We start from the raw sequence: 72,089 nt of genomic DNA on the forward strand, positions 1-72,089 counted from the left end.
TCACAAATCTTCTTCACATCTAATTCAGTTCCATGCAAAAGAGCACTGTTTAATTGCTTAAGCTTAAGTGCTGGACTTTTTGCATAATACAACCTTCTCACTAATTTCCTCCTTTTGTTATGATGCACTGATAACATCCTAAAATGATGAAAAACACTCTGACATACTTTTCTAGAAAGACAAGCCAGTGAATGCCCATGCAAACCTGTGTTTTCTCTCACTCTGCAAGGATCTAAGTCTTGCAACATCTTCATTTTCTGTTTTAGACTTTTCTTACTATATGTACGTAAGAAATTACGAAGCAAATCGATTGATTCCTGTCGCACACTACAAATACTACTACACTTCCAAGTGTACACTGGACCCTTAGTACGTCTCCCTAAAACTTCATCAGTTAACACCTCTTCTGCATTTCTAGACACAAGTTTCTCTTTTTCAATCGGACAACCGTCTTTCACCTCATATGCCCGACCACTGGTGTCAACTGCATGCACCAAATCATTCTCCTGGAAGTAACTCTCCTCATTAAAAAATGGCTCACAACTTGAACTATGCATCCATTCTCCAGAAAAAACTTTACAAAAATTAGTCCAATTAATTACTCTTTTGCATCTACTCTTTGATTTGAAAACATCAATTGTCTTGTTAAGTGTCCTAATTCTATTGATTACTAAAATAAATAATTTTTTTTTAAGTTCAAAAGCCTGATCAACAATTTTCTCTATATTTTTCTTTTTCTTGTAAAAAGCAGCTCTCTGTTTACCCTTCTTAATGTTTTTTAACAAATTTAAAACTACCCTATTGCAAAACATTTGTTTACGAATGTCCCTAAATTGGTTTTCCCTTCTATTCCTATACATATTATTCTCTCCTGCTGCAGTAGTAACATTTTTGGGGGGCCTCTCCTTCCTCTTCAAATTTGCTCTCTCCTTCTGTTTATTCACATTCTCATCAACATTTTTTTTTTATCTACATATGTTCCGAAAGAAAGACTTAGTTGTCTTACCAGGAGCTTTTTTCCTGTCTTTTGAAGTATTTGTTGTAGAGGAGTGCTTTAATTCCGTTGCTGTTTTTGATTTTTTCCGCTTGACATCTTTTCTTCTCCTCTGCCTTGAGGGCATATTTCCTTACTATGCAAATCTTGATTTCAATCTGTGTTAAAGAAAAAAGATAACACATTTTAGACCACTATTACCAAAGAACAAAGCAATGACAATAAGCAAACGATATAAACACTACTTTACAACATATCTAAGTTTATATCACAGCAACTATGTAACTAGGCTTAAGACAGAGAAAAAGAGCTAGAGTAACTAACACAAAAAGACAGAGAGAGTCAGAAAAAGAAACAGGTAGAGGGAGTAAAACATAGAGAAGGAGTAAAACAGAAAAGTGTATAATATGTTGTAAGACAGAAAAAGGATGTAATAGGGAGAGAGAGTCAGTCAAAGAAAGGGACAAAGGGAGTAAGTCAGAAAAAGGATGTAACAGGGTGTAAGACAGAGAGAGGGTGTAAGAGGATGTAAGATAGAGAGAGGGTGTTAGAAGGGGAGAGTATGTAAAAGAGACTAAAACAGAGAGAGAGACTGTAAAAAGGAGAGAGAGAGAGTAAGTTTGAGAGAGGGTGTAAGAGGACAGGAAGAGAGGAAGAGAATAAAAAAGTCAGAAAGAGGGAGAGAGGGTGTAAAACAGACAAAAGGTGTAATGGGGAGTAAGTCTGGGAGAGAATGTTACAAAGAGAAAGGCTGTAAGACGGAGTAAATCAGGAAGAGGATGTAAGAGAAAGTATGACTTACATATTGCTGTAAAAAAGAGAGAGAGGGAATAAATTAGAGACAGGGTGTAAGAGAAAGTAAGTCAATGACAGAGTGTAAGAGAGTGTAACACAGAGTCAGGATATAAAAAGGAATAAGTCAGAGAGAGGGTGTTAGAAGGGGACAGGTGGAAAAATAGAATAAGTCAGGAAGAGAATATAATAGAGACTAATACATTGTTGATAATGCTTGGTAAAGAAATGTTGGTGCATAAAGGAATTGTATTTTCTAAATGAGTGAGGTTTCAGTAGTGTAATGAAATGCTTATAGACATGACCTGTGCTCTGTTTTGCAAATGTTATTTAAAAAAAATATTGGGCACATGAATTGCTTTTACATTATTGACAAGGATTAGATAGTATCTGCATGATTAAAAAAATATATTAGCACATTTCACAATCATGTCACCTGTGTTTCCTCAGATTAGTAAGCAGATTATGCAGATGAGGTGAGGCCTGTCCAGGGGTGCAGAGGAGATAAGTCCTGTGTCCAACAGTGCTGTGGACAGGACTTACCTCCTCTGCACCCCTGGACAAGCCTCACCTCATCTGCACAATATGCTTACAAATCGAATGCTTGTACATAGGACGAGCGCTCTGTTTCTTGAATGTTATTGGAAAAACGATTTTGGGGCAAATGAATAGCTTTTACATTTTTGAGAAAGAATAAATAGTGTCTGCAAGATTAAATAGATATATTTCAACCTTTCACAATCACAAACAAACAAAAAGGTGAGGCCTAACCAGGAGTGCAGATGAGGTGAGGCCTGTCCAGGGGAGCAGAGGTGTTGAGGCCTGTGTCTAAGAGGGCAGTGGAATGGACTTCCCTGGACAATCCTCACCTCTTCTGCAACCCTGAACAAACCTCACCTCATCTGCACCCCATGACAGGCCTCAGCTCATCTACACCCCTGGACACGCCTCACCTCATCTGCACCCTGTTACCATCAATTATACCCAATACATTCAGGCCTGTCCAGGGGGCACAGAGGAGATGAGTCTTGTCCAAGAGTCAGAGGACGTGAGTCTTCTACACTACACTCATGGACACAGGCCTCACCTCCTTTGCACCCCTGCACATGCCTTACCTCATCTGCACAATCTACTTCGTAATCTGAGGAAACACAGGTGACATGATTGTAAAAGGTTCAAATATATTTATTTAATCATGCAGACACTAATTATTCCTTCTCAAAAATGTAAAAGCCATTCATTTGCCCCAAACTCGTTTTTTAAATAAGATTTGAGAAACAGAGCGCAGGTCCTATGTACAACCATTCAATTTCACTACTGAAACCTCACTATTTCACAAAATATAAATCCTCTATCTTGCAAATGTTGTTACCAAGCATTATCAAAAAACATGACACAAACCAACAGTAAAGAACTCAATGTGCTTCCTAATCTGAGGTAACACAGGTGACATGATTGTGAAAGGTTCAAATATATTTATTTAATCATGCAGACACTAATTATTCCTTCTCAAAAATGTAAAAGCCATTAATTTGCCCCAAAATCGTTTTTTCATTAAGATTTAAGAAACAGAGCGCAGGTCCTATGTACAAGCATTCCAGGTCACTACTGAAACCTCACTATTTCACAAAATACATTTCCTCTTTCCAGCAACAACTTTTTATCAAGCATGTTCAGAAAACATGAAAAAAGTCACATTAAAAAACCACATTTTGCTTCCAAATCTTCTCCATAGAGTATACAAGTCTCTATCTATATTAAATGAATCATTACTCAACTTTACAAATGATTTGGGAGATTGAGAACAGTGTCAGACACACACACCAATATTTCTTTAGCAGAGAAAAAGGTATGTACTCCAGGCACTGCAACCATGAATGGCACAGAAAACCTCTAATTCTACACACATATCCCTCATGTTAACCAATTAAAACTCTTCCCTCTCTATTTTCAGAGGAGACGGTGTACATTGAATTTAAGACTCTGCATTGGTAACTACATGTTGGTACTTAAATCACCCACACAACACAACACCTCTATTCAGACCTACCCTACCTCTAATCACTTTAAATTATTATTTTACTGTTTCACTTGGTTGTCCCCATGATACGCTCCCCGATACGCTCCCCGGTGCGCTTACCGGGCGCTCCCCCCGCGAAAATCGAAAAAAAATATTATTTTGTTTTGCCCGCGGGGCCCTTTTATGGCCCCTACATGAAACCTAGGGGGTCAAGGGGGGGTCAGGGGGGGTCTACCCTGCCCCCTTTTGGTCATTTCCCCCTTTGTTTTTGCCACCTCTTGTGTCTCGATCCTACCAAGACACAAGATGGCGGCTGCTCTGGACTGTTTGGAATGTTGACAGACAGCCCAGAGCCAATCAGCTTTCCTCTCGCAAACTCGCATTACGCGCTGGTACGCGCCCCGGTGCGCGTACCGGGGCGCGCTTATAGATATATATATTTTTTTAACCTAAGTTACTCCAAATCCACTGGAGAACATATATTGAGACATAGCAAAGGCACATTGGGCTACCAGTCCCTACAATTTTGCCAAGTTTGGTGGAAATCCATTCAGCCGTTCGGGCTAAAAGTGAGTCCAACCGCCCTATGGAAATTAACATGGGAAAACACGTTTTGGGACCCCCCAAATATCTCGGCCCCCGCTTGACGAATCCCCCCAAACTTTCAGGGAAGAAGCAGAGTGGAGCGGGCCATCTTCTTTGAGAAATTCGCGAAGATTCGTCCACCGGCGCCAAAGTTATTCCCAATAGAATGTTGCGGATTTCCTATGGAAAACAATCCTAACTATAACTACCTGGTGGCGACCGCCAGTAGGTAATATATATTACATTTGAAAAGCTGATGTTTCTGCAGCCTACGAATAAACGGAGTAACCTCTTCAGTTTGTGGTGTTTTCTTTAAGGGCAACCTGTGTGATGTATTGAGTAGCGGCGAGCCTAGCCGCGGAAACGCCCTGCTGCTTATGAGCAGCCCTGCAGCGCTGGAAATCCGGAGAGCTGTGAGGACGGAGAGCCCATTATCGTAAAATTACTGAATTGCAGTTATGCCGTTTTTTTTATTCCCAAGCAACCCACTTGGGTAGGAGACAATGTAAATACGGCAGCACCCACTGGGGTTGTGTTATTAGGACTTCAAAGACCAAGAGGCTATGAGGCACACGCCCAAGGAGGCGGGACTTTGAGATACATTTATCAGGTGTTCCCAAAATGGCAGCCGTGACTTCATTTTTTCTGCCAGTGAACAAGGAAGCAGAGCCTTCCGAAACGCGTATGGCGATGAAATTGCATTGGGGATTTGAAAAGCTGATGTTTCTGCAGCCTACGAATAAACGGAGTAACCTCTTCAGTCTGTGGCGTTTTCTTTAAGGGCAACCTGTGTGATGTATTGAGTAGCGGCGAGCCTAGCCGCGGAAACGCCCTGCTGCTTATGAGCAGCCCTGCAGCGCTGGAAATCCGGAGAGCTGTGAGGACGGAGAGCCCATTATCGTAGGATTACTGAATTGCAGTTATGCTGTTTTTTTTATTCCCTAGCAACCCACTTGGGTAAGAGACAATGTAAATACGGCAGCACCCACTGGGGTTGTGTTATTGGGACTTCAAAGACCAAGAGGCTATGAGGCACACGCACAAGGAGGCGGGACTTTGAGATACATTTATCAGGTGTTCCCAAAACGGCAGCCGTGACTTCATTTTTTCTGCCAGTGAACAAGGAAGCAGAGCCTTCCGAAACGCGTATGGCGATGAAATTGCATTGGGGATTTGACAAGCTGATGTTTCTGCAGCCTACGAATAAACGGAGTAACCTCTTCAGTTTGTGGCGTTTTCTTTAAGGGCAACCTGTGTGATGTATTGAGTAGCGGCGAGCCTAGCCGCGGAAACGCCCTGCTGCTTATGAGCAGCCCTGCAGCGCTGGAAATCCGGAGAGCTGTGAGGACGGAGAGCCCATTATCGTAGGATTACTGAATTGCAGTTATGCCGTTTTTTTTATTCCCAAGCAACCCACTTGGGTAAGAGACAATGTAAATACGGCAGCACCCACTGGGGTTGTGTTATTGGGACTTTAAAGACCAAGAGGCTATGAGGCACACGCCCAAGGAGGCGGGACTTTGAGATACATTTATCAGGTGTTCCCAAAACGGCAGCCGTGACTTCATTTTTTCTGCCAGTGAACAAGGAAGCAGAGCCTTCCGAAACGCGTATGGCGATGAAATTGCATTGGGGATTTGAAAAGCTGATCTTTCTGCAGCCTACGAATAAACGGAGTGACCTCTTCAGTTTGTGGCATTTTCTTTAAGGGCAACCTGTGTGATGTATTGAGTAGCGGCGAGCCTAGCCGCGGAAACGCCCTGCTGCTTATGAGCAGCCCTGCAGCGCTGGAAATCCGGAGAGCTGTGAGACGGAGAGCCCATTATCGTAGGATTACTGAATTGCAGTTATGCCGTTTTTTTTATTCCCAAGCAACCCACTTGGGTAAGAGACAATGTAAATACGGCAGCACCCACTGGGGTTGTGTTATTGGGACTTCAAAGACCAAGAGGCTATGAGGCACACGCCCAAGGAGGCGGGACTTTGAGATACATTTATCAGGTATTCCCAAAACGGCAGCCGTGACTTCATTTTTTCTGCCAGTGAACAAGGAAGCAGAGCCTTCCGAAACGCGTATGGCGATGAAATTGCATTGGGGATTTGAAAAGCTGATGTTTCTGCAGCCTACGAATAAACGGAGTAACCTCTTCAATTTGTGGCGTTTTCTTTAAGGGCAACCTGTGTGATGTATTGAGTAGCGGCGAGCCTAGCCGCGGAAACGCCCTGCTGCTTATGAGCAGCCCTGCAGCGCTGGAAATCCGGAGAGCTGTGAGGACGGAGAGCCCATTATCGTAGGATTACTGAATTGCAGTTATGCCGTTTTTTTTATTCCCAAGCAACCCACTTGGGTAAGAGACAATGTAAATACGGCGGCACCCACTGGGGTTGTGTTATTGGGACTTCAAAGACCAAGAGGCTATGAGGCACACGCCCAAGGAGGCGGTACTTTGGGATACATTTATCAGGTGTTCCCAAAACGGCAGCCGTGACTTCATTTTTTCTGCCAGTGAACAAGGAAGCAGAGCCTTCCGAAACGCGTATGGCGATGAAATTGCATTGGGGATTTGAAAAGCTGATGTTTCTGCAGCCTACGAATAAACGGAGTAACCTCTTCAGTTTGTGGCGTTTTCTTTAAGGGCAACCTGTGTTATGTATTGAGTAGCGGCGAGCCTAGCCGCGGAAACGCCCTGCTGCTTATGAGCAGCCCTGCAGCGCTGGAAATCCGGAGAGCTGTGAGGACGGAGAGCCCATTATCGTAGGATTACTGAATTGCAGTTATGCCGTTTTCTTTATACCCAAGCAACCCACTTGGGTAAGAGACAATGTAAATACGGCAGCACCCACTGGGGTTGTGTTATAGGGACTTCAAAGACCAAGAGGCTATGAGGCACACGCCCAAGGAGGTGGGACTTTGAGATACATTTATCAGGTGTTCCCAAAATGGCAGCCGTGACTTCATTTTTTCTGCCAGTGAACAAGGAAGCAGAGCCTTCCGAAACGCGTATGGCGATGAAATTGCATTGGGGATTTGAAAAGCTGATGTTTCTGCAGCCTACGAATAAACGGAGTAACCTCTTCAATTTGTGGCGTTTTCTTTAAGGGCAACCTGTGTGATGTATTGAGTAGCGGCGAGCCTCGCCGCGGAAACGCCCTGCTGCTTATGAGCAGCCCTGCAGCGCTGGAAATCCGGAGAGCTGTGAGGACGGAGAGCCCATTATCGTAGGATTACTGAATTGCAGTTATGCCATTTTTTTTATTCCCAAGCAACCCACTTGGGTAAGAGACAATGTAAATACGGCGGCACCCACTGGGGTTGTGTTATTGGGACTTCAAAGACCAAGAGGCTATGAGGCACACGCCCAAGGAGGCGGTACTTTGGGATACATTTATCAGGTGTTCCCAAAACGGCAGCCGTGACTTCATTTTTTCTGCCAGTGAACAAGGAAGCAGAGCCTTCCGAAACGCGTATGGCGATGAAATTGCATTGGGGATTTGAAAAGCTGATGTTTCTGCAGCCTACGAATAAACGGAGTAACCTCTTCAGTTTGTGGCGTTTTCTTTAAGGGCAACCTGTGTTATGTATTGAGTAGCGGCGAGCCTAGCCGCGGAAACGCCCTGCTGCTTATGAGCAGCCCTGCAGCGCTGGAAATCCGGAGAGCTGTGAGGACGGAGAGCCCATTATCGTAGGATTACTGAATTGCAGTTATGCCGTTTTCTTTATACCCAAGCAACCCACTTGGGTAAGAGACAATGTAAATACGGCAGCACCCACTGGGGTTGTGTTATAGGGACTTCAAAGACCAAGAGGCTATGAGGCACACGCCCAAGGAGGTGGGACTTTGAGATACATTTATCAGGTGTTCCCAAAATGGCAGCCGTGACTTCATTTTTTCTGCCAGTGAACAAGGAAGCAGAGCCTTCCGAAACGCGTATGGCGATGAAATTGCATTGGGGATTTGAAAAGCTGATGTTTCTGCAGCCTACGAATAAATGGAGTAACCTCTTCAGTTTGTGGCGTTTTCTTTAAGGGCAACCTGTGTTATGTATTGAGTAGCGGCGAGCCTAGCTGCGGAAACGCCCTGCTGCTTATGAGCAGCCCTGCAGCGCTGGGAATCCAGAGAGCTGTGAGGACTGAGAGCCCATTATCGTAGGATTACTGAATTGCAGTTATGCCGTTTTTTTAATTCCCAAGCAACCCACTTGGGTAAGAGACAATGTAAATACGACAGCACCCACTGGGGTTGTGTTATTGGGACTTCAAAGACCAAGAGGCTATGAGGCACACGCCCAAGGAGGCGGGACTTTGAGATACATTTATCAGGTGTTCCCAAAATGGCAGCCGTGACTTCATTTTTTCTGCCAGTGAACAAGGAAGCAGAGCCTTCCGAAACGCGTATGGCGATGAAATTGCATTGGGGATTTGAAAAGCTGATGTTTCTGCAGCCTACGAATAAACGGAGTAACCTCTTCAATTTGTGGCGTTTTCTTTAAGGGCAACCTGTGTGATGTATTGAGTAGCGGCGAGCCTAGCCGCGGAAACGCCCTGCTGCTTATGAGCAGCCCTGCAGCGCTGGAAATCCGGAGAGCTGTGAGGACGGAGAGCCCATTATCGTAGGATTACTGAATTGCAGTTATGCCGTTTTTTTTATTCCCAAGCAACCCACTTGGGTAAGAGACAATGTAAATACGGCAGCACCCACTGGGGTTGTGTTATTGGGACTTCAAAGACCAAGAGGCTATGAGGCACACGCCCAAGGAGGCGGGACTTTGAGATACATTTATCAGGTGTTCCCAAAATGGCAGCCGTGACTTCATTTTTTCTGCCAGTGAACAAGGAAGCAGAGCCTTCCGAAACGCGTATGGCGATGAAATTGCATTGGGGATTTGAAAAGCTGATGTTTCTGCAGCCTACGAATAAACGGAGTAACCTCTTCAATTTGTGGCATTTTCTTTAAGGGCAACCTGTGTGATGTATTGAGTAGCGGCGAGCCTAGCCGCGGAAACGCCCTGCTGCTTATGAGCAGCCCTGCAGCGCTGGAAATCCGGAGAGCTGTGAGGACGGAGAGCCCATTATCGTAGGATTACTGAATTGCAGTTATGCCGTTTTTTTTATTCCCAAGCAACCCACTTGGTTAAGAGACAATGTAAATACGGCAGCACCCACTGGGGTTGTGTTATTGGGACTTCAAAGACCAAGAGGCTATGAGGCACACGCCCAAGGAGGCGGGACTTTGAGATACACTTATCAGGTGTTCCCAAAACGGCAGCCGTGACTTCATTTTTTCTGCTAGTGAACAAGGGGGCAGAGCCTTCCGAAACGCGTATGGCGATGAAATTGCATTGGAGATTAGAAAAGCTGATGTTTCTGCAGCCTACGAATAAACGGAGTAACCTCTTCAGTTTGTGGCGTTTTCTTTAAGGGCAAACTGTGTGATATATATATATATATATCCTTACTAATATTATAAAGAGAGAGCCCAAACCTTTGAGGTGGGTAATCTCAGTAACCACAGCACCAATCACAACACCCAATACAGCGTTGGAAAGGGCAGCTGCAGCAGAAGGACATAGGCAATGCAGACGGCCTCCAGATATATATATTTTTTTTTGCAGAGTTTTATATAGCGCAAACTTGACCCAAACTGAATCAGGTGTCAGAGCGCTTTATATAGCACCAGTTACGTTACATGAGGACACACATTCATTTTTGTTAGGCACGGGGAGTTTAAGTGATTTGCCAGCAAAGTAGTCCCTTGTGGGCGTGTCTGTGTTGTGCTGTGGGTGTGGGCTGGGGGGGTGACTAACGCTGGGGGCGTGTGGTATGGCCATCACATCGTGGGCGGTGGGCGTGTGCTGGGGGTGTGACAAACGCTGGGGTCGTGTGTCCGCCCTTCATGCCATATGAGTCGTACATACAAGCGCCAATTACGTTGCTGCGCAGCATCAAGGGGCACGCTGGGAGCGTGAGAAACGCTGGGGGCGTGTGTCCGGCCTTCATGCCATGTGAATGCAATTGCGCCGCATCAAGGGGCATGCTGGGGGCGTGAGAAATGCTGGGGGCATGTGCTACGTTTCACCCTTCATGCCATCTGGGTCGTACATTAATCAGAAGATCGTCTGCTGTGGCCGTGTGCTGGGGGCGTGACAAACGCGTTCACCTGGAGGCCTAGAGTGACGTTACTGCAGCCTCTCCTGCGCGCTGTTACTGAACTCTCTCATTCTACGAAATTACACGCGCCTGCTACCATTAACCAGGGCTCTAGCCGGGCTCAAGCGGTGGATCAGTACACTAATTACACGCGCCTGATAACATCAACCAGGGTTGCAGCTGGGCCTCAAGCGGGGAAACACGCACCTGCTAACATCAAACAGGCCTGCATCTGGGCCTCAAGCTGGGGAACATGCAAATGAGCGTGTCTGCGGGGACAATTACTACAGCCTCTCCTACTCGCTGTCACTCAACTCTCTCATTAAACGGATTTACCCGCAGCTGATAACTCTCTCATTCAACAACATTACATGCGCCTGCTAAAATCAACCAGGGCTGTAGCCGAGCTCAGGCGGCGGATCACTTCACCAATTACACGCGCTTTCTAACATCAACCAGGGCTGCAGCTGGGTCTTCTCTGTCCCTATTCTAATGAAACAAAAAATGTTGTCTACCGTGAGATTTTAAAATAAATTGCCCTTGCCAAATACACACATTACACACATTCTATTTCAAACCCGTACAACATTGGGACGGGCTGCTAGTACATATATATAATGGCAGTAGGTAGTTACAGTTAGGACCTATTTTCCATAGGAAATCCGCAACATTCTATGTGCAATAACTTTAGCACCGATTAATGAATCTTCGTGAAATTTTCAAAACTGGTGAGGCGCTCCAGTTCGTTCCTATCCTGAAAGTCTCGGGATGATTCGTCAAGCCGGGACCGAGAAAGAAGGGAGTCCCAAAACGTGTTTTCCCCATGCAATTTCCCATAGGAACCGTTAGTCGCGGCGACAGCCCGAACTGCTAAACGGAATTATGCCAAATTTGGGAAAGAGATAGTCCTTGGTTCAGACTCATGCCTTTTGCTTAAATGGTGTAAATCCGTTCAGTAGTTCCTGAGAAAATGACATTTAAAAATACATATATATCTATGGCCGCGCAGGATGCGCGCACCCTAAGCGCACCCTGCTGTGCACAAGCTGTATTCTAATTGGCTGTCAACACTCCAAATCAGGAAGTGTTGGCAGCCATCTTGTGCATCTCTAGAACCGAGGCACAAGAAACCTATAAAACAAAAGCGCAAAACGCAAAAAGGGGGCAGGGTAGAAACACCCTGACCCCCTAGGCTTGTTCAGTGGGTCCCACAAGGACCACCAAGGCCAATTTTCATTTTTTTTTTAATCGAAGCTCGGGCTCCTGCGCTTCTATGATAATTAACCCCGGGGGGCCAAATTCCAGGGGCATGTTTATAAAAATAAAGTGTGGGGGGCCCAATACCCCCACACTGCTCCGGGGACCGCCACCCCGGGGCAAAATCATGTGTAATTACGGGGGGTCACATGGCCCCCCGCAGCTCTGATGACCGCCACCGCCGGGGCTTAAAAGTATAATTATGGGGGCCTCTAAGGCCCCCCGAGACCTGGGGACTGCGACCCCCGGGGCTCCACTTGATTGATATTGCGAGGGGAGCACACAGCCCCCCTGCAGCCCCGGGGACTGCAACCCACCGGGGCTTAAAAGTTGAATTGCCCAAGCCCCGGGGAACGCCACCCCCGGGACTCCACTACATTAAATTGCAGGGGGCACACTGTCCCCCGCAGCCCTGGGGACCGCCACCCCCGGGGCTTAATTCCTATTTAAATTTTTTTTAAACTCTGTGGGGGAGCTTGAACCCCTCACATGCCCCAGGCACCGCCACCTACCCAAGGCTCTAAATATGTAAATTGGGGGGTCTGTGACAGACCCCAAGCCCCGGGGACCACCACACCCCGGGGCTTTGAAAAAAGTGGGAGGGGGGCGCGCAGCACCCCTCCTGGGGCCCTCGATTGCCCTGGGGACTGCCAACCCCCAGGGCCGGCTCCTGCAGTGTCCCGGGGTGCCCACTCCCGGGACACTGTAGTTTACTATGGCAGGGCGGGAGCAGATTGCTTTTTCACAGGGGGAGCAGCATGTTAGCTACTCCCTGTGTGAAAAAGCAACGCCGGCAACGCAGGAGGCGGGTATCCGGCGGGACCGTGGGGAGTTTGCAGAGGAGGAAAGAATTCCCCTTGAATACTGGGGGTCCCTAGGGGCCAACTAGCCCACCAGGTACCTCAAGGATGTGCCAGGGGGCTGCGTTGCAGAGAGGTGTTCTGAGGCCACGCCCTTTTTACACCTCTCTGCAATTCAGCTCTGTGCGCTTACTGGAGGTAGCTGATGGGCTACTTGCACCCTAGGGACCCTCAGTATTCAAGGTGAGTTTATCCCCCAACTTAAAACGTGCAATGGGGCGCGTTTGCACAGTGGTGAAGGGAGGGGGCGGGGCCTGATTTCACATGTGCGCAAACACACCCTGTGGAGCAGTTTAAGTTGGGCAATTAATTCCTTGTCAATCCTGAAGGTCCCTGGGGGCCAACCAGCCAGTAAGTGTCAAGGAGCTGCGTTGCAGAGTGTTGTAAAAAGGGGCATGGCTTCTGAACACCTCTCTGCAACGCAACCTCCTGGTGCATACTGGAGGTACCTGGTGGGCTAGTTGGCCCCCAGGGACCCACAGGATTGAGGAGGAATTAATTTTCTAACTTAAAACTCACCACAGGGCGTGTTTGCAGACATGTCACCTCAGGCCACGCCCCCTTCCTTCACCACTGTGTAGACGCGCCGCGTAGTGCATTTCAAGTTGGGGAATTAATTCTCTTTTAATACTGAGGGTCCATGAGGGCCAAATAGCCCACCAGGTATCTCCAGTATGCGCCAGGGAGCTGCGTTGCAGACACGTGTTCAGAGGCCATGCCCCTTTTTACACCACTCTGCAATGCAGCTCTGTGGCACTTATTGGAGGTACCTAGTGGGCTAGTTTGACCTTAGGGGTTGAAGGGGACTTAATCTCTCAACTTAGAACGGCCAAAGGGCGCGTTTACACAGTGGTGAAGGGAGGGGACGGGGCCTGAGATGATGTGTGCAAACATGCCCTGTGGCGCTTTTTAAGTTGTGGAATTAATTCCACTTCAATCATGAGGTATCATGGGGGCCAACTAGCCCACCAGGTGCTTCCCGGAAGCTCCACTGCACTGCGTTGCAGAGAGGTGGTGCAGGCTGTGTCCCTTTTTACATCTCTCTGCTACACAGCTCTGTGGCGCTTACTGGATGTACCTAGTGGGCTAGTTGGACTCTAGGGACCCTCAGGATTGAGGGGAATAATTTCCCCAACTTAAAACATGCTAGAGGGCTAGTTTACACAGTGGTGAAGGGAGGTGATGGTGTAGGAAACTGCCTCTATATATACTGGACCGAAGTGAAATCAGCCGAACTACGAATTCCTCAGTGCTGCATCTTTGAGCCCAGTACTGATCTTGAAAAGTAATTCTAACTGTTGTTAAATTTGTTGTGGTTTCCTGGAAGCGTAAGCAGAGTGGGCTTGACTAACGAATGCCATGCTGCGCGAGGCTGTGAACCATGATTCCGAAGCTATTGGCGTGGTTCCGTCATGAGCTATATGAGAAATCAACTGATTCGGGTGTCCGTGTTGTAGTGCTGACGTCACCCTGGTCTTAAACCTGTAAAGTACCACAGCATGGCCAACGTGGAAGGTACGGGGTATCACTGGCCCTATATTCATCCATAGTTGCATACATAAAAGATGATGGACATGACGTATTTCTGCCAATATGAATATTTGTTGTACATTCAGTGGAGTGTTGTAGCTGAAGTAATACAGGGCTATGAAAGCTTTAAGATGCAGTTTTTGGCACATGAAGGGCAACTAATATATATACGTATTTGGTCATTCAGGTACACTGTCGAACTTGGTGCTGAAAATAAGTGTTCGAGTCTCTGAGTCGCGTCCACATCTGGTTATTGAAGAGAAATGACGTAATCTACGCCTGCCTGAAAATGTACTGCAAATACGGTGCTCATGTAAATTGCTGATATAGTTTTGGGTCGACTACGCTCTATATAAATATGCACACACTCCCTTTTTTCTCCTCAAACACTATTTTCTATTCAAATCTTTTTTAAAGTGTTGCCCCAAATTCTTACTAATATAAGAGGGCATGATTTACTTTCAGATAAAGTAGAATAGAAGTGCTACTACAAACAGTCCCTCACTACTTCAGCTTTCTTTTTTGTTTTTTGTACATTTCTTTTCAATTACTCTTTATGAAAACATTGCGACTGTTAAAAAGGATTATTTTATTTTTTGTTAATTGACAATAATATTTTTTTTCATGTTTACTGCTTGCAACGATAAAACCTCGAGTTCCTCATGAGTGAAAATACATCACAGTACTACACAATATACATACTGATAAACCCATTTTCCTTCTAGAAGAAAAAGAGAATTACTTGATAATTTTTTTTATTTGTACATATTTCAAACCTTCTTTTTTCTGGTTCTTCGTAGTATTTTCAATTCGCGATGATAATACATGAACTGTTCTTAAGTCATTTTGTTTCTAAAGTACAATTATACTTTTACACACTACATTTAGAAATCATAATAATATATTTGCATTAGAAAAAGATTAAAAACATAAACCTATACCATTTATTTACCTCTCTTTAAAATTCTTTCCTCCTTCCGTCAACATACATCCAACTCCTCTGGAGGGGACATAATGTTTTATATATTACAATATATACATTAACTTTATGTTCCCTCTGAGGAGATGGACTATAAACTGAAGATGAATCTGACGATTCTTCAATACACCTTGGCATATAAATAAAACATATTTAAACTTTATAGAAACACACCGTCACTGGAGGATGCCATCAGTGATGTTATCAGTGATGTCATTTCAGATGTTATCAGTGATGTCATGAGTGATGTCACTGACCATGTCATGAGGGATGTAATATGTGATGTCATCAGCAGTGCATTGCGGGGGCACGAGTTACAGTTAGTTCTACTAACTATAACAGCTGAATTTCTCTGGTTTTGTACGAGTGAAATGTCAAACTAACTATAATGTCCCTGAACCCTTTGTTTTTTTCAGTGAATTTCTATGTTTTTTTAAATGCTAATTTCTAACTATAACGTCCCTGAAACCTATGTTCTTTTTAGTGACTATCAAATGTTTTTTAAATGCTATTTTCTAATTATAATGTTCATTAAACCTATTGGTTTTTCAGTAATTTTGAAAAACAATTTGTGATATTTTGTAACGTTGATATTCTAAAAATAGTTTTTTGTAATTGTTTGTGTTTGTTATTAAAAGTATATAATGTCTTCTTTTTTATTAAATACTAAAATAAACATTTTTTGGGGAGAAAAAAGTGGAATCGTGCACCCATCGTGTACCTATCCCGATGGGTGCGCGGATTCAAACCGCCATATTGGTGAAGTCGTGAAGGATGCGCGTTTCAGTCAGCCCACTCCGCTTACGCTTACAGACAATGCTACTTGTCACAGGTCTTCCCTGTAGTGATCTGCTGATCACTGGTCTAGTTGTCAGCATGCCACAGCCACTCCCTCATGGCTGGTTTATACCCACACCACACTCATGCAGCACAGGCATCACAGGACATGTGACCTTGCCAAAAAAAAGGGCTGGGCGCACGTGCTGTAGGCCATATCCATTCTCTGACTTGAAGTACAGAGAGTTAGTGGCAGTCAAAGCACTTTACATGACACTGGCCTGCCGCCACGTGGTGATGACTTGACCTCTACTGAGTTAGTGCCAGCAGAGCTGAGCGGGTGTGCAGGCTGCGATGATGCATAGGCCTCGATACGCTATCCTAGCAATCAAGACCCGATTTGAATTGTGAGCTTGGCTGGACCGCGTGTACGCTACACAGAGATGACTCTTGGCGCGGTGCATTGATATGTTCTCGCCATTGCAATATCAAGACCCAGAATCAAGCCAAGGACTCGGGCCCCACCCTTGGAGCTCCCTTCAGCATGTAGTGAGCCCTCTTGAACACACACCGGTGGCGGAAGGTGAGCAGAGATGCTTATTTGCACAGCGGCAGCCAGTCACCTCTGGGCGGTGGGAGTGGATGGTGTGCAGCAGCATGGGTGTGCAGTGGCGGGCAGATACCTCTGGGTGGTGGGAGTGGATGGTGTGCAGAAGCCTGGGTGTGCAGGGGTGGCAGACACCTCTGGACGGCAGGGGCAGGAGTGGATGGGGTGCAGAAGCCTGGGTGTGCAGGGGTGGGCAGACACCTCTGGGAGGCGGGAATGCATGGGGTGCAGCATCCTGGGTGCGCAGGCTCAGGCAGACACATCTGGGTGGTGAGCGGATGGGGTGTGGCAGCCTGGGTGCACAGGGGCGGGACAGCGATGAAGGTGTGTGCAGTTGTATATACTCTGCCATTACTGATTCTATACCATGTTTCAGATGAGTGAGCCTGAGGGCTGCAGTATGTCCCAGCACGTGGTTGGAGACACACCAGTGGCGGAAAGGTGAGCTGTAAGGGTTTTGTCCACATTGTCGGCACTCACTCTCCCTCTCTATTTCTTCCTTTCTCTCTCTCTCACACTCTTTCTCTCTCCCTTCCTCTCTCTCTCACTCTTTCTTTATCTCTTCCTCTCTCTCACACTCTTTATCTATTTCTCTCTCTCTTCCTCTCTCTCTCACTCTTTCTCTCAGTCTTCCTCTCTCTCTCACTCTTTCTTTCATTCTCTCTTTCTTCCTCGCTCTCGCACTCTTACTCTCTTTCTCTCTCTCTCCTTTGATGGGAGCATGACACACAATCTTATCTTGCAGGCAGTGACTCACAGATTGTCGAGGGATGACATGCCATGGCTGAACCTCACATGAATCTTTATTCTTATAATAGTGCGACATCAGCCGTTTTGTTATGTTCCCGGTTTCGGAAGGTTGCTGTCACATTTGTTTGTCGGGGGTCGGGGGATGGCTGACAAGGGGGTGGTGGCAGGGGGTGGCAGGGCACTGTTGGGTGTCTGAGCTGCATGATTGTTGGCTCCATGGCATCTGTTGTCGTTCAGGTGTGGCTGTGGGCTGGGCTCCCTTTCATGTTGCAGGGTGTTGTCCAACTTTACACCAGGTCAGAGCACGTGTAAACTTCCTGGTGCTAACGCACCTTATTGCCTGTTTTGTGTTCTCTCCGCTGATTTAACACCATTTTGGCTGCGATAAAGGGCCTTTAACTCAGCGGTGTGTCCTTGAGAATATGCCACTCAGTTTTTTAAAGACCTGAGAAGTACTCGAGTGCCGAGCTGAGAGCTACGCACCCAGCACGTTCACATTAGGGGGCCACGCTGAGAGCCACGCACCCTTCGTATTCACACTAGACGGCCATGCTGAGAGTGGCTCATCGTTTGTGTTCACACTAGGGGTCCGCGCAAGGGTCCCAACTTCAAACTTTAAAAAAAAACAAAAAAAAACATTCACTTTCATTAATTTACAATCGCTTTGAGGAGCCCATCCCCCGAGGTATACCCAAATCTACATAAAAAAATGTTTTCAAAGGAGAGGGGGGCCATGTGGCCCCTCTCCCAGACCACTGTTGGCCCCGGGGACCCCATCCCCAGGGCCTGGCCAGTCTGTTGGGGACCGTGGGGGAGCCCCAATGCCCCCACGGTCCAGCCGGCTCCCTGCCTCCTGCGGGAACCGGCATTCCTTTTGGGCAACGGGAGCTGCTAACATGCAGCTTCCCTTGCCCAAAAGCAATTCTCCTTTCTGTCATTGAAGTGAGAACAGGTTTTCCTCCTCTCGCTCCAACGAAGCAAACCAGGGTTTGCTATCACAGGGTGGAAGCCATGCTTCCGCCCTGTCATACCAAACGGGAATGTCCTGGGGTGGACACCCCGGGACATGGCAGGACCCGGCCCTGGGGGGTGACCGTCTCCAGGGCCATCAAGAGCTAAAGGAGTGGGGCTGCGAGGCCCCCCTCCCTCTATTTTCAAAGCCCCGGGGTGGTGGTGGTCCCCAGGGCTGCGGGAGGGCCGTTTGCCCTCCCACATCTAATTTACATCGCCTCAAGGAGGTGGCGGTATAATTATACGATTGTCCCCATGACCTGGCACACCTGGGGGCTCTTTAATTGTAGTGGGGGAGCCCCTGCTTCATTTTTTAAAAGTTTTTTCATCCGTATACGCTCACCCAGCGAGCATTTGTAAAAAAAAATAAAATTTGTGGGGTCCATGTGGGACCCCCTGAGCAGGGCTAGGGGGTCAGGGTGTTTCTACCCTGCCCCCTTTTCTTCATTTTTTCACTTTCTTTTACTGTTTTCTTGTGACTCGGTTCTACCGAGTCACATGATGGCTGCCAACACTTCCTGGTTTGGAGTGTTAGCAGCCAATTAGAATGAAGTTCATGGTCATGATGGTTCACCAACCCACAGTATCCCCCTAGATATCAATATTTTTATGTTTTGATTTTCTCAGCAACTACTGAACGGATTTACACCATTTAAAAAAAAGGTCACTTTCTGAACCAAGCACTACCTTTTTGCCAAATTTGCAGTAATTCCATATAGCATTTCGGGCTGTATCCTTGACTAAAGTTTCCTATGGAAATTACCATGGAGAAAACACTTTTTGGGACCCCCCTCTTTTTCATCAGCCCCCGCTTGACGAATCACCCCCATTCCAGGTCTTGCAAATATAGGCGAGAAAGTCGATTATCAAAGATTTAATGCATAAAGGATCGTGATTTAATTAAAGACAAGGAGGATAGCATTGTGCATTACCTTTCATTCACTAACTTCTGGACAGCACTTTAAAAGCCACATACATCACAAAGTGAAGTCATAAAACATTGGAGCATTTTAATATAAAATAGCCCTTCAACATTCTATCCTCTTCCTCTATTGTTTCTCTTCTTCTTTTCCATAAAGACAATCCTCCATCTTTCCCCAATACTTCAAAAATGGTTGTATCAAACAGACATCCCAAAGAAAACTATATCTTGATCCTGGAGGTCTCTTCAAATGAATCCCTTTCATAATCCTACAAACCAATTGACTTTTACCAACTGAAATTCCATCAATCAAACAATGTCCAGCAGCAATAGCCAACCTATAACAGTTCACAGTTCTACAGATCATTCCTTTTCTGAAAAGAATCGCCAAAACATTTGCTACCATAACTTCATCCACCTCCACTGGATCTAAACCTTTTTCCATGCACCAGCACACTCAAACTTTCCATGCTCCAGTGTATCTCTTTCTTGTCCCTGGTGCATAAGATTCATGTGACAACTCTGAAGCTTCCTCTGATAATTCTGCAAATCTATCTGATTTCCTGAAATGCTCCAAACTAGTAGGTTGAGCGCCCCTGACTCCACTAACGGATGTTCTCTTCCATCTACATCCCTCAAAAGTCTCTTCTCTGTTTGAATTAAAAAGGGATCTTTCATTGCCAACTCTATTACAGAAGGATACCATGCTCGAGTTACCCAGAAAGGAGTTACTAACACCAGTCTGCATACCTGCCTCCGTACCTGTGCTTAGACCCACGGTATCATTGAACAGGGTGGAAATGCATAACACTTTAAACCCATCCAATTCAGACTGAAACCATCCACACAAACTGCCCCTGGATCCGTTCTCCAACTCACATAATTCTCGAACTGTTTTGTTATCCTTAAAGCAAACAAGTCTATCATCAATTGTCCCAACATCATCTGTATCTTCTTGAAATACAAAGGATTGAGTTGCCAATTGCTGAAATTCCTCAAATAACGAGAGTTCCAGTTCACTACCAAATTCTCTTTCCCTGGCAGATACGGAGCCATCACTCTTGTCTTGTGTTCCATGCAAAATTTCCAAAAGTCCTTTGCTAGTTCTGCTAAATTCTTCGACCTGCTTCGTTCGAACTTGTTTATGTACGTCACTGCCGAAATGTTGTCCATTTTCAACAAAATTGTCCTCTCCTCAATACTCTTCTTGAAAATGCAAATAACCAATTCTCCAGCCCTCAATTCCAAGCAATTTATATGATCAACCCTTTCCTTCACGTTCCATCGTCCTCCTGTTTCCTGTTTCCTGACTTCCTAGACTTGCACCCCAACCTAAACTGCTTGCATCTGTCTCTATCACAAAATCTGGCGTTGTTCCAAAAATTGCTCTGCCATTCCTGGCTTCTAAATTTCTAACCACCAAACCAATTTCTCCTTTGCTTCTACATTTATTTTCACCTTGTCTCCATACGATAATCCTTTGTTCAAAGTTGCACCCTTCACTCTCTGCAAAGCTCTGTAGTGCAAAGGTGCTGGGAATATTGCCTGAATTGTTGATGATAAGGGTCCCAAAACTCTTGCCAACTGTCTTAAACTCACCTCCTGTTTTTTAAACAAATTTTTCATTTCACTTTTCATCAAACTTCTCTTTTTCTCTGGTAAACCCAATTGATTCTTTATCGTATCCACCACAAAACCTAAAAATTTAATTTTCTGTCCGGGCACTAAAACTGACTTTTCCACATTTATTACAAAATATAAATCCCTCAATAGATTTAGCATCAACAAGCTGTCTTATAATAAAGTTCTTTCTTCTCCATTCATTATTAGAATGTCGTTCAAATAAATTAACATCCTGACTCCTCTTTCTCTCAGAAAACCCGCAACCGGTCTCATAACTTTAAAAAAACACCAAGGGGCTGAAGATAAACTGAAAAGAAGACATACAAACTCAAAAAGTTGACCTTTCCACCTGAATTGAAGGTATTGCAGACTCTCTTCTGCCATCGCTATTGAAAAATATGAATCTTTAAAATCTATTTTCACCATCCAATCGTCCTGCAAAACATCTCTCAATAGATGTACCCCTTCCATTTTGAAATGATTGTAAGTAATATATTGATTTAAATCCCTCAAATGTGTGATGGGTCTCCATCCCTTGTCTTTTCTCTCTACTACAAAAAGGGTACTTACAAACCATTTCTTCTCCTCTGATACTCTTATTATTGCTTGTTTTTTAACATCTCTTTCACTTCTTCCTCTATAACAATTTGAACTTCTCTTTGAGAATATATTTCCCTTGGTTCTCTCTCCTGTTTTGGAACGGTAACAAAATCTATCATATAACCTCTTAATGTTTCCAAAACCCATATGTCTCCTGTTATCTCTCTCCATTTCTTTAAAAACATTCTGAGCCTCCCTCCTGTATTTTTCTGGATAAAACCAAAAATATTTGTCATACTCACCATGGCTTGCTTGTCCTACTCTTTGAAATCTTGCTCTTCCTCGAGCAGCTCTGTTCCTTCCACCTCTTCCTCTTTGAGGGTAGAAATAACCCTGAAATGAGTTTCCTCTGAAACTTCCTCTTCCTTGATAATAGCCTCCTTCTTGATAAAATGGACCTCTTGTATATGGACGGCCGAAAGTCTGACCCCTCCTTCCGGCCCTGCCATGAAAACTTCCGCCACCAAAGAATCTTTGCATTGATGCTTGTGCTTCATCTAATGATGTAAACATTTGCACATGTTTACCTAAAGCTTTGACCAGCCCATCACCAAAAAGAAGACATTTTGTCTCTTCACTATTTACTCTCTTAGCAAAATCCCCTAATTTAGGACCTTTTCTGAACAAGACAGCCATTCTTCTTTCCGCTATTAAACTTGCATTTGCATTTCCTATAAAACAGACTACTCTTTGACTAAATACCCTTAGGAGTTCTAAATTCATTTCAATACCATTAAGATATGACTCCTCCACCATGACAAAAATTCGAGCCACTAGACCTAGAATATCCAGTAGCCTATCCTCACATTGCTTGAGCAATCTTTCTAACCCTTTCCTAGGGCCACAACCTAATTTAAACAAATAAGTTATCAGGTTGGGGTCCAGATTAGAAGTCATGGTTTCCTTAACATCAATCGCAGGCCTTGAGCATTCCGCTTTCATGAGATTTCTCCCATTACGTTCTAATGGTCTCTGAATCCAAAACTTAATATGTTCGGAAATATGCTCCATCGGCCACCACACCATACTTCTAGGATCTGTTATCAAGGCTGGATTAAACAGTGCCTGTCCAAAAGGATCTTTCATTTTCATTTTATTTTTAATAATTGTGTTACTCATCTCTGAGACCTCATCCTTTTCATCATCATAATCAAGGTCCGAAATATACTCATCTAAATCTTCATCCTCTTCATTTTCTGTCTATGTGGGATTTCCACCTCTTTCATTTGCAGGGTCATCCTGCCTTTCATTTTTGCCGCTTTGGACACCTTTAAAAGCAACTCTTTTCTTTTTATTATTTACCTTTCTCATCTCTTAACTTGAGAATTTCTCTATTATATTGATTTTTCTCATCTTCTGATAAAGTTCAGAATTCCTCGTTATCCAAACTATCTACCTTGCTTTTCCCTTTAACAATTCCTTCTACTGTATCCTGAACTTTTCCCCCAATTTGTTGCTCTCTTAATCTTCGTATCATTTCTTCCTGTACTTCCTTACTACTAACAACCGTTCCTTCACTTATCTTATTTTTTATTCACCACCAATTAAATATTAATTATAATATTATTATTATTGTATACTTTCCAAACCTTTTCCTTATAAATAAAAAAAAGGGTTTCTAAATTCTATCCCTTATCTATTTTCCCAAAAAAACTTGTATGCCATTTCCTCCTATTTCCTTTCTATTAACGCGCTTTAATTCCGATCAGTAAACCGTCAAAGTCAACTGACTTCAGTTTGCTGATCAGTGCATAGCTGCTAAGCAACCCCCTCAATGCTTCCCCTCGCGTTACGCGTCTAAATTTCTTGTCCCTTTTCCCTTCGAAATTGACGCTGATACGCTAATACACGTAACACGTTAACAATACATGCCCCCATTCCTTTTAAAAGAGCTGACGTCATTATTCAGGCTCTTCCTGCTTGTCACTCTCCTATTGTTAGTTTTCAAAACTTTCGATGGTTTATAAACTCTATCGAGTGAAAGCCAAAGCACTCACAAGCAACATTCAAAGCATTTAAACAGTAACTTTTCGTTTTCTAATACTACCTCTTTCTACTTCCATACAATGAATTAATAAAAGATTTCTTCTAAGCAAGTAATGATCTTATTTCTCTAACCATTAAAATCACTAAATCAATTCTATTTGTATCTAAAATTACACCCAAAAACTGGGTTTAAACAGAAAAAACAAATCTAATCTGAAACATACATAGCATGCAAATCATTCTGAAAAACAAGCATTTAACATTCTAAAGTTAATTACCTTCACTTTAAATTATTCCATATTAACATAACTATTCAACATTGTATACTTATCTGCTCGGAAGCAGCAAACAAAAGAGGAAGAGCATAGAATGTTGAAGAGTTATGTTATATTTGAATGTTCAAATGTTTTATGACTTCACTTTGTGATGTATAGGGCTTTTAAAGTGCTGCTCAGAAGTTAGTGAATAAAAGGTAATGCAAAATTGCTAGACTCCTGTCTTGCAAATAAATCCATTTCACATCTACTTTGCTGCTGCTCAGAATTTATATTACCACACCACTCTTTCCGCAGACCAATTTTTTTAAAACATTGAATCATAACTTACAAGAAGGTCCTGGAACTTTTCCTTTCTATAACCAACCCAATGGAATTAGATTGGTTCTGTAAATATATAGGTTTAATTTTTAACAGTGTTAAACTATGCAAAAATCCTGGCTGAACCTTGCATGCTTTGCAGGTCTTGCAACTATAGTAGGGATGTAGGACTGAACCACCCTAAAACCTAAAATTCCCTTGCCACCCAAAAACTCAAATCCACCCTAAACCCTAAAGATGCCCATATCATCCAAAATGCCATACCTGCCCTACACCCTAAAAATACCCCTACCACCCCAAAAAACATACTCACCCTAAACCATAAAAACAAATATCCTTCCAAAACCCCAAACACACCCTAAACCCCAACCATTTCTACAACCAAAAACCCATATACTCTTACCCATCCTAAAACCTAAAAAATAGCCTGTGTCAGGGCACAGAGACAGAGGCGGATCAATTTATCACTGAATTTAATGAGAATGATTTGAATTTAAATTTTGTGGGACATAAAAGTAAAACATCAGTGGAATGTTTTAGATATTAAAGTTGGGTAAAAGGAGACAAATTGGAAACTACCATTTTTAGAATACTAACTGCATGAAATACAATCCTACATGCCAGAAGTTCACATCCAACCTCCTTGATAAATAGCATACTATTTGGAGAATTTTATAGAGCACGGAGGGCATGTAGTACTTTGGAGGAATACGAAAAAGTAGAACAGGAAATGACAAACTGTTTCCTCCAAATGTCAGGTGCGCGGGACTCGAGCGCGCTTGTGAAACCTGACGTTAGGATGCTGGATGCCATTCCTGCCGTGGCTCTAAGAATGCGGAAGTGCAGCCATGGACTACAGCTTCCATGGAGCTCAGCGCCATGACGCATGACGCAATGCAGAACCGCCCATATAGGAAGTAACAGCACATGCGAGAGCTTCGGAAATTCTTCATCCTTGCTCTTGCAGCGTTTCCAGGAATCGTAGTGGTATGCACCAACTGCATTTAGTTCCGTGCCAGCTCCCTCTCACAGGATCTGTTCTGCCTTACTCTGCTGGATAGCCTCTCCGGGCTCATGCAGAGTGAGGACTCTTTGTGGTTTGAATATTAGACCCAGTTGATCACTGCAGGCTAGACCAATGCATTGTGCACCCAAGAGGTGACTTCCTTACATTCACGCAGGAATTCAAAGCTCTGGCTCAGGACGCTCACGCTGGGATCAGTGTTCCTTCCTTTCGCTCATAGTGCTATATGCTGGGTATTTTCTTTATGCTTAATTGAACATGGAAATGTTGGTGACGTAACCTTCTTTTGGCTGAATCTATGAACTGTTGATAAACCTGACACATTATCAGTATGTGTTGCTGAAGTTTGGCCTTATGTGCTGCTTGCCTTGTATTGGCTCTATTTAACAGGGGTCCACTGAGTGGTATGGGACTATGCTCTATCCCTGTGACGTATAGTGGAGTCTGAACAAGGGTAGGTCCTGGGACAGACTTTGTTGTGCATATAAGAGGTGGTTGCTTTGGGATTCTTATGTCATGTATGCAATGATTGTTTTTCTCTATTTTTCCCTCACTACAGCCTTTAGAGATCAACTGGTACAAATACAGTTCAGCACGTACTAGATAGAAGGTCCTCATCACAAAAGTGTCCTTTTTAATTGGTACAGGTATTTAGAATATACATTGGTGTTATCTGCAATGTTGCTTTGATTAGATAGAGAACCTGAGACGGTATTTACTATTGTTGTTGTCATTTCAGATCTCCCTCCCTGCTATTCCCATCCTTTCCTTCCCTCACTTGATCCTCCCTTTGACCTTTGCCATTATGGCTATCAAGGCTAGGGTATATCAAGGGGTGGACCCTACTGAGCATCAATCCGATCCTGAGGAGAGACCGATCTGACACCAAAGAGGTTACCCACCTAGAATTCTAGCAGTAGCATCAAAGAAGGCAAGGAGTATGAATAGAGAAAATTTACTGTTAGAACCATCTAAAACTGCTGTGAAGAAGAAGAAGGTAACACAGAATAAACATAAATTTATAACAATATACAGTACAGAGCATATGAAAATTTGTCAAATCTTAAAAAATCACTGGCACTTTATTCAAGAAGATCTGGTAATAGGACAACTGGTAAAGAAACATCCACAGGTTACATATAGAAAATCCAAATCACTAAGAGATGATCGAGTGAAAAGTGATTGTTTGGGAAATACACCTGCTCAAACTTGGCTCCAAAAAAAGAAGGCTTTAAGAAATGTCTAAAATGTAAGGCTTGCCAACATGGAGAAAACATCTCAAGTTTAAAAAACGCTTTTAATAAAACTGTAAAAGTAAAGGGAATTTTAACATGTAAGACAAGTTTTTTAGTTTATATCCTAAAGTGTCCATGTCAAAAAAAGTATGTAGGGAGTACTACATTCCCAGTGCTGAAAAGAATATTGCAGCACAGGAGACCTATAATTAATAAGGCTCATAGTTACTCTGTAGGTAGGCATTTCGAGAAGAACATCAGAGCTAACCAACCCATTTGAGATACAGTTGTATAGCACAGGTACCCAAACGAATAAAAGGTGTAGACAGAAAAGACAGAATTAAGGAAGCTAGAAACTTTCTTCATCTTGGAGCTAGATAGCAAAGAACCTAACGGTTTTAAAATGGATAAAGAAGTGTTTACTTGCCTTAACTAAAAACTATATCCTGAGACGCACTTTCCTCATTGAGAGCTACTGTATGATTAATGGAACAAAAACAGTAGACGACGTAAACTTGAGCACTAGCACTTTATAAACAAGGTAGTACTTTAGGTGAGCACTTACACTTTAGATTTTAAGTATTTATTCTTTACATAGATTATTTGGGATAGAGCTACATAATAGATAAATAAACAAACTGGTATATGTAAAAAGTGCCATTACATTAGTAATATGGGGTTTAAGAAATAGTTCAAATGAAACCCCCAAACGGAAATCTTAAATAGAATAGAAGAACCCTTATTGTAATAACCACTTTATTAGAGTGAGACACCTTAGGCACAAAACACTTTTGCACTGTTGACACTTTAAAATAAGCACAGAGATAATTATGGGGTGGATAACATGAAACAAAACCCTTTTGGGGGCACTAGCCATGAAAAAAGAGAATATATATTACTATAAAATTGGAAATATAATATATTGCATTAAGGGAACTTTCCAAATAGGAAAACAGCCACTACAGCGCGGCCCTTTCCACGAATGCACTAACCACACATGCTCTACAATGTATGCGTGGTTACCACTATAACCTTTACCACGCATTCCTTTATTACAAAATACGTAGTAAAGGAATGTGAGTTAAAGGTCGAATAAAAAAAGGGGGATGGGGGTCTCCCCCCCCCCCAAAAAAAACCAAGTGAGTTTTAAAAAAATAACACGAAAACTTACCTAAAAAACGCTCTTGTCGCTCATGGAAAGAACCTCCCTGACGACGTGATTACGTACGTGCATATATATACTGCATTTAAAATAGAAAAAGGACCACTTAAAACAGAGTTAGAAGAAGGAGAATTCCATCCATAGAAACTGTAAGTATATTTTTTTATCATAATACTTTATTAGGTTAGGCGTAATTAAAAATATATATATATATATAGATTTGAACTAAATAATCAGCCATGCAGTCGGTTTACCATGAAAATGCCAACATCATGCATAGTTAAACAACAAAAATCGTTCTAAAGGTATGCATGGTATAGGCATTTTCGTGGTAAACCATATGTGTGGTAATGGCATTCCGTTGTAACGCATGCGTGGAAAAGGCATGCGTTGCAACGGAATCCTTTGTAACATCATACAACCCTCCAAATATACATATGTAGGGATACAGTAAATAGGAATAACGGTATTTGAAATTTCAGTGAAAGCATAAAGAGCGATGTATTTCCATGTTCTAAAATGGCGCTGATGTTTTCTTGATAGAGTGTATGGAGACCCCTCAATAATGGTCCTCTTTCTCTGTTCAAGTGAAGTAATGTATTTAATCAAAGTTAAAAATTACGCTCATCATCGTGAACAAGACTGCTTCCGGCAGCGGAAACACCGTGAATAGGATGTGTGCTGGTGTGTAATGTCGATCTAGGTGTAGAAGTATATTTAATAATGTTCTATTGATCTTTGTTAGCATGTATGAGTGAAACTATAGGTAAGTGTTCACATATGTGTGTAGATATAGGAATCCCTAAGTGGATTTTTAGAAATTTGCATTGGTGTGTCAATGGTTTCATATATGGTACTCCATATTGTATAATGAGTTTTGAAGGGTTATACTGGTGTATGAAGAGGTGTATCAGATTATCATGTGGATGATGTCATCAGTGATGTCATCAGTGATGTCATTTGAGATGTCATCAGTGATGTCACTGACCATGTCATGAATGATGTAATATATGACATCATAAGCAGTGGTTTGCGGGCACGCGAGTTATAGTTAGTAGAACTAACTATAATGGAGGAATTCAATGGTTTTGTACGAGTGAAATGTCCACCTAACTATAACACCCCTGAAATCTATGTTTTTTTCAGTGAATTTCTAAAGTTTTTTAAATGCTAATTCCTAACTATACCATGTCTGAAGCCTATGGTTTTTTCAGTGAATTTCAAAGGTTTTTTCAATGACAACTTTTAAAAGTATTAATTGTTATATATTTTTTTTATACTGATTTACTACATTTTTTTAAAGCATTTATTTGTTTACATTATAATTACATTACAAAATATACTTTCTCAGAATAAAGTACTTTAGTTTAAATACTTTGCAAATAGGCAATAGACTTTTAAGTACAGTAGTTACAGTTGTTGCAATGGGCAACACAATTTCAAACACAATGCAATATTGACCTCAATGTGAATTTCTAGTTAATTCAATTAGTTGCTTTATGGATTACTTTTCTAACCACAGGACTGGATCCTAGATTCAGTCCTGAGACATCTCCTGTAAACACTTGAGTAAAAGCGTTTTGGTTACAGTAGTGATTTTTAAGGAATATTATTGTATTTTAAAAGTTGACACTGAAATTTTTTCACATAGAATCACCAATGTAATCCTATGGGAGGAAATTCACTTAGTAGGTTAGTAGTGTTTTCATTACTTTTTCTTACTCAGTGGTGGATTCTGGATCCAGCACTGGAATGCATGTAAGTCATACAGGTGATTTTAAAGGAATATTTGCAGTTTGTGAAAATAGATACTTAGAAACTTTTATGGTGAAAACCAGACAAAGTATTCTTATGGAAGGAAATACAAGTTACTGGTAAGTATGGTTAGAATTACTATTCAGGGTCAGTACTTGGCTCAAAGATGCAGCACTGACGTCTCTCCTGATAACAGGTGAGTAAATTGGAATTCGTAGTTAGAATTATTTTAGGTGAATATTTTAAAGTTCAAAAACTCCGCACGTAGAAGAATTTCCAAGTGAAACCAGTCAATGGTTGCCTATGGAAGGAAATTCAAGTTACTGGTAAGTATGGTTGGAATTACTTTTCAGGATCAGTACTGAGCTCAAAGATGCAGCACAGAGGTATCTTCTGATAACAGGTGAGGAAATCGGAATTCGTAGTTTGGCTGATTTTAGAGGGTCAAACTAGCTCACTAGATACCTCCAATAAATGCCACAGAGCTCTGTTGCAGACAGGTGTAAAAAGGGGCATGGCATCTGAACACCTGTCTGCAACACAGCTCCCTGGCGCATACTGGAGATACCTGTCGAGCTATTTGGCCCCCATGGACCCTCTTTATTGAAAGATAATTATTTCCTCCTCAATCCTATGGGTCCCTGGGGGCCAATTAGCCCTCCACGTACCTCCAGATGTTCACAGATGTGGCAATCAACTGTGTATAAAGTGGAGTGGTGTGGCTCACTGGTTAGAGGCGGCAGACCCGGAAGCAGAGAATGGCCCGGGACCAGGGTTCAATTCCCGACGCGGCAGGGTCGTGGACCAGGGTCAGTGGACTCGATAATTCTCACCTCGGTGCCTAATCTAACCAGGGATCACACTCGGCAACTCTGGGCATTAGCTTGCCTCATCTCTACAACGGCCCCCCACATTCGCCGGGGATGCCTGGTTTCACCTTGGAGATACCCTGTAGGGACCATCTCACAGGGATAGCCAGGATGGGTTCCCCAGCGGTCTACAGCGCCACGACGCCTCAGGGCAGCAGTGCGCTTTACAAGACACATACATACATATACGGGGAGGAACTCGCACATCAACAATAATGTATTTATTTTAATACTCGAATAAATAAAAGTAATCGAATTGCACCTTTTTAAACCCTTGCATGCTAGCCACGGTGCTCCGGTGCTCATGACGAGCTGAGCTCGTCATGGCCTTTAGAACGCTCGTATGCTGGGCTAATACCCCTACTGTGCGAGCATTCTAAAGAAATGGGTGTGGTTATGACGAGCTGAGCTCGTCATGAGCACCTGGGCGCTGCGCGCGCCCCCCTCCCGCCAGCACAGCGGGGTAATGTGCCCAGCAGGGAAGGGGTTAAAAAAAATAAGGATAATAGGGGTTTTGAGTGGGGAAGTGTATTAAAAGTGCGGACTGAAACTGTACACAGTAATCAATAAATATACTTGTTTTAAAAAATAAATACAAAGGTATTTATTTTAATACTCGTATAATAAAAGAGAGAAAGAATTAAAATAAAAAGAAACAGCGAATACGTATGAGGATATAAAATGAAACTAAAACTGTTTAACAAGTTTCACGTTTACAAAAACACGTGCACAAGTTAAACAGTGGAAATGTAATCACGTGTCAACTGAAAAACGTGACAAAAAAATGGGAGGAGCAGTAAATTGGTTCCAAAGGAACTTGAATAACCAAAAAGTATATAAACCACACCCGTAGGATGATTAGTTTCGTTTCTTTTTATTTAATTACGGATAACCAAACTACTAGCAAGATAAAGTTTATGATCGGAGGATTCATCTTCAGTTTATCGTCCATTTCCTCAGAGGGAACATAAAGTTAATGTATATATTGTAATATATAAAACATTATGTCCCCTCCAGAGGAGTTGAATGAATGTCAACGGAAAGAGGAAAGAATTTTAAAGAGAGGTAAACTAATAGTATAAGTTTATGCTTTATATATTATTCTAAAATAAGTATATTATTATGATTTCTAAATGTAGTGTGTAAAAGTATAATTGTACTTTAGAAACGAAATGACGTAAGAACAGTTCATGTATTATCGTCGTGAATTGAAAATACTACAAAGACGCAGAAAAAAGAAGGTTTGAAATATGTACAAATAAAAAAAAAATGATCAAGTCATTCTCTTTTTCTTCTAGAGTGAAAATGGGTTTATCAGTATGTATATTGTGTAGTACCGTGACCTATTTTCACTCATGAAGAACTGGAGGTTTATCGTTGCAAGCAGTAAACATGACAAAATAATAATGTCAATTCACATATAATAAAAGAATACTTTTTAACAGTCACAATGTTTTCATAAAGAGTAATTGAAAAGAAATGTACAGAAAACAAAAAAGAAAGATGAAGTAGTGAGGGAGTGTTTGTAGTAACACTTCTATTCTACTTTACCTGAAAGTAAGTCATGCCCTCTTATAATAATAAGAATTTAGGGCAATACTTTAAAAAATATTTGAATAGAAAATAATGTTTGTGGAGACGAAAGAGAGTGTGTGCATATTTATATAGCGCAAAGTGGACCCAAAACTATATCAGCAATTTACATAAGCACCGAATCTACAGTACATTTTCAGGCAGGCGTAGAATATGTCATTTCTCTACAATAACACGATGTGGACACGACTCCAAGTCTCGAACACTGATTTCCCGAACCAAGTTCGACAGTACACCCGAATGATCACATATGTATACATATATATATATATACATATATATATATATATATATAAAGCTCGGAGGCTTGGGATACATGGACAAACACGGCATCTCCGGCCGTGGAAAAACGCACCGCTGCTGACACCGGGAGGCTTTCTGTGTGGCTGCAAATCAGGGCAGCCTGTTTCCAGCGTGAGGAATTTTGATATTGTGGCAGTGGCAGCACGGACCTGGGGCTCACTGGAGGGCCGAAATGTCAAATATAAAGAGAATCACGGCGAAATATTAAAGTTGAACATGTGACCCATCGAAGGGGAGGAATTGAGGACTGCCGCTACCAGCATGCTGTTCACTGGAGAATACATGCATTGAAAGGGTAAAAGAAGCGACAGTCCAGCCCGGATGTTTAAACTTGCCTTTCCCTAAGAATAAGGTGCAGGTGTGCACCGAAACGCGTCAGGGACATAAATTGCGGGCCCGTGACGCCACTGCTTTGCCAATAAAGTTCTGTGAACAACTTCCCCACGGAGTGCGCTTTTTAAAGCTCGGAGGCTTGGGATACATATATATATATATATATTACCTACTGGCGGTCGCCAGTAGGTAGTTATAGTTAGGATCGTTTTCCATAGGAAATCCGCAACATTCTATTGGGTATAACTTTGGTGCCGAATGAGGGATCTGCCCGGGGGGATCCGTCAAGCGGGGGCCGAGATAAAAGGGGGGTTCCAAAACGTGTTTTCCCCATGTTAATTTCCATAGGGTGGTTGGACTCACTTTTAGCCCGAACGGCTGAATGGATTTCCACCAAACTTGGCAAAATTGTAGGGACTGGTACCCCGATGTGCCTTTGCTATGTTTTAAGATATTTGCTCCAGTGGTTTTTACGAAAATTAACTTTGAAAAAATATATATTGGGCGACATTGGGCTATATATATGTTAGAGCCCAAATGTAGCCCAATGTAGCCCAATGTAGCCCAAAGATGTCCACCAGAGACAAAAAAAAACAAATGTAGCCCAAATATCAGCCAGATGTAGCCCAACTATAGCCCAATGACAGAATGTCCCAGAGTGTTCTAAAGAACAACTAGAGCGCTAACAGTCTTACTTATGACAAAAGTATGGCACACCTGAAGTCATCTTGATTGGAATAAAGTGTTAACACTTAAAACATTTAATTTGCAAAGGAACAAAATGAGGGGGTTCATTTTGCCATAGAAATTATGATTAGTGCTGAAGAAAGAAAAATTAGGGCACATTTTGAGTGACTGCTCAAATCCTCTTATATTTCATTAAAAAAATTCTGATATGCAGTCTCCCACGATGGCCACCAGAGGCAAAAGAGCCCAAATGTAGCCCAAATATCAGCCAGATGTAGCCCAACTATAGCCGAATGACAGAATGTCCCAGAGTGTTCTAAAGAACAACTAGAACGCTAACAGTCTTACTTATGACAAAAGTATGGCACACCTGAAGTCATCTTGATTGGAATAAAGTGGTAACACTTAATACATTTAATTTGAAAAGGAACAAAATGAGGGGTTTCATTTTGCCATAGAAATTTTATATATATATATATATATTCACTGAAAAAAACATAGGTTTTGCAGCGTGAATCTTTCTGGATTCACTATGCTGTGCATTATTCCGCGGTCTTGTGGTTGGGTCCGGATTCGTAGTCTTTTCTTTGTTTTTTTTTTTTCGTAGCCCAGGTGGGCGTCGGCGTCACACCTCCTTGGGTGCATTTCCGGTGACGTCGGCATGCTTCCTGCGGAAGCTCCCACTCTTGGGCGCCATCTTCAGATTCTTTTTTTCCGCGGTCGGGTCTGGATCGTTCCCGTTTGGGCTCCAGATATTTTTGGAGAAAGAAGAAAGAAAAATACAGAAATTGCAAAGAAAAGGCATCTGAAGACTCCAGGAGACTTCATCGACGTGGAGTCAGCAAAGGAGAAGGAGAATTCATCGAGATCTTCGACGAACGTCGACGAGCACGCGTCCAGGGAGGCCTGAGCGCTCGATGATGGACAACACGCCGTTCAAGTTCTGCCGTAACTGCCACCACAAGTACGCGCAGAAAGACCAGCACCCGGTATGCAACCTTTGTCTACCGGTAAATCACGAAAGTGAGGACTGCAACGTCTGCTCCGCCTTCACCCCGAAGACCCTCCGTGTGAGAGAGAGACAGAGGGTAGCGCACGCCACCCTGCAGGGGAAGGCCCCGACTCCATCCCTCTACGATCTGGGGATGTCTTCCGAGGAAGAGGACAACGCTGCCGCCGAAGACGACAGCTACACGGTCGTAGAGACCGATTACACGAAGACTTCTGATAAGGTAGGAGACTCTCCGGCCCCCAAGAACCCGAGAGACTCTGAGTCTCGAAAAAACGAGGGCAAGGCCCCGAAAGCGCCGACGCCAAAACAACAGGGGCCGCGAGTACTCACAGGCCCAGCGGATCCTCTGAGAAGGAGTCCCCGGCGCCGAGAGCTGTTGAACAGCAGAAGTCATCGAAAATCGTCCCCGAGAAGGATCGATCGACGCCGAGGGAGAAGGACCCTAAACTACCAACGCCGAGCAGAGACCCAAAATCCGGTTCGACGTCGAAAATATCGGCACCAAAAAGCACGGGGCCGAGCCAACCGCCGAAAAGAGTGGCCGAACCATCCGACGCGGAACACGCGGCCGAGATGGAGAAAAAGAGAGGGCGCCTCGAGGCCGAAATGGAAAACATCTTGCAGCGGAAGATAGAATTCGACGCAAAGATGAAAACCTTCACGATCCCACAGAAGACCAAGCCACCAGTGGTGGAGGTGGTCGAGGAGAAAGACGAGTTCAACGAGGAACAAGACCCGGACGTCGAGGTGGTCGATGATCAGGAAGAGTACGAGAATCCCTACGATAGTTACAACTATGGGGAGGAAGAGGACAGCAGGACGGACACAGAGTCGGCCCCCTCTGACTTACAGGAGGCGGATTACCTAGATGTCGACACCGACAGCCCGGAGGAGGCGGTCGACACATATCCCTCGAGGCCCTCGCCGCCTGACGACATCGCGGCCTACAACACGGTGATAAGGTCTGCCGCAGCGGCATTCAAACTCAAGCTCGACGAAGAGAAGCAGAAAGCAGACTTCCTTCTAGAGACATTGCTCCCCACGCAAACAAGGAGCCAATACCTGCCAATGCTCGACAGCGTCTTGGCTCAGGGGAAGGAAGCATTCAGGGAGCCTGCAACATGCAAGGCAGTAACTCCCAGAACAGAGAAGAAATACAAACATTCCTCAAAGGACCCACCCTACATTCAGGGGACGGTCTCTGCAGACTCCATTATCACGGCCACAGCAAGGTAGAGGGCTAACGAACCCACTACTTCTGGACCACCTCCAGATGAGGAGAGCAAGAGGATGGATCTGGTGGGCAGAAGGATCGAACGGAACGCCGTGACCCACTGGCACATGGCTAATTCCAACGCCCTGATAAACAGGCACATGTACCAGATCATGGAGGAGCTGGGGCAGTTGGTGAAGGACCTGCCCCAGGATGCCAGACAGAAGACCGAAAAGCTGGTTGAAGAAGGGAAGAACGCGGCAAATTCTTGCCTTAAGACGGCCCTGGATGGAGCAGACACCTCCAGCAGGCTCATGATGATGGGTGTCACTGAAAGAAGACACGCCTGGCTCAGGATTTCAGGTTTCAAACCCGAGGTGCAACACAGCATCCTGAACACGCCGTTCAGCGGCGAAACGCTGTTCGGAACAACAGTTGATGAGAAGCTGAGTCAACTAAAAAAGGATAACGAAACAGCAAGGTCCATGGGAGCATTGCAGTTGAGAGGCAACAAAAGAGGCACCCCGTCACGGAGACCTGGCGGGAGAGGTGGAAACCAGCCAGGTACATCACACCAGGCTTTCCAACAAACGCACCAGGCAGACTCGCAGGCCCAGCAGGGTCAGCAGAAGCAGTCCTGGCAGTACCAACAAAGAGGCCAGTCCTTTCGAGGGAGAGGAAATGGACGTGGACAGAATAGAAGAGGGGGACAGCAGCCCGCCTCTAAGTGACTTCAAAAAACTCAGTGTGCCCGCCCACAGAAAAGATCCCAGGGGGCAGCACGTACAGAGGGGTCAAGACAAGCTAGACATCTACGACCACATAACACCATTGGGAGGAAGATTAAGATTTTACCTCCAAGAATGGAGAGAAATCACATCAGACAAATGGATCCTCAACATCATCCAATTCGGATACTGCATAGAGTTGGAGGGGAGGCCAACAAGCAGAAAACCAAAAAGAAAACCACTAGCAAGCAAGCAGCTAGAGTGTCTTCAGGAAGAAGCAAAGGAACTCCTGCGGAAGCAGGCCATAGAACGGGTACCCTTCAAGGAAAGAAACAAAGGAATATACTCAACGTACTTCCTGGTACCAAAAGTAGACGAGACAATGAGACCCATTCTTGACCTAAGGTTCCTGAACAAATTCATAAGAACGCAAAAATTCAAAATGTCCTCCCTGCAAGAGGTGCTCCCGCAATTGCAGATCGGCGACTTCATGGTCACAATAGACCTCAAGGACGCCTACCTGCACATCCCAATGAACAGAAAGCACAAGCATATGCTCAGGTTCACCATCGTAGAAAGCCACTACCAGTTCACGACACTAGCCTTCGGGCTCAAATCAGCACCAAGGGTCTTCACAAAGTGCCTCGCAGCAGTCGCAGCGCACCTACGAAGGCAGGGAATACACGTATACCCCTACCTGGACGACTGGCTGGTAAAAGCAAACGCATACCAGAAATGCAAGCAGCACGCACACACAGTGACGAGCACGCTCATAAGCCTGGGGTTCTCCATCCATTGGAAGAAATCATCAATGGAGCCGGAACAGGTGAAGATCTACCTGGGAGCACAGATCAACACCTTACAGGGCAAGGTGTTCCCCAGCGAGAAGAGGGCGAGGGCGCTGGTGAAGGAAACTCGCCTCTACCGGAAGGGACAAGCTCGGACAGTGAGGACTGCGAGCAAGATCATGGGGATGATGGCATCATGCATCCACCTGGTACCGGATGTACGTCTCCACATGAGACCCATTCAAGAATGGCTACAGGAGCAATGGTCACAAGCTACAGGCAGTTGGGAGGATCTAGTGGTTGTAACGCACGCAGTGCAGAAGGAGATGACATGGTGGACCATGGAGAACATAACAAGGGGAAAGCCTCTAACGCCCCCAACGCCAACAGTGACCATCACCACAGACGCATCGCTGAAGGTATGGGGCGCTCACATGGAGGAGCTCAAGGTGAGGGGACTGTGGATGCCAGCAGATGCGACAAAGCACATCAATTACCTAGAATTGAAGACAACCTTCCTTGCACTGAAAGCTTTCCAAACAAGACTGTACAAGCACAAGGTGTTGCTACAAACAGACAACACCACCACGATGTTCTACATCAACAAGCAGGGGGGCACACAGTCAGCGCCGCTTTCAACGCTGGCGCAGGAGATATGGAGATGGGCCATCCCTCTCAAGATAGACCTGCTAGCCATACACCTACCAGGGAAGGACAACATACAAGCAGATTGGCTCAGCAGACAGACATCGGCATCTCACGAGTGGGAGCTCAATGCTCAAGAGACAAGGTGGCTGTTCGACAGATGGGGAACACCATCAGTGGACCTGTTTGCCACACGCCGGAATGCAAAATGCCAAAACTTCGCATCGAGACAACCCGAGGAGGGGTTACTGGGGAATGCACTATGGATAGATTGGTCCGGGACATTTGCTTACGCCTTTCCCCCAAATCCACTGATGCACAGAGTGCTGAGCAAGTGCAGAGCGAGCAACATGACCCTGATACTGGTCGTGCCGCAGTGGGCCAGACAGACATGGTACTCGCAGATCATGGAGATGACACAGTGTGCACCCCACAGATTCGGCAGGAGGAAAGACCTACTCTCCATGCAGAACGGAGAGGTGCTACACCCAGAGCCAGAGAGCCTGAGCCTAGTAGCATGGCTCCTGAGGACATAGAGTTCGCACATTTGAGACTACCAGAAAGCACCCTGAGGGTCCTTCGGGAGGCACGAAGGCCCAGCACTCGGAAGTGCTATGTTGCGAAATGGAAAAGCTTCACAATGTGGGGCAGAAAAGAAGGACTTCACAATAAAATGAAGAAGGACTCCACAGTGCTAAAGTACCTGACGCACTTACTGGAGAAGAACCTTAGCTCATCCTCGTTAAGAGTTCACTTGGCAGCGATAGTCGCCTACACAAGGGGAGAAACGTGCAGGAGTTTCTTCACATCACAGGTGGTGAAGAGATTCCTAGAGGAGCGAAAAGGATCGCACCACCCAAGCGGGTGCCGCCACCTGCATGGAACTTGAACATAGTCCTAACGGAACTCATGAAAGAGCCCTTTAAACCTCTTCACAAGGCCTCCCTAAAGATGCTAACTATGAAAACAGCTTTCCTGGTTGCAAGAACGTCCTCACGCAGAGTAAGCGAGCTTCAGGCGCTAACGCTACAAGAACCCTACATACAAATACACAATGATAGGGTTGTGATGAGGACTGACCCACACTTCATGCCGAAGGTGGTATCCAAATTCCACATGAACCAATCTATACAGATACCGAGTTTTTTCCAAAAACCAACAACTAGCGCAGAGCGAGCTTTGCACACCCTGGACGCCAGAAGGGCAGTCATGCACTACATTGAGAGGACGAAGGGACACAGGAAAACAAAACAGTTCTTTGTGTCATTCGCCAACAGTTTCATGGGAAAGGCAGTAACCAAAAAGACTATTGCACAATGGATCGCACAGACAATTCAACTCTGCCACAAACGTGCAGGCCAAGAGCTAGCAGAGGGGACACTTGCCCACTCCACTAGGAAAAAGGGTGCTACAATAGCTTTCCTGGCTAACACACCCATACAGGACATATGCCTGGCGGCAACATGGGCTTCAGTGCACACGTTCACGAAGCATTACTGTGTGGATATACAGATGAACAAGGAAGCACAAGTCGGACAAAAGGTGCTCCAGCACATATTCAATAACCAACGCTCATCTTCCACCCAGCCGCCACAGAGATGAGAAACCGCTACAAAATCTATGCACAGCATAGTGAATCCAGAAAGATTCACGCTGCAAAACGAATAGTTTTCCTACCTGTCGGTGTAGTTTTGCAGCTTGAAGATCTTTCTGGATTCACTAGCCAACCCACCCACCTCCGCCAGAAAGATGAGGCTGGAGTGAGAAGAGGTGGATAAAAAAGAAAAAAAAAAAGGGACTTATAAGTACAAAGCGGTAAAATATCACCTAAATAGAACATTGCCATTACTTCGGAAAAAAAGAACCCGAAGATGGCGCCCAAGAGTGGGAGCTTCCGCAGGAAGCATGCCGACGTCACCAGAAATGCACCCAAGGAGGTGTGACGCCGACGCCCACCTGGGCTGCGAAAAATCAAAAACAAACAAAGAAAAGACTACGAATCCGGACCCAACCACAAGACCGCGGAATAATGCACAGCATAGTGAATCCAGAAAGATCTTCAAGCTGCAAAACTACACCGACAGGTAAGAAAACTATTCGTTACACACCAGTTATAGTTAGGAATTAGCATTTAAAAAACCTTTGAAATTCACTGAAAAAACCATAGGTTTCACACCAGTTATAGTTAGCTGGAAATCTTACTCGCATAAAACCATTGAAATTCCCACGTTATAGTTAGTTGGACTCACTATAACTTGCACGTCTGAGATGTCATCAGTGATATCATGAGTGATATCACTGACCATGTCATGAGTGATGTTATATGTGACGTCATCAGCAGTGCATTGCGGGCGCGCAAGTTATAGTTAGCTGAGCTAACTATAACGGAGGAAATTCAAAGGTTTTGTATGAGAGAAATGTTAAGCTAACTGTAACGTGTGAAAACTAGGGTTTTTCAATGAATTTGCATGGTTTTTTAAATGCTAATTCCTAACTATAACGTGTGTGAAAACTATGGTTTTTTCAATGAATTTGCAAGGTTTTTTAAATGCTAATTCCTAACTATAACGTGTGTGAAACCTATGATTTTTTCAGTGAATTTCAAAGGTTTTATAAATGATAAGTTATAAATGTATTAATCATTATGTCTTTCTTTTTACACTAATATCTTATATTTTTAATTTAAATATGTATATGTATTTAATTTTTTAGATTATATTTCATATTCTTATTATAAAATAATAACAAAACTAAATTGCAAAGTAATTTTTGGATTAAATATTGCTTGACTTCGGTTGCAAGTATTACACAATTCCAGCAATGCTCTGGGACCCTATGCTCACAAAACTGTATCAATCCTTACACCTGCTTCAAGCATGTGCAAAGTTTTGACGCAGCATAAGCTCAAAACTGACTGAATGAAATGTTATACATTTCACTCAGTCACTTTTAGGAGGCGTTGCTGCACCCCCTTCTGCAAAGTAAAGCCTCTTCTGGCACAGGGCTTTACATTTTAATGCACCCTCCAGATGCGTCACATTGTTAATAGCACACACCATGGCACATCTTTTGCACCACCGCTGTGTCACAAAAGTGATGCAACGGCTGTGTAAAAGAGGCACAAGGGGATTGTAAATCCACCCCTAACACATACAAATTAACCCAGGCAGTTTCACCAGCAGCGCAAATTGAAGCATAGACTTCTAACATATTTATGTACATATGTTACATTCAAGTACTTCGCACATACTACAGTATACTATAGGTAAACACCTTATAGATTTATGCTGTAGCACTTCCTTATTGCTCTGCACTTTAACATCCTCCATACACTAGTAATATATTCATTCATTAATTTATGAACTACACATTCATTCTGACAAACTTTTACACACTAACATAGAAATATAGTTCTTTCTTTGACCAGTGAAGGTAGTTCTAAAAAGAACTGTTTTTTTTGTTTTGTATTTTTTTTGTGTTTTCTCAACAAATTCCAAGCGGAACAAAAGAATGGAAAAAAGAACAACTAATGTCGAGGACAGCAATGATCCTGTATCCTGCGTTTTATCAGGTCGATAGACTGTTCCCCATAACACAAAAGTTTATCCAAAATAAATGCAAAGAAATTTAACTTTAGCAAAGTCAGAATCAATATCTGGGTGTGGACTGCTTGCTGAAAATACTGCCGCAGATGATGTGCTTGGTGTAGCAGCAGGTGGGTTCTCGTGCAACCTCCGTCTTTCAGCTCGAGCAAAGTTCTTGGGGTGCAAGTTCTTCACGTGTCGCACCATATTTGCTGTGCCAAAGGAGTATTTTTTACATGGATCACCCTTTTAAAAGAGTTGTTTGGCAAATTTTACAGGTTACTTTTGCAGCGTTAACCTTTTTTTGACCTTCTGGAAAAGTGAAAAACTTCCCAATTAGAGCTTCTTTCCTCTTCTTTGGAGCTTCTTCAGGAATGAAATCTCCCTCTGAAGAACTGCTGGAAGATGACTCCATTGCTCTTTTTATGGTGATCTTCCTTCTATTTTAGAAGATTCTCACAACAAATGCTTCTTCTTGGAAAGTCGAAGTCGAATAATTATAATGGGACGGAACTTTCAACACTCGCATTAGGAAAAGTTACGAACCAATCAAATCTCTACTTTTAAAGTCACATGGCTTTGCATACGCTTATGATGCGCTTGCGCAGCTCTTTCAATACGAGTATGGATGATCTTCTACTGCGATTTGTGTAATTCTTTTTAAAAGTAATATAGGATTATTAAAAGTATTTAAAAAAATCATAGTTATCCCAAATGTCTGCCCTTAGTATCTACATTAAATACATACATGTTTTAAACCAAGTAGAAACATTGCACCCTTTCGCATACAAAACGCCGTACATGACGTCACACCAAAGCTTTAATGCGACGCGTAATGTCAAAGCATATTCATACCGTATTTGTGGGTACACGCTGCGTATGATAAGCAGTACAAACTATGGTGCGATCACCCTCTCAGTGACAAATCAGAGCTCAGGGCGCGCTAAGAAGAACGATTAGAAGTGCTGACTCATTGCAGATCTGATTCTCGGCCTGCCTCTGCGTACATTATAACAACGCCCCCATATCTCTCTGTTGTTAATTGTTGGTGCACACACTCATACTTGCACATGCGCGGTGTACAACCGCCCACACTACCCACATGCCACCACCAAGCATGCTTGCTATCATTTAGCCTGGAAACCAATACATTAGCCAATGTGATGTCCCCCAGGGCCATCATTCTTATAGACCGCAAAAACTCTACCAATGACGGCCCTGGGCTTGGTTTGGTCAGCCCCCATGGTTCCCATATAATGCGGGCACTGATGTGAGCATGCTCTCTTTTGCCTGCCTCTGCTGCGATGACAGACAGTCTGTCGAAAACACCCCAAACTCAGCAAAACCACAGCCTTTCAAGACAAGACAAAAGACAACAGAAACAAAGGTAAGAGAAGACGACACAACATCAGCCTCCACTGTAATTTGTATATACATAATACAATTTTTTTATCCTTGATATGGCTTCCTAACCCTCAATGGTTTTAAATTGTACTTACATAATTGAAATATTTCTTTATAAGTCACGAGGTCCTATACACCTCTAATCTTAAAAATTGTGCATACATAAATTCCTGTGTCGTATTTCTGTACTACGCCACGTACTTAGGCCTCTATTATTATTAATTGTGTGTCCATGATAGTATTTTTTTTCTGCGTCACAATGCCGTCCCAGGCCTTTATTAACTTATTGATCTTCCTTCGTTTGCTGGAGTTGCAACAGCCTTAACTACGGAATATTAAGAACCCACATTAAAATTCACTTTTGATAGTAGTTACGCAACTCAGTTTATACTATGACTAATCAACCGTCCTTTTGTTTCCTTCAGCAAACATCCTTCAGAAGCAACCACGGCCTATCGAACAACAGCAATGGAATTCTCTGCAACTTATTGAATATACTTTGATGTATAGAGGCAGAGTTCAAGTCGAATGGTGAACTCCAGTGGCCGCACTCTTTATACAAGGTAAGCACAGCAGCCTAGATCTACAAAGCCTTCATAGCAATGCATTAGAAATAAGTCGCCATAACGGGCGTCAGCAACGCAGTAGGTACTTCCATATAGACACCACTTGAACGCTGCACTATAACAAGTAAAATGTACCAGGTACATTGCACTCGTAAAACTGTAGTGTAACTTTTATTTATGAAAGGAGAGAGGGCCATATTATCAAACCTTGGCAACAGAATTATCGCCACTTTATCGGCAGGAAAGTGGCGATAATGGGTTTGATAATATACTCTATGGAATTCCAATCGAAGCTCATGTTAGATGTGAAGGACATCTGACATGAGCTTCGTTTGGAATTCCATGGAGCATATTATCAAACCCATTATCGCCACTTTAGCGACACTTTCCTGCCGCTAAAGTGGCAAGAATTTTTGTCACAAAAAGGCTTGATATAATGGCCCAGAGTGCGTAGTGTACAGCAGCTTCTCTGTAAAATGTGTAATTACCTCCGAGCAGTGACAACAGATAGGTTACAACAGTCTGACAAACAGATCATCAACCTTATTACACCACTTTTGAGTCACTTTTAACATGGGTAAAGTGATGCAAGGAGCTAGTAAATCTACGTCTGGTTCAACAAAAATCTCAACTCCAGACTCTGCGACACAGTTTTAATGTTGTTTTCTCTCTCTCTCACTCTCTATGACATAATTTATCTTTCTCTCTTAAACTTAGACACTGCTGTCTGCTTGGACGTGTAGAAGATCTGCTCAACTTAAGTTGTCAACTCCACTTCCTAGTGTGTTTGTCGCAAGGTTTACACAACGGTAAGCACAGAGGCCTAGATCTACAAATCCTTCATAGGAATGCATTAGAAATATGTTGGCATAACGGGCGTCAGTAACGCAGTAGGCACTTCCATATAGACACCACTTGAATGCGGCACTATAACAAGTAAAATGTACCAGGTACACTGCACTCGGCAAACTGTAGTGTTAGCTTTATTTGTGAAACGAGAGAGGACCATATTATCAACCCTTGGCGACAAAATAATTGCCACTTTATCGGCAGCAAACTGCCTCTAAAGTGGCCATAATAGGTTTGATAATATGCTCTATGGAATTCCAATCGAAGCTCATGTTAGATGTGAAGGACATCTGACATGAGCTTCGATTGGAATTCCATAGAGCATATTATCAAACCATTATCGCCACTTTAGCGACACTTTCCTGCCGATAAAGTAGCAATAATTTTTGTCGCCAAAGGCTTGATATTATGGCCCAGAGTGCATAGTGTACAGCAGCTTCTCTGTAAAATGTATAATTACCTCTGAGCAGTGACAACAGATAGGTTACAACAGTCTGACAAACAGATCAAAAACCTTATTACGCCACTTTTGAGTCACTTTTAACATGGGTAAAGTGATGCAAGGAGCTAGTAAATCTACGTCTGGTTCAACAAAAAATCTCAACTCCAGACTCTGCAACAGAGTTTTAATGTTTTCTCTCTCTCTCACTCTCTGTGACATGAATTCTCTATCTCTCTTAAACTTAGACACTGCTGTCTAGTTGGACGTGTAGAAGATCAGCCCACCTGAAGTTGTCCATCCCAGTGGCTGCAGTGTTTGGCCACAAGCTTTATACAACGGTAAGTACAGAGGCCTAGATCTAGATCTACAAATCCTTCATAGGAATGCATTAGAAATAAGTCGCCATAACGGGCGTCAGTGCAATAGGCACTTCCATTTAGACACCACTTGAACGCGGCACTATAACAGAACAGGAATATACGAGTCACACTGCACACATAAACTGTAGAGTTACCACAACTTGTAATGCTTCAGCTCATTTACTCACATCTACATAATTCTAAACTCTAATTTTCTTTTTTCTTTTGCAGATTACCAATCGGACACCTTTTGGAATCCATTTCACAATTTCTTTATAACATTGTTTAACTTATTTTGTCAGTTCTAATATAGTTATAATTGAGTTTCGTTTATATTTATTGTTTAATAAAAGTTAATTGAGTTTTCATTTATATTTATTGTTTAATAAAAGTTAATTAAAAAAACTACATACTTCTTTTATTTAGTGGGGGAGGGGTGTGACAGTCCACAATAAAAATAATGTTGAAATACTACTGAGTTCTAACTAACTGATATAATAAATACAACGGTGAGAAACTACTAAAATGCCGGTGGACGGAGTACGTAATCAACGTTTGATGCCTCGGCACTACCTTTCAAATATATATATAAAAAATATGACTATGAATACTGTTCAAAAGTACAGCACCGGATGAATCACACAAACCGGGAAAAGAAAGCAACAGATTTACTAACTGATATAAAGAAAGGTTTGCTTGTTGAACTTGAAGAAAAAAACGTGAACTTCGAAACGACGCTGTGCATGCGGAGAGTGTACAACTGCTACACCAAAAAAAAGGAAAGCTTTGCATACAAAAGGCGATACATTATCGCCGCTTTTATCGACAGGAAACTGCCGATAAAGGAGCGATAATGTGCTTGATAATAGGCCCATGTAACTCCCCATAGCAGCCCCGGTTCTGATCCTAACCTAGGCTGCTATTGTTATTCACAAGTACATATTGTCAAGCCCATTATCTCCGCTTTATCTGCAGTTTCCTGCCAATAAATGCGACAATAATGTATCGCCTTTTGTTGACAATATGGACCATTACTCTTTTTTTTGACCAGTGAACTTAGATGCATATTATCAAGGACCAGTGTTAAAATTATCGCAGTTTTATTAGCAAGAAACTGCTGATAAAACGGCGATAATGAGCTTCATAATACGGCCTTGTTATTTCCCATAGAACCCCATGTTAGCACCAGAACATAGGCTTCTATGGGAATTAACAAGGGCGCATTATCAAGCTCACCCTCCCAACATTAATAAAGAACTCCAGACAATGCAGATACCCGGAGCTGGAAGGTCATTTTACATATCACTGCCAAAGAAAGGTGGCGTTCCCCACGAAGTGTAATGAGAGAGAGAGAGAGCACTCAAAACATATTTTTTTTTTAAAAAGAACCGAGGGGTGCCGCTCCCCGAGACTGCGGGGAGTAGGAACGTAACCCCCCCCGCATACTTCAAAATAAAACCAGAGGAGTGCTGTTCCCCAGTGCTCGGGGCACCTTACAAGCCCCCATTATGCAGAAAAATTGCCCCCGTAATTTACGCCCCCGGGACCTAATGAATAAAAATTTCCCCCGTAATTTACCCCCCAGGGACCTAATGAATAAAATGGACTTCTACTTTTTTTTCACCTTTTCCACCGCAAGTACTGCACAAGTACCCCACCATTTTTTATTCTTTTTAAAATAAAAATTGAGCCTAAAGATCCATGTACCACCCCTGACCAAGACAATAGGCTCAGATTGTTTCTACCCTGCCCCCTTTCCTTATTTCTCAACTTTGTTTTACTGTTTTCTTGTGACTCTGCTCTTCCGACAAACAACATGGCTGCCAACACTTCCTGGTTTGGAGTAATGACAGCCAATCAGCATGCAGCTCCTGCTCGTAATTGTAGGTATTTACATACGCGTATGCCGCGATTTTTCTTAAAAAAATCAAATCAAAAATAGAGCCTAAACATCCATATACGACCCCCTAAGCAAGCCTAGAGGGTCAGAATATCTCTACCCTACCCCCTTCTCTTATTTCTCAACTTTATTTTACTGTTTTCTTGTGCCTCGGTTCTAGCGAGGCACAAGATGGCCATCAACACTTCCTGGTTTCGAGTGTTGACAGCCAATCAGCATGCAGCTCGCGCATACTGAACTCCGACTCTAGATATCGCTATGATTTTACTTTCAATTTTCTCAGAAACTACTGAACGGATACACACCATTTAACAAAAAGCATAATCTGCAAACAGAATTCTACCTCTCTGCCAAATTTCGTGTAATTCCGTTCAGCCGTTCGGGCTGTAGCCCTGGCTAAAGGTCCCTATGGAAAATTGCATGGGGAAAACACATTTTGGGACCCCCCTTTTTACTCAGCCCCCACTTGAAAAATCACCCCCAAACTTTCAGGGAAGGAGCGGAACCAAGCAGGCCATTTTCATGGAGAAATTCACAAAGATTCGTCTACCGGCGCCAAAGTTATTCCAAATAGAATGTTGTGGATTTCCTATGGAAACTAGATCCTAACTATAACTACCTACTGGCGACTGCCAGTAGGTAATATATATATATATATATATATATATATATATATATATATATATATATATTCACTGAAAAAACCATAGGTTTCACACCAGTTATAGTTTGCTGGAAATTTTACTCGCATAAAACCATTGAAATTCCCACGTTATAGTTAGTTGGACTCACTATAACTTGCGCGTGCAATGCACTGCTGATGACGTCACATATTACATCACTCATGACATGGTCAGTGACATCACTCATGACATCACTGATGACACCATCCAGTGAATGTGTGTCTTTCTAAAAAAAAATATGTGTTATATATGTATATGTAAAAGTTGATGGAAGAATAAATGTTTAAATAAGTGTTTACATAGATATTTTTTTTAATTGATTGGTTAACTGGTTTATTAAGTGTATCTTAGTGAATACATATATTAGAGAGTAATGTTTAAATATGTAAATATATGTATTAGTGTTTCACTTTGTGTATAAGTGGCTGCATGGGTTGGTGAGTAGCTATATATGTATGTATATGGGTTATTAGATGTTTTTCTTAGTATCAGTATGAGTGTTTGTATGGTTTAGTGAGGGTATTACTTAGCACATAGATGCATGAATGACTGACTCTCTCTTTGTATGTGTTTTGAAGACAGCATATGTGCAGGACTGTATGGGTGGATGAGTGTGTATATGTGTGTGTTAGTGAGTGAATGACTGTCTCACTAGTGTCTTTCTCATTAACTACATATGTTTTAATGTAGTATATGTGAATATTGATGTATATAAGTGAGTATATGTGAGAGTGAGGGATTGTAAGAGTTCCTGTTTAAATAAGTATGTGTTTCTATAAGTGATTGTTTAAGAGAGTAAGTATGTGTAAGTTTCCTTAGAAGTAAGGTGGTAGTGTGTGTATAGCTGTATATGCAAATAAATGGATGTTCAATAGTTTATTTGCATGTGTGAGTATGTGTGAGAGTATCTTTTGGATGACTGTCGGTGTGTGACAGGATGTATAGGTGTATCACTACATATGATGAGTGAGTATATGTATGAGTGACTATATAGAACTGTTGTTGAATAAATGGATGTGTATATAGATGGTGGAATTATTGAATTGGTTGTTGTAACTGGTATGGGTATCTCAATTTTTTTGAGAATTTTACTTTTTATTATTGAATATGTGTTTCAAGGGTTACATTACAGTGAAAGGAGGTCTGTCACTCTGTCACAAGGATGGTGCTATCAGTGATGTCATGAGTGATGTCACTGACCATGTCATGAGTGATGTAATATGTGACGTCATCAGCAGTGCATTGCACGCGCAAGTTATAGTGAGTCCAACTAACTATAACGTGGGAATTTCAATGGTTTTATGCGAGTAAAATTTCCAGCAAACTATAACTGGTGTGAAACCTATGGTTTTTTCAGTGAATTTCATAGGTTTTTTAAATGCTAATTCCTAACTATAACTGGTGTGAAACCTATGGTTTTTTCAGTGAATTTCATAGGTTTTTTAATAGCTAATTTCTATTTTATAATGAATCCTATATTGTATATTTATGTAATACTATTTTTTATATATATATATATATTTTTTTAGCCCTGGAGCGCTCCCGGTAAGTGCAGTCTCACGGCGCGCCCTGGTGCGCGTACCGGTGAGCGTCCCGTTAGCGCTATTGCCGCGAACGAAAACATCATCGTGACGTATCGCATAGCCGCGAGATGCGTCTTATGACGCACAGCGTAAGCGCACCCGGAAGCGCCCGAGCGCTTATGATCGCGCAATGTAAGCGCCGCCGGGCGCGCACCGGGGCGCGCAGCGTAAGCGCGTCGGGTCATGTGACCTGAAAATAACACCTTTCATTGGTTGCTAACATTTTTTTTTTACAAAGAATGAAATCCCCACCCATTTCCTTCACTTCTTCTTTCACTTTTGTGACTGCAAGACCTGCCTTTTTGCTGTCGGATCTTTGTGGGAATAAAATCTTGGATTATTATGGCTGCCAGACCATCCAGCAGTGAAGATGACTCCAATGAATTTCTTGATGAAGAGGCTCCTCAGCCGAAAGTAAAAGAACACTTTATTTGGAAGTTTTTTCTATTCCCGATGACAAGAAGAAAGTAAATGCTCCAAAAGTGGAGTGCAGGATTTGTCACACTGTCCTGTCACGGGGTGACCCCACTAAGAAATATTGATTTGATAACTCCACGATGATTCGCCATGTGGAGAGGAGGCACCCCCAGAATTTTGCCCGGGAAAGTGTCAGGGCTCTGGTACGAGAGGCTCCCAGTGATGGGGCCTCTACTTCAGCCGGAGGACAAACTGCATCAGGGAGGGAGCAATCACAAGAGCAGATTCCCAACATCCAGCCTGCTTTTAATAAAGGCGTTATTAAATGCAGATATTGCGATAAGTTACTTTGCTATGGGGAACAAAGTGTTCTGCTCATGTTTCGAGCATTGGATAACCATCGCTGCCATTTCCAGACCTAATTTTGTTATTTTTTTGCTCCTGTTGAGCAGTTTCCCATTCCCTGTTTTTGTTTTTGTTGTAAAAAAAAGAAAAAAAGTAGAAAAAAAAAGTTCTTTTCAGAACTACCTCCAATTCTCATCAAAGAGCTGTGTTCTTAAAAAATATATTTATTTAATCATGCAGACCCATGTTTTTTTTTCCCCCGCGGGTCCCTTTTATAGCCCCCACATCAAACCTAGGGGGTCAGAGGGGGCCTACCCTGCCCCCTTATGGTCATTTCCTCCTTTGTTTTTGCCACCTCTTGTGTCTCGATCCTACCGAGACACAAGATGGCGGCCGCTCCGGACTGTTTGGAATGTTGACAGACACCCGAGAGCCAATCAGCTTTCCGCTCGCGTACTCGCATAGCGCGCATATAGATATATATTTTTTTTTGAACCTAAATTACTCAAAATCCTCTGGAGCACATTTCTTGAGACATAGCAAAGGCACATCGGGCTACCAGTCCCTACAATTTTGCCAAGTTTGGTGGGAATCCATTCAGCCGTTCGGGCTAAAAGTGAGTCCAACCGCCCTATGGAAATTAACATGGGGAAAACACATTTTGGGACCCCCCTTTTATCTCGGCCCCCGCTTGACGAACCCCCCCCCAAACTTTTCAGGGAAGGAGCAGAGCGGAGCGGGCCATCTTCTTTGAGATATTCGCGAAGATTCGTCCACCGGTGCCAAAGTTATTCCTAATAGAATGTTGCGGATTTCCTATGGAAAACAATCCTAACTATAACTACCTACTGGCGACCGGCAGTAGGTAATATATATATATATATATATATATATATATATATATATATATATTACCTACTGGCGGTCGCCAGTAGGTATATATAGTTAGGATTTTTTCTCTATGGGTTTTTTGAAAATTCTATGTCTAATAACTTTGGCGTTTGTGGACGGAATTGGCTGACATTTTCAGGAAAATGGCACATTTTGTTTATGAGCAGCCCTTGAAAATTTGGGGGGGGTTCGTCAAGGGGGGGCCGAGAAAAAAGGGGGGTCCCAAAACGTGTTTTTAACATTGAGTTTTCCATAGGGCGGTTGGCCTCACTTTTAGCCCGAACAGCTGAATGGATTTGCACGAAACTTGGCAAAATTGTAGGGATTGGTAGCCCGATGTGCCTTTTGTAGGTCTCAATATATGTGCTCCAGTGGATTTTGAGAAATTAACGTTTAAAAAAAGATATATATCTGTAACAGCGGACCTGGCAGCGTCCCAGGACGCGTACTTTACGCGCAACGGAGCTTTGTGAAGCGAAGCTGATTGGTTCTCCGGCGTCTGTCAACATTCCAAACAGTCCGTAGCGGCCGCCATCTTGTCTCTCGGTAGGATCGAGAGACAAGAGGAGGCCAAAGCGAAGGGGCAAATGACCATAAGGGGGCATAGTACATTGTCGCTCACCCCCTAGGTTTGATGTGGAGGTTTTAAAAGGGCCCCGCGGGGCAAAAAAAAATAAAAATAATAATAATCGAACAGCTGAATGGATTTGCACGAAACTTGGCAAAATTGTAGGGACTGGTAGCCCGATGTGCCTTTGCTAGATCTCAATATATGTGCTCCAGTGGATTTTGAGAAATTAACGTTCAAAAAAAGATATATATCTGTAACAGCGCACCGCTTCGCGTACTTTTCGCGTTACGGAGCTTTGCGAAGCGAAGCTGATTGGCTCTCCGGTGTCTGTAAACATTCCAAACAGTCCGTAGCGGCCGCCATCTTGTCTCTCGGTAGGATCGAACAGCTGAATGGATTTGCACGAAACTTGGCAAAATTGTAGGGACTGGTAGCCCGATGTGCCTTTGCTAGGTCTCAATATATGTGCTTCAGTGCATTTTGAGAAATTAACGTTCAGAAACAAGATATATATCTGTAACAGCGCTCCGCTTCGCGGAGATAAAATTATATGTGTATTACCTAGCTGTTGCTAACACCAGTTAGCGACGGCTAGTAGAATATAGCGACCATCTTGGGCCCCACTTTGCATGTGAGTGATATTTGTCACTAATGACATGCAAAGTGGGCATGCCAAGATGTTAGCGACTGGAAACAGTCGCTAACATCGCTATCTCCTATTATCAACTTTTGGAAATATTCGAGATAAGCGCGAATATCTCCAAAAGCTACCACCTGCCCTGAGCAGTTCTTAGCCATGTTATCCAATGGGAGGTGGATAACATGGCTAAGAGCATTAGCTCGGTAATGCATGAATATCGCTGAGTTTTCAGCGATATTAATGCATTGCGGTCGTTTTTTATCGTATTTCCGATAAACCTTGATAATAGCAAGGTTTATCTGCGATAATTTCTGACGGTAAAAAAATCGTTGCTAAGCATCGTTAGGGATAAATATCGCTTAACTTTGGTAATATGCCCCAACGTCTGTTAACGTTCGATTCGAAGGAAATCAGGAAGTGTTGAAAAACATTGTCTGCGCCATCTTGTCTTTTTTCAAATGCCACACTTTTGTCGTGCACGGCAGCCATTTTAGATGCCTTGACCAGACCCACTCTGTGCACGCTGTCGATCCTTAGCATGGCTCCCCACCCTCGCAAGCATCTCCCCCCGGCAGTGGTCACCCCCGCTCTCTGTCTTATGCATGGGTAATAAACCTCCCCCCATCTGCGCTGCTCTTCCCTGAGAATCACACCCTGTGCCCGCCCGACACCTCCCTTTCGCCCTATTCACTACCGCACCCTCTGACACTCCTTTTCCTCTGTGTCCGATTGTCCAGGCTGGTCCTAGGGTATCAGCTAGCCCTGCAGATGTAGTTTATGGCCACAGCTGTAAAGAATCACCCCTCTTCAAAGGAGTTATAGTAGATCAAGGCCCACACTCGATGAGATCCGTCACAGCAGAAGCGTTGCTATTATCTGAAAAACATCCTGTATTGTGATTGGGGAGGGGATCGAGCCTGAAGCGGAAGATTCCAGGGATGACTCTTTGTACATCAAAGTTTTTATAATTATGTGTCACATTAAAAATATATAGCACTCCGACAAAGTAGTAAGATTATAAAACTTTAATAATTTATAAATATATACAAGAAAACAAACATAGTAATAACATATAAACATTTTTAGGGAAAAACAACGAAGTAGCGGTCGGCTGTGCGAATAGTCCCAACGCAGCACAACGTCCAGATTTCCGGCGTGGGGCGTCGCGGGGGGTGGGTCATCAGTAGCAAACTGTTGTGCGAATAGTTCCAAGGCAGCAGAACGCGCTGAAATCTAGATGACACTAAAGTGATGTCTAGTAAGTTGCCACCCAGCAAATAACGGCATGGGGCGTCGCGGGGGGTGGGTCATCAGTAGCAAACTGTTGCGCGAATAGTTCCAAGGCAGCAGAACGATGGCACCAAGGTGATGTCCAGTAAGTTGCCGCACTGGTTTTGGTATCCTACAATGCTGCTCCGAATAACGGCGCGGGGCGCCCCGGGGGAGGCGGTGAACGGGCCTCTCCAGGTGGAGTGTCATCTGTTGTAGTGGGGCGCCCCTTTACCGTTTCAGTTGCCATTCCGTCCGTTTTTGGTCCACTGTGTCAAAAGCCGCAATTCAGCTGAGTTGCGCCCACTCTTGCGGTGCAGCGATAGGCGGCTGTCACAGGACTCTCAAAATGGCGGCAGGCTGTTTCCTTTTTGGGCCTGGTCCACTGAAATGGCCCTGGGACACCTTGGAAATCGGACGCTTGTCTGCTAGGTCTTGGACCCCATTCTCGAAAGCGTCCCCTCCGCCTTGAGAATTCATCAAAAGTTTTGGGGGCTCCGACTCCTGCAGGCTTCTGGTGGGGAGCGGCTGCCATGATTGCTCGCGGAATGACCACGACTGAGCTACGAGATGGTGGTGCTCTCATGCTGACGCCAGCTTCAGTCTGAAACATCCAGAAACAAGGTGGGGCTTTCATCGTTTGGGAAAAAAAAAAAGTTTTCATCCAATGAAAAGTGTTGTTTTTAGGTCACATGATCAAGCCTTCCATCATTAGGAAACCAAAAGTAAAATGAACCAATGAAAAGTTTTATAAACAAGTCACATGACCTGTTATGTGGCATAGGGTGTAAAATGCGGAGAAAATACGTTGGCACGTGAGGCGGCGTCAGTAGCGGACCGATGTGCGAATAGGCCGAAGGCAACACAACGCGCCAAGATCCGGATGGCACCGAGGTGGTGTCCAGCAAGTTGCAGCACTGGTGTGGCCATCCTACAATGCTGAAAGTCGGCGTGGGGCGCCCCGTTGGCACGTGAGGCGGCGTCAGTAGCGGACCGATGTGCGAATAGGCCGAAGGCAACACAACGCGCCAAGATCCGGATGGCACCGAGGTGGTGTCCAGCAAGTTGCAGCACTGGTGTGGCCATCCTACAATGCTGAAAGTCGGCGTGGGGCGCCCCGTTGGCACGTGAGGCGGCGTCAGTAGCGGACCGATGTGCGAATAGGCCGAAGGCAACACAACGCGCCAAGATCCGGATGGCACCGAGGTGGTGTCCAGCAAGTTGCAGCACTGGTGTGGCCATCCTACAATGCTGAAAGTCGGCGTGGGGCGCCCCGTTGGCACGTGAGGCGGCGTCAGTAGCGGACCGATGTGCGAATAGGCCGAAGGCAACACAATGCGCCAAGATCCGGATGGCACCGAGGTGGTGTCCAGCAAGTTGCAGCACTGGTGTGGCCATCCTACAATGCTGAAAGTCGGCGTGGGGCGCCCCGTTGGCCTGTGAGTTTGCGTCAGTAGCGGACCGATGTGCGAATAGGCCGAAGGCAGCACAACGCGCCAAGATCCGGATGGCACCGAGGTGGTGTCTAGTAAGTTGCCGCACTGGTGTGGCCATCCAACAATGCTGAAAGTCGGCGTGGGGCGCCCCGTTGGCCTGTGAGTTTGCGTCAGTAGCGGACTGATGTGCGAATAGGCCGAAGGCAGCACAACGCGCCAAGATCCGGATGGCACCGAGGTGGTGTCTAGTAAGATGCCGCACTGGTGTGGCCATTCAACAATGCTGAAAGTCGGCGTGGGGCGCCCCGTTGGCCTGTGAGTTTGCGTCAGTAGTGGACCGATGTGCGAATAGGCCGAAGGCAGCACAACGCGCCAAGATCCGGATGGCACCGAGGTGGTGTCTAGTAAGTTGCCGCACTGGTGTGGCCATCCTACAATGCTGAAAGTCGGCGTGGGGTGCCCCGTTGGACTGTGAGATGGTGTCAGTAGCGGATCGATGTGTGAATGGGGCCGAAGGCAGCGCAACAATATTTTCGGAATAGAAGACACCACTAGGCGCTGAGATTCCAAGATCCGGATGGCACCGAGGTGGTGTGTAGCAAGTTGCCGCACTGGTGTAGCCATCCTACAATGCTGAAAGTCGGTGTGGGGCGCCCCGTTGGCCTGTGAGTTTGCGTCAGTAGCGGACCGATGTGCGAATAGGCCGAAGGCAGCACAACGCGCCAAGATCCGGATGGCACCGAGGTGGTGTCTAGTAAGTTGTCGCACTTCTGTGGCCATCGTACAATGTTGAAAGTCGGCGTGGGGCGCCCCGTTGGCCTGTGAGATGGCGTCAGTAGCGGACCGATGTGCGAATGGGGCCAAAGGCAGCGCAACAATATTTTCTGATTTGAAGACACCACAAGGCGCTGAGATGCCAAGATCCGGATGGCACCGAGGTGGTGTCTAGCAAGTTGTGGCACTGGTGTGGCCATCGTACAATGGTAAAAGTCGGCGTGGGGCGCCCTGTTGGCCTGTGAGATGGTGTCAGTAGCGGACTGATGTGTGAATGGGGCCAAAGGCAGCGCAACAATATTTTCTACAATATTTTCGGAGTAGAAGACACCACAAGGCGCTGAGATGCCAAGATCCGGATGGCACCGAGGTGATGTCTAAGTTGCGTACCGATGTGCGAATGGGGCCAAAGGTAGCGTAACAAGATTTTCTGTATGGAAGATACCACTAGGCGTTGAGATGCCAAGATTCGGATGGCACCGAGGTGATGTCTAGCAAGTTGTGCCACTGGTGTGGCCATCGTACAATGGTAAAAGTCGGCGTGGGGCGCCCTATTGGCCTGTGAGATGGTGTCAGTAGCGGACTGATGTGTGAATGGGGCCAAAGGCAGCGCAACAATATTTTCTGACTGACACCACAAGGCGCTGAGATGCCAAGATCCGGATGGCACCGAGGTGATGTCTAAGTTGCGGACTGATGTGCGAATGGGGCCAAAGGCAGCGTAACAATATTTTCTGTATGGAAGATACCACTAGGCGTTGAGATGCCAAGATTCGGATGGCACCGAGGTGATGTCTAGCAAGTTGGTGTGGTCATCCTACAATGCTGAAACTCGGCGTGGGTCACCCCATTAGCCTGTGAGATGGCGTCAGTAGCGGACCGATGTGCGAATAGGCCGAAGGCAGCACAACGCGCCAAGATCCGGATGTCACCGTGGTGGTTTCATAGTTGAGAGGCTCTTCATCTGCAGTGGGGCGCCGAGATCCGGATGGCACCGAGGTGATGTCTAGCAAGTTGCTGTACTGGTGTGGTCATCCTACAATGCTGAAATGTAGTGGGGCGCCCATTTACCGTTTCAGTTGCCATTCAGCTGAGTTTCGGCTGCTCTTGATGCTACAGCGACAGGCGGCTGCAAGAGGACTCTCAAAATGGCGGCCTGTTCTTTGGATTTGGGCCTGGTCCCCTAAAATGGCCCTGGGACACCTTAGAACTTGGACGCTCGATTTTTTTTTCCTTTCCTGTACATGCAAAAAAAGGTAAATGCCCGGTACGTTACACGCTTCATCTGCCACGATGAACTCTCCAGAGGAACCGAAAAAAAATATAGTTGTGGTAACTATACCATGCATCGTCATATGGAGAGGTGGCACCAATTAATTATAGTGCTGCATAAAAGAGAGATTTGGAGGAGAACCCCTGACCTGCTAGTACATTCATCAAAGAAGTGGCACTGAGAGCTTCAGAGGCAAGGGAAACGGTCCCAAATATTTAGAAGAACTTTGGAAAGATTAAAATGACATGTTTAGATTGTGGTAAATTAATTTCATGTGGACAGATGAGTGTTACTCTAATAAATACAGCATATGAACATCATCATAGTCGATGGTTGGTAGAGACATTTTGACTATATCCTGGACCTGCCCGTCCTCGCCCAAAATGGCGCCGGAATAAATGGGACTCGTAACTCCTTGTTGTGTACTGGTTGCAGAACCTTGAAATCACGAGATACGTATGCAGTTTTGAAGCACATGGCGGGCGGGGACGAGAATTGATTGAATATTTCGACATCCCTATTGATATTAAGTTCTGATGTGTTATTGATTACTGTACTGTTGAAAGTTCGAATTAACGTCACCCATGGTACTTGCCCGCAAATGTATATCTAGATAATTTTATTGTAACTGGCCCTGTCGTATTTTAATTATAAAATGTACGTCCACCGATTCCGTAACTGTTAGACACCTTAGTTCTTGCAACCTAATGGCCCGCCCGTTACGTTCCTCTACAGTGTAAATGTCTATTCATCATATACGATTACAGTTTGCTCCGTGGCAGGCCCACGTGGTTATAGGCTTGTATTTGTATAATGAAATTTTCACAATAAAGGTTTTTAAAAGAAAACATGGTAGTAGTATATACATTGGTAAAGTTTTTAATAATAGTCACTGTTTTAGAATCATTAAAAGGCAAGTGAAATAAAGCAGACCAATTACATGAAGGGTAAAAGGTATAATACGAAGGAACGCAGTAAAGATAAATGGTCAAGGGCTGTTGTGTTTTCTATTCCTGCAACATAAAGTGATCGATAAGAATCTCATATTCAGGCGTATCGGCGACTAAGACAGCAGGTCGACCCTCTTTTGCTCAACGGCTCCGTCATGGGACGAAGAAACGCTCTTTTTCTCGAAAAAAGAATATATTTTACTTGCAGGACAGTTGTAAAATTTCCGGGAAAGTACATTAGCCTGGAACATTATAACATATATTTAAGAAAAAATAATGTTCGGAAGTAATTAAAAGCGTAATTTTTAGGTGATATGACCAAGGCTTTCATCATTAGAATAAGAAAAGTAAAATGAACCAATGAAAAGTTTTATTAACAAGTCACATGACTTGTTATGCTTACGTTACGCGCTGCGCGCCCCGGATGACTTCCGGATGCGCTAACGCGGTGCGTCATATGACGCATTACGCGACAACGCAGGTCCAGAATATAGTCAAAATGTCTCCACCAACCAGCGGTCGAAACACAACCCCTTTCAGCAGGCTAAATAGTTCTGTTAAATGACAACAGAAGGGACAGGCAACAAGAACCATCAGTCAAAGAGGGGAGGGCTAGTTCTTCTCTACCGGGTTACATTGGGGCGCTACCGGAACTGATCGAATTGGTAGTCTACAGTGTTTCTGGATGTTTCAGACTGAAGCTGGGGTTAGCATGAGAGCAGCACCATTTCGTAGCTCCGTCGTGGCCATTCCGCAACCAATCATGGCAGCACCAGCAAAACAGCTCGGCTCCGCCACCCACCCCACCCAAAATAACGATAAAGAGCGGCTGCCATGATTGGTTGCGGAATGGCCACGACGGAGCTACGAAATGGTGCTGAGTGTATCTAAGGTTATATTAGAGTCTGAAGAGGTTTATCGTATTAGCACAAGAATGATGTCAAATGAGATGTCATCAGTGATGTCATCAGTGATGTCATTTGAGATGTCATCAGTGATGTCATCAGTGATGTCACTGACCATGTCATGAATGATGTAATATGTGACATGATCAGCAGTGGATTGCGGGTGCGCGATATATAGTTAGTGCAACTAACTATATATGGAATTTCAATGGTTTTGTGTGAGTAAAATAAGGTTTTTTAAATGCTAATTCCTAACTATATATGGTCTATAACCTATGGTTTTTTCAGTGAATCTATATATAAATATATATATTCGCATATTTATATAGCGCAAACTCGACCCGAAGGTATTGGGCGCTTTACATGGGCACCGTATTTACATTACACATTCAGGCACGGGGAGATTAAGTGATTTGCCAAGAATCACAGGATGCAGACCCGACCCGAGTCTCGAACCCTGGTCTCCAGCACCAAACTCAGCAGTATAGTCTACGGACCACATCCTCTCCCCGTATATATATTAGCTGCCCTTTATGTGCCAAAAAGTGCATCCTAAAGCTTTCATAGCCCTGTATTACTACTGCTACAACACTCCACTGAATGTATAACAAACATTCATATTCGCAGAAGTGCGTCATGTCCACAATCTTTTATATGTGAACGAATATAGGGTCAGTGATACCCCGTACTTTCCATGTTAGCCATGTTGTGGGAATTTACAGACATAATGACACATTTGTGTGTAAGACCAGGGTGACAGCGGCACTACAACACGGACACCCAAATCAATAGATTTTTCAAATAGCTTACGACGGAACCACACCCATAGCTACGGAGTCATCGTTCACAGCCTCGCGCAGCACTGCCATACATCAGTCCAGCCCACTCCACTTACGCTTCCAGGAAACTACAAAAACGCGACGTACATGGCCCAGATTCCCATTGTACTGATTTCTTACTTCCAGGTCTAGTTGTCAGAATGGCATACACACACTCCCTCATGGCTGGTATACAGCCACACTACACCCATCCAGTACATACGTCATTACACACGTGACCCTAACAATAAAAAACACGGGGCGCACATGCTCTACGCCATTTTAGAGTTCTTCCCATCCCAAGCGCTGTGATGGCCCGTCCTAGTGGTTCGGACGCCTCATGTAGGCCCGAACCACCGAGTAGGGGGGCTCACCACTACGTGCGTGGCCTCTTTGGTCACTGAGTTAGTGGTACCGCATGTACTGAGCGGGTGAGCAACCTGAAATGATGATAGGAGCACAAGTATGTCCTTACCCATAGCAATATCAAGACTCGCCACCATATGAGAGACTTCTTGTTGGCAGAGCGGGACTGCATGATGTAGAACGTACCCTGTCCACAACAAAGGTGAGCAGTGAGGCCTGGCTGCACAGCGGAGGGAGTAGATGGGGTGCAGAAAACTGGATACAAAAAGGCGATGCAGCAATTTAGGCCTACGCAGTCCAATATACTGTATTTGTATTATTTTTTCCAACAGCAGAAAAGTTTTTATAATCGGTCAAATGTCCGACGCTCGTGATGATCGTAACCATGTGTATCACTGCGCACCACTTGCTTTCACAACAGGATAAGAACATTCCTATTATAGTAGTTTTTCAAAAATCAAAATGGAACTGTACAAATAGTTGTTTTTTAAATGCGTGAGGAAGGTGTGTGAAAGGGTGATGTACTTCTACTCCACATTAAGATAGTAACAATTACCAATCATAACATCTTTCTTTTACTATCTTTTAGATGTAAAGCTTCAGGGTGCATTATGTCCCAACACGTGATGAAAGACACACCGGTAACAGAAAGGTGAGCTGCTAATATTCTTTTCAGTCACTCTTTCACTTCCTCACTCTTTGATAAAGAAATGACGCACAATATTAACTTCCATTTTATCTTACAGGTTGTGTTTCACAAATTGGCATTCCCCAACACCTCCAAAGCTCAACGTTTGAGGATTCTGCGATGATGCGTCGCAATCGTAACAACGTCTGAGAAGGCTGATTCGACACGTGTTGCACCCTCTTTGAATCACGCCAATGGCACAAGGTGAGCAAAGAAGCTTGTTTCCGAAGCAACCATAAGTCACCTGTGGGCAGAGAGAGTGGGTAGTGTGCAGCAGTTTGACTGCGTACAAATGTACAATTACCTCCGGGCACTGGGCTTGGATAGGTTGCAACAGTCTGAAGGGCAGATTTACAATCCCCTTGCGCCACTTTTGCACCACTTTTAACATGGTAAACTGACGCAAAAGTGGTGCAAAGAACATATAAATCTGCCCCTGAGTGAGCAAGAAGAAGCACTCAACTCCAGAATCTCGGAGTCAATGGGATGCAACAGTCTGGGTACGCAGTAATGAGAACTCACCGCTATGCAGTGGGAATGCATGGGGTATAGTACTTTGGAAGAAAAACATCGCACAAACACCTCCTTGCAGTGGAAGTTGATTAAATACAATTTCCTAAATGTACAGAGACATTAGACAAAAATATACTTGCGCAGTTGTATGTAGTATACAACTACTAACTCTATACTATCTTTCAGATAACTAAACTGGAGGGTGCACTATGACCCGGCACGTGCTTTAACACAAAACGAAGGCAAAATGATGAGCTACAAAGATTTTCTCCAGTATTAACTGCTGCATGTATTACTTTCTCTCTCACACTTATAAGGTTGTTTTTCTCTCTTTCTCTCTCTCAGTATTTCTCATATTGTTTCTCTTTCTCTTTTAAAGTTATGGACGCTGCTGTCCACTCTGCCGATAAAAAAATCAAGGCTGAATTTATTAGTCTCCAGTGTAAAACCAAAGCTGAGTTCAAGTTGTGAACTCTGCTGGTCACAGTGTTTACAAAAGGTAAGCAGAGTGGCCTAGATACACAATGCCTCTGATTAAATGCATTTGAAATTAAACATTTTGTCCTGCATAATGACGTGATCTCTCACCTAATTCTGTCTCCTCTCTGAATCATTTTAAAGGCCTGTTAGTTCATACTGTAAATCTGACGCAGTAGGCACTTCCTTACAGACACCTCTTCAACGCAGGCCTATAAGAAAGATGGAATGCATCAGGCACACTGCAGACATGCAAATTAACTAATATGGCCAAGTGTTACCTTCATTCTTTGACCTCATTCAGTCACATCGATCTAATTTTAAACACTTATTTTCATTTTTGTTTTGCAGGTTACCTACTCTCCTTCCATTGGACTCCATCTCACATTTTGTTTATTAAATTGTTATGTTAAAGTTATGTTTCTAGTCATTTATTGTTGTTTTAATAAAAGTTAATTTAAAAAACCATATACGTCTTTTTATCTAACAATATTTCACTATTATTTAGTGTGATTATCATACTTACAATTAAAAATAGAAATTATGTTTCTAACTAGAAGTATAATACTGATGCTAACTCTTTACAACTCTTTACCAGACTCTGTACCTATCATTAATTGTTCCTATGAAAAATTAAAAAAACTCCAGCACAGTAACTGTTTCGATTAGCAACATTATGTGGTGAACTTGTAACCTGTGTGCTCACTTAAGTGTTCCAGGAACTGTTACTATGGTAACAGGCAGTAAGCAGTTTGGGGGTATGGTTGAAAGGTACTGGCTGTACAGAAACCGTTATATTTACCAAGGATCCTCTACATTACAGAGAGGAAAGCAAAGTAAAACAGAACACTTTGTAACAGATTTACAAGCCCTTGCGCCACTTTGGTGTCACTTTTCCCATATCAAAAGTGATGCAATAGTGGCGCAGTGGATTTGTAAATCTGCCACTATGTTAATTACAAGCAAAAGAAGTACACAATTCTTCGAATTCTTTATAGATCACAATTAGACAGTGTTGCTTCACGATTCACAATGCACTTCACTAAATACTTCGTGCCTGTTTAAATGAGAGACAGGATTGTCAACATTACAAAACTTGGTGGCATATATTCAAGGACGGCGTTAAAATTGTTGCTGCTTTAACGGCAGCAAACTACAACTAAAATGGCGATAATGGACTTTAAAATCCTTTATTATCTTACTGAAAGATTTTATCAATATTACTGTTTGCTATGCAAGAGTGAGAGCCAAGGCTAAGTTTGGGGCATATTATCAAGGACAACGTTAACATGTATTAGAGTAAACCTGGGCTTCTATTCGAATTCTCACAAATTATCAAAAGCCTATCAAGCCATAATGGCCACTTTAACAACACTTTCCTAACGCTAAAGCGACGATAATTTTAACGCTGTCCTTGTAAATATACCCCCAATATCGCGAGCAAAACATCGATAATTTATGTTCGCAAGTGAAAAGCTTATTATTATAAGACTGTGGACTCAACATATCAATCCACCTCCCATATTAAACATGCTTAAGTCTACTTCAGAACAGATGTTAGGATCCGACATAAATCGCAATTAGCGAGAGTTTTGATGTCAGTCCTCAAATCCAAGGCCGCTGTTATCATACCTCCCTCTACCTTTTTATATTCTCATAGAAAAGCCTACCTTGCCACTGAGAACACCTACATTGCAACTCATTGGAGGTACAACGCGAGCCCTTAGCAAACCGGCTGCTAACACGCATTAAGGCATCTTAGCGTCACCTAGTAAATAGGGCAATATAATTTTCACCGCATTTTTGGCTTTTTTTAAAAAATGTGGCGAAATGGCACATGCTAATATGCCCTCAACCATCCTATGACACAGCGGGAACCTCGACTCCGCCCTGCCATAGCAAACAGCAGTGTCCCGGAGGTAGGCACCCCGAGACATCAGGAGCCGCTCCTGGGATGTGATGTTCTCCAAGGCTTACTACTGCTCCAGAATGGAGACCACGCGGCCCCCCTCTCAAAATATAAAAAGCCACAGAGGGTGGTAATACCCGGGTTTAGACGGACCTCTGTGCTCCCTCACCCATTTATTTTCTAGCACTGAGGAATGGCGGTCCCCGGGCTACAGGACCCCTCGGAACCCCCATCAAATTTAATATTTTAGACCCCGGCATATGGCCCTCTCGGGTAGCTAATTTTTAAACAAGCACAGGAGCCCCCGCTCCATTTTTTATTTTTATTACGGCGGAGCCATGCTTCCAAAGCACATTTCTCAGTTTTTTCAACAAAAATAATAATATTTTTTAGGGCCCTAGGGGTCTTGGTGGGACCCCCTGAGCATGTCTAGAGGGTCAAAGTATTTCTTACTGCCCCCTTTTACATTTTGAACACTTGTTCCACAAATTTCTAGATACTCGCTTCTACAGAGGCACAAAATGGCAGCCAACACTTCCTGGTTTCGAATGGTGACAACCACTTGACAGCCAATCAGCATTCAGCACGTGATCGGGACGGTGCGCTTATAGTCCACGCAAGATGCGCGCATCCACCGAGGCCATAGATATATATGTACTTTTAATTGTCATTTTCCCAGGAACTACTGAACAAATTTATGCCATATAAGCAAAAGGCATGAGTCTGACCCGAGGACTACAACTTTGCCAAATTTGGTGTAATTCCGTTCAGCCGTTCGGGCTGTTGCCACGATGAATGGTACAAGTTTTGGGAACCCCTTTTTTCTCAGCCTCCGCTTCACAAATCACCCCAAGACTTTCAGGATAGGACCGGATCGGAGCGCCCCACCACGTTTGAAAATTTCGCGAAGATTCGTCAACCGGCGCCAAAGTTATTCCAATTAGAATGTTGCGGATATCCTATGGAAAATAGGTCCTAACTATAACTACCTACTGGCGGTCGATCCGCAACATTCTATTTGGATTAACTTTGGCCCCGGTAGACGAATCTTTGCGAATTTCTCAAAGAAGATGGCTCGGTCCGCTGCGCTCCTTCTGAGAAAGTTTTGGGGGGATTCGTCAAGTGGGGGCTGAGATAAAAGGGGGGTCCCAAAACGTGTTTTTCCCATGTTATTTTCCATAGGACGTTTAGACACGGCTACAGCTCGAACGGCTGATTGGATTTATAAGAAATTTGGTAGAAAGGTAGAGTCCGGCTCGCAGATCACGCTTTTGTTTAAATGGTGTAAATCCGTCCAGTAGTTGCTGAGAAAATTAAAGTTGAAATCAATTATATATCTGTAAGCGCGCACAGGTGCGCGCACTAGTGCGGCTGTGCGCGAGCGGAATTCTGATTTGCTGTTTAACGTCTGTCAACATTCGATTCGGAGGAAATCAGGAAGTGTTGACCGCCATTTTGTTAGTGCGAGTGAATATATTATACAGAACAAAGGGTTAGAACATGGAAAGGGGAGAAGGTAGAGATTGTCTGGCTGGGTAGGTTTTCTCAGGGGGTGCAGTAAGGACCCTTAACGCGAAAAGAAATTTTTTTTTGGTGAAAAAAAGTTGCGGGGTGCGCGCACTCGCTCGCGCACCCCTATTCACAAGACTGTGAAAAACTATAGTGGAGAGCATGAAAAGGGAGCAGGGTGGAGACTGTTTGATTTCATAGGTTTCCTCAGGGGTTTATTAAGGACGCCGAAAGTCTAAAAGTAGCTTTTTTTTGCAAAAAAGTTGCGGGGTGCGCGCACCCGGTCGCGCACGGTGAACAAAAAAAATAAAGAAAGATGGAGATAAATTACAAGTTTGAGTGTTTAGATGTAAGGTGGCTCTTAAAAGAGCCCTTGTGTTAATTGATTTTTTTCTGCACTTATAAGTAAGTACCGATGCAGAGTCTCATGTTACAGAGGAAGATTCTATTTCCCTCATCCGTGAAATGAACACCATCTCTCCTATAGATGTCTTGCATGTTGTAACGCAAGTTGTTGTTGTATATAGAACCCATGCTATATTCTCTGAGGAAAGCAGAAACAGATTTATTTACATGTTTCCTTGCTTTCTCAATCTGCGGACAACGTTGATTGGACCAATTCCATTTCTGTCTTTGGCATATATTGGAATACACCAAGACAGTTCGAGGAAAAAGTGTCATCAATTGACGAAAGGTGTCCTTTAGAAGCATTTCCAGACCTACCCCGGTCAATGTGCCTAGATCATTCCCACCACAGTGCACAATGATAAGGTTAGGTTCAGGGAGATGCATAAAAGTTTTCACCAATGGTATCAATTGGTGACATCTTAATCCTCTTTGGCCAATCCACGTAATGTGCACATTTGGTAAGTCAAGGTTAGAAATTCGTCTGTTTGCAGCATATTTTTCACTCCAGTGAATATAGCTGTGTCCTACAAGCCAAACCTTCATTTTCAAGGTAGATGCAGTAGTACTCCGATGGGTTCTGGAAGTGGAATGGCAGTTAGAAGCTGAAAGTGAGGATAAAAAAGTGGATGAGGTTTCGTGTTGATGAAAAACTAAAAATGATTGGTTGATTCTTATACCTCAAGATTGAAGACTACGTTGTATGTTACTGTTTTTTTTAAATGAAAACTTCTATTGGTCGTGAAAAAAAATGAAATGTAAAAAAACAGTGGATAGGCAGGTGTGTTTGGAGGGAAAAGAAGATTGTTGCTTTGATTTAGAACATTGAGATATGAACTTTTGACCTGTGCCTTCAGCCAGGTGCAGAATGAGCTGTTACCATGGTAACTCCCAGAGAAGGCAGAGGGTGAAGGGTGACCTTTATGTGACTTTGAAAATATTGAAAGGGATAACCAACTGAAATGTTAATTTGATTTTAAAATTGTGCGGGAACAAATATGATTGGTTGAAGAGACATATATGAGTCTGTATTGACAGGAAATCTGTGCCATTAATCTTTGGTTGCAGTGATAGAAGCATTATTGAGAGTTCCGTCAAACGACTATCTGTTTTGTGACTATCATTGTTCTACATCTTATAAAGCATTGGTAAAGGTGAGTCTCTAACTGTTTCTTTTGTGATGTACCGTAAAATGTGGTTTGGTTACTATAATTGTTTATTTTGCTCACAGTCTCTGAGTAACCGCATTTTTGACTTTGGCACTGTTTTCTATTTTTTCAAATACTGTTCCATTTTGTTTTATCACTCTTTATATACATTATTTATTTGCAATTATTAGTTTTAAATTACGATTAATAAATTTGATTAAGCTCAGTGGACTTCAGTCATGTTCTTATGTTATCCCCTACTGTTAGTTCTTTTAATTCAATGTCAGTCAGAGACGGAACTGCAACGAAATTTCGGGGGGGGGGGAGGAATTTTTTTTGTTAGGGGGACATGAACGTTTAATCAGTAGGTAGAGTAAAGCTGGAGGGGCTCTTAGAATGGGTAAAACAAGTGCAAGGCCTAATTAACATTCAAATGGTTCTTTATAGAGATGTGAAACGTTCAGGTGCGGCTCTGTGTGTATCTGGGATGTATGTTATCTTGGCCTTCCACAGCAGACGTGAGGGGGAGGGGGCTGAAGTCCTGTGAAGTTAATGGGGGTTGCGCGCCGTTTCTTCACTTTCTTTCAAGTGTGAATTATAGTTTTGGATATATTTTTGGTATACTGAATAAATGGTATATAAAATATGTTAAAATAGACAGTAATTATTTGAGTGATTTGGGAGCATTTCCATATAATCTGTAGAGTTGGTTGAAGATCAAAAAATGGAATTAGCAGAGACACAGCTAATGCAGGTAGAGAGAGAAATGGTAGATTATATGTCATATCGTCGTCTAAAAGTGCTAATGCTTAAGGTATTTATAAACTTTATGTTGGAGGATAAAATTACAGTGTGGTTTGTGGCCAAGGGCTGCACTGGTGGGGGTGGGGTGAGAAGGGGAGGGGGCCGAGTAAAATAAAATGAAAACTTGTGACCATGAGGTTGTACACAGGTTCATGGAGTTCATGCCTTCATACATTGAGGTAGCAGACCGAGTATACATAGATCTCTCGCTCTCCTGCCGTCTGACTCCATTTTTATCTCCCTCCTGCTTTCAGTGTCCGTTGCCCTGTGTTATCTTAGTGTGTGTGTGTCTGTCTGTGTCTGCGTTAAGTCTGGGCTGAGGAAGTTTGTTCTGCAGGCAGACACAGATAGTCGCATCAAAGTACTTGGCAGGTTTTCAAAATACTATTTATATAATTGAGATGCTTTTTGGAAGCGCTAGTCAGTGAATGTCTACTTTCAGAATTACCGCTCGGTCGGCTCCACAGAGCAGAGGGTTTGTTGTATTTCACTTCTTAGTCCGTTTGGTTTTCCACTTTGTTCTCTGGTGGCTGGTAAAGAAGTGTTTGTTATAGTGGAGATGAAAGGGTGATAAGTAGTGAAATACGACATAGCGTGTGCTCTGTAAAAGCGGGGGAGCAGTGATTATCAGTCTGAGTGAAGCGCAACTGCGGCGGGGCTTGGTAACAGTAATAAATTATTTTTTTCCCAGAGGTACGATTGTTTGCATGGTTCGCGACCCGCTAAGAAAGGCTTGACGGGCCGTCACAGGCCAGCGGGTTGCAGTATGAGTGACGCAGGTCGAGAAAAGAAAACATGAACTTAGTACAGCTGAGATTACGTCGAACACATGAATACACTTTTAGTATACAATAATTTCAGTTCTGAATATGGATTAAAAGAGGGAACGTATATATTTGAAATGTTTATTCACTAATGCAGTGCTTTGAAGCGAAGTTTATTATCTAATACGAGTAAAGATATTATAAGAAACAAAGAAATCGGCATAGTTACTAGTCCATAGAACACAAATGGTGGAAGCATAGTATGATGCAAAATGAATAAGGTTTAACAAAACATATTCTACACCCTCCTAAGCAAATATATTACATTATATTAAATCTAAGAAGGTGTCTTTTGATTTTAAGTTCAGTAACCATATATGCAAATGCGAGTGGATAGACATCACCTCATTAACAATTAGTTGTCTGCATACGAAGCACTATCAAGTTTGTGTTATGGTATTGTGTAAGGAAATAAAAAACGCGCCAAAAGCGAGAACTTGGCTGGAGGTGCATGTATGTTATCTGTAGGGACGTTCGAAAATCAGTGTTCAGAACAACTACTGTATTGAGATATATTTTGAATGGTTTCAGTACTCGATGTTAGATACAGCTCGATAAGCAAGGGTAATATCAGTGTAACTACATATTTTTCTGTTATGAATCAAAAATATTTCACTAGGCAGAAAAGAAAAGCAGCACATGTGTGTGAGGCGGAAATAAGGAGCAGAAAAGGAAAATGGCGTTTAAACATATAAAAAGTCATTGTAACTTTACACATTTATCAGGGCACATTTAACCATATTTTACCCAGCCTTGCTTCGAGAATGTTTCAAATAAGATAAGATAAGATAAGCAAGTGATTTGTTGAAATTAGAGTACAATGAAATGTTTTGAACGAAATGGAGTAGGTGAGGAAAAAAAATTAACTCCACATAAAACACGAAAATCTCACCAGCACGAAATTGTAATGTCCACTGTTAGTAAAGGCAATAGGTCTGTTTATATAAAAAAATAAAGTCCAAAAAACGTGAGAAAGATAGGGAGGGGAAAAAAACTTAAGACGTTAATGGCTTGCATAAGGGTCATCCTACAACTGAGTAGGCGAAGTAAGCAGCAACCGCTTCTAAAAGGATGTCACTGTTATCATCCGAAAACAAGTCAGCCATCCAATTGAAAAGAGGAAATGAACATACATGCTCTTTAATTACCGGAGCCTCTAGTACCATCAGAGGACAACTCGGTGACTTTTCTATGTAGCTGTGTGCCAAGAAATTTTGCGCCGCTGCGAATATATTACAATGACCCAGAACTCCATGTATCGCTGCAAAGGCCATAATCCCTCCGTCGGAACAAAGCTGTTCATGATCAATTAACGGATTCATGAGATGATTGTAATTCACTTCAGGAGATACCGAGTTGCAGAGACATAAGTCCAGGGCCCACATGAAATCACAGCTCAGGCATTGAAATACATGCTGCACACAGGTGAAATAGGAAAATCGAAATGATAATCCATATGATGCACTCAAAGTTGCGAGTGGCAGGATGCCATAGTACTCAAGCATCCTGTGGCAAAACAGTTCTAAGTGCTCCAGCTCGTTTGCGAAGACAGGACGGACATCCATTTTGTTATAAAGAAAATAGGAACAGAAAAACAGCAGCTACTGGTAGTAGATCAGGAAGTTCACAAAAATAGGTCAGAGAATATGGAGTGAAGAGTAGCCGAATGACTTTAAATAATTTGGGGTAGAGAAATCACAAAACCATTGGTTAGTACTTACAAAACAAATAGGCCAAATGTGAAGTGGAGGATGCCTTAAAGATTATGGGAGTCACCTCAGGAAATTGTAAAGGAAGGTCACTATTTAATAAGGTATGCAGTTCTCTGCGAGTGTTAGCTAAGTGAAGGAGATATGTTTGTGAACAGATGCTCGGGTAACTTGTTTTTGTGACAATAAGGCTCTTGTTCATGTCTTGGGATGGAACTTTGAATTCAAGGCCGGAATTCGCGGCCAGATGGAAACATCAAGGTTCCCATGCGGGGGTGGATAAACTACATTCTTACAGAGAAGCATATTCAGAGTGACTATTACAAAGTAAGGTTTGTCGTTTAATAACTCATAGCAATTCTCATTGCTTGAAAATAAATAATCACTGTTGAGTAATAAGGTAAAAGTCGGCATTATAGGAGGCACCGGTGTACCTTTGAAAACACATGCAACATTACAGCGGTTCTAGTTAAATAAGTCATGCAATTGGAAGTGCCTGGATGTGAACGACTACTCCCATGTTTCAGTACGCTCATCTCTATAGAAATATAATTGTTTGCCGTCTCTAAGGGATTTGTAAGTAAAAGGGAGCGACTTGGTTTCATGTTAGCATGAGGTACTGAGCCGGTGGTATGTATTTTTGTGAAAAAAATCTGTGAAATTTGAACATTAAAAAAGCGCGAAAGATAGAGTAATTAATTCGTGGATTAGGCATGTTGCAGCTGCGGCTTCTGAAACTAAAAAGGGTAAAGTGTCTAGGCGCTGAATGTGGAGCACCGAAAAATAATTGTGTGTGATGGAAAGGAAACGTGGTTTGAAAGTGAAATTTAAAGGTGCAAAGAGAGAAGAGACATTAAGATAGTTTCAGGGCTTTAAGCTTGCCGGGTCTTTTCGGGTCTCAGTAGAGGCAGTTTCTTAAAGCTAGGCTGGGTGTGTATCGGGGTGCACTTTTGAGCTCTGGCATAGGTAGACTGTTTTTTTTGCCGGCCTATCGTGACAGCATGCTGTTGCAGTAATACAAGAAAAAGTGGCAGAGCAAAAAATATAGTGCGGTACAGACACGTGCAGAAACTGCAGGTAGATTATGTGTGGTATTGATATTTTTGACACTGTGTAGTTGTGACTAGTGGAGAAGTGACGCAATGAGATCATGGTAGGTGAGTGTAGTAAAGGAACGAAAATTCTTTCAAGAGAGTTATTTTTAGTGTGGATTTCCTTTTCTTTTTCTGAAACTTAGGTATAAGAATATTGTTGTGGTGTCACCCGGACTGTAAGTTGAAGTTTTCGAAACATTATTGAGAGGTCTAAATTAATGCTTATTTAACTTGTGCAGCTATGATTCTGTGTCAAAGGCAATAGACCAAAGTTGCTGTAGGTATGATGTTATCTATTGTACCATACCCTCATGCTATGATATGGAGGGCAACATTTTCAGTGTGGTTTGTGGCCGAGGGCTGTTCTGGTGGGTGAGAGGTCAGAGGGGAAAGGGGTGGGGCTAAAGGGAAACAAAGAGTTTTGACTATGACGTTATACAGAAGTTCCTGCAGCAGATGTCTTCATGCAATAAGTTACTGGAGTTAGCATACATATATCTGTATTCCTCTTTCACTTTTCTCAATATCTCTATCTTTGTGCTGGTTCCTTCATATATTTCAGTGTGTCCGGCTACTTCTCTGTATCTCTGTCTATTGTGCAGTTTCACTTCATGTTGTGTACTCTTTGAATTCTACCCTTCCTGTCTCTCATGTATTTTGTCTCTATCCTGTTTTTGTACTCCCTCACTCTTTGTTTTATTCTTTCAGTTTCTCTTACTGTCCCTCTCTTTGCTGTCGTTTTTACTATTCTTTTTTTCCCATCTGTCCTTCTTTTAGTTTGTGGCCTGAATTATGCCCTTGCCTTCCCTCTCCCTTGTGATCTTTCACTGCTTTCTATGGTCGTTTTGTATCTTTCTCTATCTCCTGCTTTCAGTCTTTCTCCTGTATTATCTCTATGGTGGTGTATCTCTCTCTCTCTTCTATTTAGCCTCCTTCTCTCCATCTCTCTCTCCCTTCTGCTCTTCTTGTCCATCTCTGCGTTCCTTCTGCTCTCTTTCTCCCTATTGTGCTGTTTGCCTGCTGTCCTCTATTTCCCTATGCCTCCTGGCGTTTGTTTCTTTTGTGCCCTGTCTGTTGTTTCTACTCTGTCACACCCTGTCTATGTTCATCTTTTTCTTTTTTGTACCTTCCCTCTTTTTGTTGACTATTCTCTGCTTTCTGTTAATTTTCTTTCTCTCCATTTGTGCTTTCAAAGCTGGTCTCTCTCTGCATGTTCGTGTCCCTGGTACTGTGTGTCTGTCTCCTGTGGTCTGTGTCCCTTCTGTTCTGTGTCTCTTTCGTATTGTACATCTCTCTCTATCTCTGTCATTAGTTTTGTGCAACTAGTGATTATGAAAATGTAGGAAAGAAAACAAATCAGTATAATTACCAGAATTCAAATATAAAACTCAAAAGCAAATTATTCACCCAAAATTATTTAAAAAGAAACTTTATTCACAGTGTGATGTTGATGTTCCATGCTGATTTATTTTGCCAAGTAAGATGGGTAACAGATATACTAAGTAAGATTGTGTAGCAGTGCATATCATAAATAATGCATGTAGTATCCTGGAAATGTGTGGGAGATTACACTGTAAATGAAGTTTGATTTTTTAAAAAT

The sequence above is a fragment of the Lissotriton helveticus genome, chromosome 9 (assembly GCF_964261635.1).
Source record: "Lissotriton helveticus chromosome 9, aLisHel1.1, whole genome shotgun sequence".
Lineage (NCBI taxonomy): Eukaryota > Metazoa > Chordata > Amphibia > Caudata > Salamandridae > Lissotriton > Lissotriton helveticus.